The sequence below is a fragment of the Cervus elaphus genome, chromosome 21, assembly GCF_910594005.1.
Source record: "Cervus elaphus chromosome 21, mCerEla1.1, whole genome shotgun sequence".
In the NCBI taxonomy this organism is placed as follows: Eukaryota; Metazoa; Chordata; class Mammalia; order Artiodactyla; family Cervidae; genus Cervus; species Cervus elaphus.
Window position 1 is genome coordinate 27,392,786 of NC_057835.1, and position 72,089 is coordinate 27,464,874.

Genomic DNA, 72,089 nt, shown 5'->3' on the forward strand with positions numbered 1-72,089 from the left:
GATGTTCTTGATGATTCTTCTCCATGTGTTTTGGTCAGTAGACTCACCAGGCTCAAAGTTCACACAGTATATGCAATTTTATGAACAACAAGACACACAGTAAATTTTCATGGTGATATTGATGATGCTGTGTTCTTTTGGGAATTTCATCACATTGTTTCTTTATTACTATCTTTATCTTCATATGAAAAAGATGCACAATGTCTGTGACAAGATAGCATGTTGTGACTTTTTAATAATTTATGGTAAACAGAAAGATTTTCAAAGCAATTTGGATTTCTGGCTTGAAAATTATGTTTCTTATGTAAAGTATAACAGAAATTTTGCTTTGATCCAACACTGGCGATTTCCATGTCCTCATTAGTGGTCTATTTCCAAGTCGTCCTTATAGTAGAGTGAACTTAGTTCTGGCCACTACCAAACATTTCCAAAAAGGAATTGAATGCCCGAAGGTGACACTAATGTAACTGGCATTTTAGTCCAAAGCCAGATAGGTTTAAAGGTGCATTTGGGCATGTTTGTGTGGACCACTCAGATGTGTCTTTGCACATGAGACCAAAGAGCATCCCAAGAGAGAACAGTGAAGGAAGGAGTCAGCCTCAATAAGTCCAAGCCTATTAAAATGTTTTCAGCAATGGGAGGGGAGAGAGAATTTCTGAGTTTGTATGGTATCTGTCAAAACTGGACTTGTCTCCCAAATCCCAGAAAGCTGGACTATGGGAAACAAGCAAGCACAAATGAAAGGCAGCAGTCTCAGTGAAAACTCTACAGCAGCACCTTCTCCATCAAAGTCACTGCTGTGAGAGAATCCTAGCATCCTAGGTTGTGCATGTGGCAAGAGCTGGGACCCAGGAGAACCCTGGGGTCCTAAGGAGCAGCATCAGCACCAGTGGGAGCAAATATGCTGGAAACATACATGTGAATCCTCTGTGAATTTCAACAGTCCCAAGGGGTCACTATGCATCCATTTGAGATCACTTCAGCAGATGGGGTAAAATCAGTTAGTTACTGCTTTTATGGGGCCCCACCTGTGCCCACTGGCTGGTGAAGCAAGGAGATACTCACATTCCACACCGTCTAACCAATACACTAAAGCAACAAAAAAGAATAATATGCTTAGAAACACATGTGCGCACGCACACACACACACACATGCTTCTGTCAGACTATGTATTACACTTTTGCAGTTTTTTCACCTCTAAAACTTTCCTTGATAATCATTTAATTCACTTAACTAAAAAAATTAAAGATTGGAAAGTAGATCGCATCTTTCTGGGAGCCTCTGTGGCTCAGACGGTAAAAAATCTGCCTGCAATGCAGGAGACCTGGGGTTTGATCCCTGGGTCAGGAAGATCTCCTGGAGAAGGGAATGGCTACGCACTTTAGTATCCTTGCCTACAGAATTCCCTGGACAGAGGAACCTGGTGGGCTAGAGTCCATGAAGTTGCAAAGAGTTGGATGCGACTAACAATTCACTTTTTTCCCCTGGAGCCTATAGTGTTTCAGATATATATGCCCTTCACCACAATGCTCCATTGTAAGTCAACTAGAAGAATGTCTTTCTTTTGCAAGTGCAACAGAGTATAAATAATTCAACAGCAGAGTCTAATGTACTTATAACTGTTTTTATTCCATACTCAATATCATTGCTACATTCAGTAGCAGGTGGTAGAATTTACCGCTGTACTTTCTTCTAAGCACTGTCTTATGTAAAGGCAAAGAACCATTGCTGGCAGTTGGATGAAATCAATATTCAGTGAATGGGTATTTGGAGTAACAGAGGGCCTGAGACACAGGTGTCCAAATTAGGGACTGGGGAATGGCATCTCTGGTTATTGCTGTTATTATTACTGAGCAAGAGCCATGTTCTCATTCTGCCTTCCATCAGTGCTTCTATCTGGGCCTTTCATAAAGGGCCAGAGGGTGCTGATAACTTAGAAAAGGTACAGACATTTCTGAGATTTGCATGTGGTTCTGAAGTGTAATAGTCAAGATCCACCATCTTATCTGTCATCAGAGTCTGTGATCCAGATAGGAATGTGCCAACCAGTTATAGGTAAAAGATCACCAAGGAGAAAGGAATGTGGCCAGTAGTTTAGAGTTCACTTCAGTTCAGTTCAGTTGCTCAGTCATGTCCAACTCTTCGTGACCCCAGGGACCACAGCACGCCAGGCTTCCTTGTCCATCAACAACTTCTGGAGTTTACTCAAACTCATCCCCATTGAGTTGGTGATGCCATCCAACCATCTCATTCTCTGTCATCCCCTTCTCCTCCTGCCCTCAATCTTTCCCAGCATCAGGGTCTTTTCCAATGAGTCAGCTCTTCACATCAGGTGGCCAAAATATTGGAGTTTCAGCTTCAACATCAGTCCTTCCAGTGAACACCCGGGACTGATCTCCTTTAGGATGGACTGGTTGGATCTCTTTGCAGTCCAAGGGACTCTCAAGAATCTTCTCCAACACCACAGTTCAAAAGCATCAATTCTTCGGCGCTCAGCTTTCTTCATAGTCCAACTCTCACATCCATACATGACTACTGGAAAAACCATAGCCTTGACTAGATGGACCTTTGTTGGCAAAGTAATGTCTCTGCTTTTTAATATGCTGTCTAGGTTGGTCATAACTTTCCTTCCAAGGAGTAAGCGTCTTTTAATTTCATGGCTGCAGTCACCATCTGCAGTGATTTTGGAGCCCCCCAAAAAGTCAGCCACTGTTTCCACTGTTTTCCCATCTGTCTGCCATGAAGTGATGGGACCGGATGCCATGATCTTAGTTTTCTGAATGTTGAACTTTAAGCCAACTTTTTGACTCTGCTCTTTCACTTTCATCAAGAGGCTCTTTAGTTCTTCTTCACTTTCTGCCATAAGGGTGGTGTCATCTGTATATCTGAGGTTATTGATATTTCTTCCAGCAATCTTGATTCCAGCTTGTGTTTCCTCCAGTCCAGCGTTTCTCATGATGTACTCTGCATATAAGTTAAATAAGCAGGGTGACAATATACAGCCTTGACGTACTCTGTTTCCTATTTGGGACCAGTCTGTTGTTCCATGTCCAGTTCTAACTATTGCTTCCTGACCTGCATACAGGTTTCTCAAGAGGCAGGTCAGGTGCTCTGGTATTCCCATCTCTTTCAGAATTTTCCACACTTTATTGTGGTCCAGTCAAAGGATTTGGCATAGTCAATAAAGCAAAAGTAGATGTTTTTCTGGAACTCTCTTGCTTTTTCAATGATCCAGTGGATGTTGGCAATTTGATCTCTGGTTCCTCTGCTTGTCAAACTGCCATGGGCACAGAAATTAGCTGAAGGGATCCTGTTAAAATGTAGATTGTGACATACGAGGTTTGGAGTTAGGTTCAAGAATGTGCTTTTCTAGCAAGTTGATGCTGATGGTTGTTCAAGACAATGTCTAGGGTCCAAGATAAAGTAATACCTTGCAAGCATCTGAAGGGACTTGGAAATTATTCTATAGCAAAAGAAAACTATAGGAAAGTTTACATTGCAAAATACCATGACCAGGACTTCCCTGGTGGTCCAGTGGTTAAGCCTTCAGTGCTTCCAGTGCAGGGACATGGGTTCAATAGCTGGTTAGGGAACTAAGACCTTGCATGCCATGGCTATGGTCCAAAAAGGAAAAAAAAAATAGCCCTGCCAATTTAATGTTTGGGGAAGATGAAGTCAGTAAAGATGAGCCTGCATCAGTAGAGCATGGGGATTGATCTACAAAAATAAAACAGTTCTAAAACATATTCTCTGTTCTAGGAAGAGATTGTCATCTTGTAAATAACAAAAGACAATGGGCATTCATATTTTATTGTAACTCAAACATACCACTAGTCTATGTTCTCAAATCACATCAGATAAAATTAAAGCTCAAATTTCCTGGGCTGTGGTTCTCACCTACATTTCTTTGGGATTGTGTGGTTTGCTTTTCACTCTTATTACTTCCAAGGCTCTCCCACATATCACATGTGTTCAACAAATGTTCTTCTGTGTTTGGTTCTGCTCTCTTTATTGATTTGAGACTGGTGCCTCATCCTACCAGTTCCCTCTATGACTTCTGCCCTCTTCATGGTGCTGGCTCCTAGTGGTGCCACGGCTGAAGAACAATGGGCAGAAAGCTTAGGAACAAGTTATTGAAGGGAACCCTTATTAGCCACTCCTGAGGTTTCCCTTCAGAGGAGGAAAATCCATCAGTGTTAAACTACTACTGTCCCCTCTCCCTCCCTTGCAGCTCGCTGTTCCACCGGGAAAGAGGTGTGAAAGGAAATAAAATTTAACTAAAAAATTAAAATTGGAAAATAAGATAGCATCTTCCCTGGAGCCTTTGTGGCTCAGATGGTAAAAATTCTGCCTGCAATGCAAGAGACTGGGGTTTGACCCCGGGGTCAGAAAGATCCCCTGGAGAAGGGAATGGCCCCTTTCTTTTCTCTTTCACCACTACCGTGATTCTCAAAGTGCAGACTTTGAACCAGCACACCAGCACAACCTGGAACTTGTTAGAAATGCAAATTATTGGGCTCACCTCACAACTTCAGAATCAGAGACTTGGGGATGGAGACTAAGGACCAGCGACCTGTGATGTAAACAACCACTCTGGATGGGTTTTAGCACAGCAACTCTAAAACACTGTGTGTGTGTGTGTGTGTGTGTGTGTGTGTGTGTGTGTGTGTGTGTGTGTGTGTAAGCTCAGTTATTCCATTCCTGCAGCCGTAATGACTGATTCTCTGCCTCCACTCAATGGCTGTAATCACTGTGTGTTTTCTTTCAGGCAAGGTTAGCTCTGTGCAGACCTCACCAGTGGATTTTCATAATTGTCTTTTACTCACTGGACAATGAAAGGGAAGCAATATGGAGTGATTTTTTGCCTAAATAACTCATGCACAGTGTATTACACTATATGATGCCAAATTTTATCATCATAAGTGGATGCAGGCTGATATTTTAATTGCATAGTCAACCAGCCCACTTTGGAAGGATGCATTAGAGGCAAAACAGAGAAGCAAATTTACAACTCAGTGCAGTCCTAGGCTCGTATTGCTCATACATGCAGAGACTGGACTTTGGGGGTCAATTTTCTGAGAAGGACACAAAAGGCTACAAAGATGGGGTGACCCTGGCTCTCAGAAACTGAGGAAAACTGTATGTAAATGACACAGAATAGGCTTTGTTATTTTTATATTAAAAAGTTTTAAGAAATGAAGCAAAGAGGATAAATGGGGATAGTGTTCAGATATTTCTAAATAGAATGGTATGTGGTCTAACAGTCTGGGGGTGGAATTATGACCACTCCTTTAGGTAAAGTTGTATTTGAGCTAAAATTAAGAATAAGACTCTCCCTTCTTCGTTGACAAAGAGTCTGTGTAACTGGTGGAATCTCCTCAGGACTTTAAGTGAATGTTCGCTTTTGAGGGGTTTCCAACAATCATCTCACCAAATTTTTTCTTGCACTTTTAGGAACTTCAGAAGTTGCTTGGGTCTGGTTAAAGCAAAAATGGGAAAGAAAAATTTTGTCCTTTCATCTCTGCCTGAAACGTCTTCATCAGAGCCTCTTGGAGAGCCATAAATTCTGAGTATCTTCTCTCATCAAGATTGCCAAGCTTGTCTTGCTACACCCAGATGAAAATGAATCACGATTTCTTTCCATCACCCAGAATGGATGAGAATTTTCTTGGTCAGTTCTCTGTTGAAGTGCCCTTGATAAAACTGTTCAACACTGTATGTTACAGAAGTTATTTCCATGGATGAGGCGGAACCTCTTTGTGGGGAAAGAAACCAGACTGTAGGGAGCAGAGTGGTGGGCAAGATTAAACCCAGGTGTATGACAAGGTTTGTGAAGGAGGTGATATTGAGTTATAGCACAGAAGAGCGGCTAGGATTTTAGTAGGAAAAACTAACTAAGGCACTCCAGAGTTCAAAGTTTATCACAAGCAGGCTGATAGATTACAATGAAACCAGAGGAGGAGGTACTATTTCCTGAGGTGGAGAAACATTTGTATTCCTTTGTAACTCATGGGAGCCTACTAGGTACACAGTCCAGCTCTGAGGCCCCAGGAACACCCAAGTTCTGTCCTCACGTTCCCACAGTCCACAGAGCTGGGCAGATCTGTTCCATGAGCTATGTCTCTGACCAAGGGATTCTGTTGGCTCTTTCCTTTTTAGACTATTGCAATTACAGTAAATTCTCTACACTGATTGTTTGGCTCAACTTTCAAATCACTTGTTGCATATAGAAAACTGAGGTGAGTCAAAAAGTATCAATGAGTTGGGAATAAAAAAAGACTTTGCCAAATTTAGAACATCATTTTTCAGAAGACATTTGGAACTCTTCTTCCAAAATGTCAGCCTTACTTTTTGCGACAAAGTTGAGATAAGTTGTACCTTTTCAGAAAAGAGCAAATTCTTTGAGAAGGCATCTCATTTTACTTATTTTTGTACTTATCAGAATGTTATAAAGAATTGTATCATTATTATCTAAACTTTATCTAAATTTTATCTATTGAATTCTCTAACGAGATGCTTTTATTTTTCTGCTTGGATCCTTCTGTGAAGAGACCTTGGCTAGGAAGGCAGTTTGGTCTCATAAAAGGAGCAAGGAAGCAGGAAGTCCAATGTATGATGCTGTTTCTATCATCTTCTGACTTTGAGCAAGAAATAACATCTTCTGTTCCTCGGCTTCTTACCATACTTCTTATAAAAGAATAGATATTAACTGCTATGTGTCTCTAATTATATCACATGGATGAAATTGGACTAAAAGGAGATAGGTGGATGAGAAAAGTTTAGATAAAAATGTTTTGATTATTGTAAGAATTCGTTAATGAAAGATTCCCAAGGTTATATAGAGAGGTTTACTAATAAAGACATGGTTTTATCCTGAGCCTTAGCCTTTGTGTCCAATGTGATATTGGTTTTCAATACATCAAAGGATGAGAAATTTGAGCAAAATTGTTTGTAAACACTCTGGCTAGAAATCAGTTTGCCTATAAATTTTAATGGGGGAAATTTAATCAAGGCATTAAGTAAAGGTCAGAAATCAAGTATAGTACTCCAAATTAAAAAAAAAAAAGGATTTTGATTTAACCAATGATTACAAAGTCTCTTGCAGGTTTAGTTACATTTTTGTGTCTGAGAAACTTTCCGTGTTTTAATCTCCATCCATCAGCCTCGTGTCTTTGGCACATTTTATCGTGGTGTTCTCCTTCTGGCATATGATGGACTATTTCTTTATTCCTTTCTACAGTCTCTCTCTCTTTTCATTCCTTCTGGATTCTTATATCTGGACAATCTGTACTCTTTAAAGATAATCTTAGTACTTTACAGCTGTCAACTTCTGAGTCACTAAGGTGCATGCATGGGGCATTTTGAGAATGTAAACTACCTGCTATCAGTAAAGAAAATGGAGCCAAGTAGAGACTGTACTGAGAATCACCATGGAGACAACTGAGCCAAAACTCCAGGGTGCTGTTACCCACACAAAGGTGTGTTCACACTGACCTCAGCACACGTTACAAAGTTCTCCATTCAGTAAGTGATCTTATGACTCCGGATTCATTACAGGATTTTGTAATAATTACAAAGGATGGTATTTAAGTTTTATGGGACCATATTTACATTTTATGGAAGAACTATACAACTATGAAATGAAAGTAAGAACATCAATAGAGCGTGACATTTAAAAATCTTTTTTTCAGCATATGAATAGTGGTTGATCTTAAATCCAAATGTACCATGTATATAAATAGCATCAGTTATTTAGCAGTCAGGATCATATATTATGTCTTTCACATTCAGTTTGATATATTAAACCATAGGCAGAGAGTTTCTAAATTCAGAGCTTGCTCAAATTAGTGCCCAAGGGGCACGGATAAATGTGCAGATGGGGGGTCCTGTTTTGCAGCAACAGAGTCTGATTACTCCACAGACTCAGGTAGCTGATGAACTAGGAGAAATTTTTTCATTTCCAGAAAGGTGTTTTTAACTTTACACATTTTTCTTTTCTGTTATTTTCCTAATCAAATTCACACAAGTTGGTCTACAGGTTGCAACAGTTCTCTGTTTTGCAGGTATGCATGCTCTTCTTCTTTAATACATGTTAAAATGGAAAAAAAAATTTGAGGAGAGGGGATCCTGGGTACCTTAGACAAATTAAGACGCCCTGCCCTGTCTCCCAGTCATACCACACTTTGGGAGGTGTAGGTAGTGGGCTGTTGTTGGGGATGCTGAGCACATTGGCAATGTTTTCTTTTCCTCTCGGTCCCTGTAATTGTGCTGTCTGGGCGTGCAAGCTGTGTGGAGTCACTCCCAAGTGGTTACCAATGACTGTGAGAGTGAGTACATGCACCAAAAGCCTGCAGAGTGCTAAGAACATTCCCAGCTTTATATTAAAACTGTGGAATGAGAGAACAGTGGCTGTGGCTCTGAAATTCCAAATTACTCAATTTATTGTGATGTGTAAACTTCAATACTTGTTTTCTATAGTGAAGATATGGCAAGTTCTTTTCCTTTATTTTTTTCTTACATTGGTATTTAGCCCTTAGAGCTCCACAGTGTGCTAGGTGTGGACGTGTAAATGTGGAACAAGTGTGGAAACTGAAGATTCATGAACTTGGGTCACATGTACAGGACTGGGATTGGAGCCACCACAGTCTGACCACAGAGCCACACACTTGTGTGCTTATCTAGTAGTGTCCAACTCTCTGCAACCCCATGGCTTTTAGTCTGCCAGGCTCTGCCAGGCTCTTCTGTCCATGGGATTTCCCAGGCATACTATAGGGGGTTCCATTCCTTTCTCCAGGGTATCTGCTCCACCCAGGGATTGAGCCTGCGTCTATTGCATTGCAGGTAGGTTCTTTACCATCTGAGCCACCAGGGAAGCCCCATGTTGGATCAGGGACCACATGAATAACCTCATTTTAATTCAGTTATCTCTGAATAGACCTGTTTACACAATTGATTACATTCTGAGGTACTGGCCACATGAGGAGGACTCCTTTTTTGAGGGAACACAATCCACCCTAGAAGAGGCACTAGAGACCAGAGAGGTTTAACAGCATCCCTAAAATCACACAGCTTGGATGGGGTCAAAAGTTATGTTAGCCACCATGACTGTACATGATCCTATTTCCTCTATCCTGTGGTCTTGTTTAATGGCTGGAAAAATACAGCTAATAGGAAAACCGCACTTTGTATTTTCTTTTTTTTTTTTTAATTTATTTTTTTCAATTATTGCTGTTACTCACATTTTATTTTATTTTATTTTGAATATTCAGAACTGATTTCCTTTATTTTTTTTTTCAGTAGGTTTTGTCATACATTGATATGAATCAGCCATAGATTTACACGTATTCCCCATCCCGATCCCCCCTCCCACCTCCCTCTCCACCTGATTCCTCTGGGTCTTCCCAGTTTTTCACAGAGTTTAATATAGCCATGGAGCGTCATTGAGAGGGTGGACTGAACTGGTGCAAAGTGACCAATTTTGGAGTCTGTGTGTGACCATTAACTGCTGATTGATGAAGTCTTGGTCCACCAAGAGCTGCCTGCAACCCATGCAGCATGCAGAACCTTACCCAGGCTTTCTTATTTGTTTATCCCCCATGCCTTGGCTGGGCACCTCCTCTGCTATGTCAGACTGGCAAGGAAGCGTCCATACAAGATGGTGACCCTGCTTTTGCAGCCCTACCTTCGTTCCAGTGGGGCAGACGGGCAATGCACCCGAGATACTGAATTCGCTTGGCAGGGAGTGCCAAAGAGAAGTGAAGCAGGATAGGGGGATGGGAAGGGGTGAGAAACGTGGAGGTCTGAGACAGACAGTGCTCCAGGCAGAAGAGGAGAGAGTAAAAGGTTCCCAGGTAGGGCAGAGCCCACCTCTCAGGGAAAAGGAGGAAGGAGGAGGTACCTGAGAGCAAGGGCAAGGGAGGGAGTGAGAAGATGACGCCAAAGAGAAGGCTGGCAGTCAGGGTCAGAAGGCCCAGTGAGTCAAGGTGAGGCACTGGCGTTTCCTTCTAAGTGTAATGTGCAGCCTCTGGGGTGGTGTGTGTGTGTGTGTGTGTGTGTGTGTGTGTGTGTGTGTGTGTGTGTATGAAGGGAGGTAAATATCCTGATTTCCATTTGGGGAGGGCTATTCTGGGAGTTACGTTGACTGCCTTGGGTTTGCAATTGGGGAGCACAGATCAAGTTAAGATCGTTCAGTGACTCAATCAACCAGAACCTTCTACTGCATGAGGAAATAATATACATGAAAGACAAGCTTACTCCTCCAGGTCCTCAGATCTTGAGTTTTATTTTTGGCAAGACTATGGACTGCACTTTTTGTGAACTTGAATCAGCCCCTTCGTCACAGAGAGGCCAATGTGCGTCATCACAGAATGAAAAGGGTGGAAGATTTTTCTGCCTTTAGGTTTGTGAGTTGTCAGTGTTTGGTACAATATGAGATTCCTGAGAGTGAGGGGCATGTATGGAGAGTCAGAATATCATTTTCCAGGAGCTGCTGGAATGGGTGTGATTGTTATTTTCGCTCCACAAGGTCACATGGAGGTAAGAGAGGCCTACTTGAAATGACGATGCTTTCTCCAGCAAAGCAGCCTTCCTGTCTGGCTGGAGGCCTGGGGACAAGGCCTGAGCTGACTGGGTCCAGCAGCAAGTCCGCTACAGCTAATCCCCTGGTATCCTGTCTGGCCACCAGGATGGAAACCGCCTTGACTCTCCAGGCATCCCTAGCGGCTGCTTTCCCTCTGCAACCCGATTCTTCTACAAGCAGAGGGCCAAGTCTCTGAGAGCAGGAGCCAGGAAATACCAGGCACCCGCTCTTTGAGAACCAAGGACTCAAAGACCCAAACAATGTTGGCTTGTGGTGGTTCACTGGCGCCAAGCCCCGGAGAAAGATTCCTGTAAAGGGCCTGAATACATGTTCTGTTTCTCACTGCAATAACATATGAGCAAGGTTGCCTCTGTTCGGAGCTCTCCTGAGCAGACAGCAGTTATGGGCAGTGGAAGGAAGGAGTCACTGTGTGTATACCTTTCTGAATCTGGCTCTCATTGGTGGAATTTTCTAACATCCCCCCAGATGATAGGGTATGCCTTTTTGGAATTAGTATCAGCCTGAGTCTGTCACAAAGACTGTCATAATGACTCTGGACAAATAAGAACAGTGTGACAGAAAAGTCCAAAGTTTCCATGTAATTAACATACACTGGATTACTTTGATATTGAATGGTTTGCCTTGGAAATGAACAGAAATCATTTTGTCATTTTTGCGATTGCTCCCAGCTACTGCATTTCAGACTCTTTTGTTGACTATGAGGGCTACTCCATTTCTTCTAAGGGATTCTTGCCCACAGTAGTAGATATAATGGTCATCTGAGTTAAACTCACCCATTCCAGTCCATTTTAGTTCACTGATTCTAAAATGTTGATGTTCACTCTTGCCATCTCCTGTTTGACCACTTCCAATTTACCTTGGTTCATGGATCTAACATTCCAGGTTCCTATGCAGTGTTGTTCTTTACAGTATCAGACTTTACTTCCATCACCAGTCACATCCACCACTAGCTGTTGTTTTTGCTTTGGCTCCATCTCTTCATTCTTTCTGGAGTTATTTCTCTACTCTTCTCCAGTAGCATATCGGGCCCCTATCAATCTGGGGATTTCATCTTTCAGTGTCCTATCTTTTTGCCTTTTCATGCTATTCATGGGGTCCTCAAGGCAAGAATACCGAAGTGGTTTGCCATTCCCTTCTCCAGTGGACCACGTTTTGTCAGAACTCTCCACCATGACCCGTTCATCTTGGGTGGCCCTACACAGCATGGCTCATAGTTTCATTGAGTGAGACAAGGCTGTGGTCCATGTGATCAGATTGGTTAGTTTTTGGTGACTGTGGTTTTCATTCTGTCTGCCCTCTGATGGAGAAGGATAAGAGGCTTATGGAAGCTTCCTGATGGGAGAGACTGACTGAGGGGGAAACTGGGTCTTCTTCTGATGGGCAGGGTCATGCTCAGTAAATATTTCAATTTTCTGTTGATGGGCGGGGCTGTGTTCCCTCCCTGTTGTTTAACCTGAGGCCAAATATGGTGGAGGGAATGAAGATAATGGCGACTACCTTCAAAAGGTCCCATATGGACACTGTTGCACTCAGTGCCCCCAACTCTGAAGCAAGCCACAGCCAACCCCTGCCTCTGCCAGAGACTCTTGGACATTCATGGGCAAGTCTGGGTCAGTCTCTTATGGGGTCATTGCTCATTTTTCCTGGGTCCTGGTGCACACAAGGTTTTGTTTGTTTCCAAGTCAAACCATTCAATATCACAGTAATCCAAGTCTAAGCCCCAACCAGTAATGCTGAAGAAGCTGAACAGTTCTGTGAAGACCTACAAAACAATGCAAAGAAATAGAGGGAAAAAAATAGAATGGGAAAGACTAGAGATCTCTTCAAGAAAATTAGGTGTCCCAATGGAATATTTCATGCAAAGATGGGCACAATAAAGGACAGAAATGGTATGGACCTAACAGAAGCAGAAGATATTAGGAAGAGGTGGCAAGAATACACAAAAGAACTATACAAAAAACATCTTCTTGACCCAGATAACCATGAGGTTGTGATCACTCACCAACAGCCAGACATCCTGGAGTGAGAAGTCAAGTAGGCCTTAGGAAGCATCACTACAAACAAATCTGGTGGAGGTGATGGAATTTCAGCTGAGTTATTTAAAGTCCTGAAAGATGATATTGTGAAAGTTCTGCACTCAATATGCCAGCAAATATGGAAAACTCAGCAGAGGCCACAAGACTGGAAAAGGTCAGTTTTCATTCCAATCCCAAAGAAAGGCAATGCCAAAGAATGTTCAAACTACCACACAGTTGCACTCATCTCATATGCTAGCAAAGTAATGCAAAAAATTTTCGAAGTCAGGCTTCAACAGTTTGTGAACCATAAACTTCCAGGTGTTCAAGCTGGATGTAGAAAAGGCAGAGGAACCAGAGATCAAATTTCCAACATCCGCTGGATCATTGAAAAACCTAGGGAGTTCCAGAAAAAACATTTACTTTTGCTTTATTGACTACACCAGGGCCTGTGACTGTGTAGATCACAACAAAGTGTGGAAAATTCTTCAAGAGATTGGAATACCAGAGCACCTGACCTGCCTCTTGAGAAATCGGTATGCAGGTCAGGAAGCAATAGTTAGAACTGGACATGGAACAACAGACTGGTCCCAAATAGGAAAAGGAGTACTTCAAGGCTGTATACTGTCACCCTGCTTATTTAACTTATATGCAGAGTACATCATGAGAAATGCTGGGCTGGAGGAAGCACAAGCTAGAATCAAGATTGCTAGGAGAAATATCAATAACCTCAGATACACAGATCACACCACCCTTATGGCAGAAAGTGAAGAAGAACTAAAGAGCCTCTTGATGAAAGTGAAAGAGGAGAGTGAAAAAGTTGGCTGAAAGATCAACATTCAGAAAACTAAGATCATGGCATCTGGTCCCATCACTTCATGGCAAATAGATGGAGAAACAGTGGAAACAGTGGCTGACTTTATTTTTCTGGGCTCCAAAATCACTGCAGATGGTGACTGCAGCCATGAAATTATAAGATGCTTGCTCTTTGGAAGGAAAGTTATGACCAACCTAGGTAGAATATTAAAAAGCAGAGACATTACTTTGCCAACAAAGGTCCATCTAGTCAAGGCTATGGTTTTTCCAGTGGTCATGTATGGATGTGAGAGTTGGACTATAAAGAAAGCTGAGCACAGAAGAATTGATGCTTTTGAACTGTGGTGCTGGAGAAGACTCTTGAGAGTCCCTTGGACTGCAAGGAGATCCAACCAGTCCATCCTAAAGGAGATCAGTCCTGGGTGTTCATTGGAAGGACTGATGTTGAAGCTGAAACTCCAAAACTTTGGCCACCTGATTCGAAGAGCTGACTCATTTCAAAAGACCCTGATGCTGGGAAAGACTGAGGACAAGAGGAGATGGGATGACAGAGGATGAGATGGTTGGATGGCAGCACCGACTCGATGGACATGGATTTGGGTGGACGCCGGGAGTTGATGATGGATAGGGAGGCCTGGCATGCTGCAGTCCATGGGATTGCAAAGAGTTGGATGTGAGGAGTGACTGAACTGAACTGAACTGAATATACATTGGCCCGTGGACATGAGATTAGAGAAAGTCTTAGCTTTCTGATGGATTAAATCTGAATCAAAAAGAAAACAAAGATGCTAGTGACTTTAGAAATAATTGTAGTGTCAGAGACAAACTGTTTGTTGTAGTTTGGGTTATGTGAAAGGGCTTCCCTGGTGGCTCAGATTGGGGTTCAGTTCAGTTCATGAATCACTCAGTCTTGTCTGACTCTTTGTGACCCCATGAATCGCAGCATGCCAGGCCTCCCTGTCCATCATCAACTCCCGGCGTCCACCCAAATCCATGTCCATCGAGTCGGTGCTGCCATCCAACCATCTCATCCTCTGTCATCCCATCTCCTCTTGTCCTCAGTCTTTCCCAGCATCAGGGTCTTTTGAAATGAGTCAGCTCTTCGAATCAGGTGGCCAAAGTTTTGGAGTTTCAGCTTCAACATCAGTCCTTCCAATGAACACCCAGGACTGATCTCCTTTAGGATGGACTGGTTGGATCTCCTTGCAGTCCAAGGGACTCTCAAGAGTCTTCTCCAGCACCACAGTTCAAAAGCATCAATTCTTCTGTGCTCAGCTTTCTTTATAGTCCAACTCTCACATCCATACATGACCACTGGAAAAACCATAGCCTTGACTAGATGGACCTTTGTTGGCAAAGTAATGTCTCTGCTTTTTAATATTCTACCTAGGTTGGTCATAACTTTCCTTCCAAAGAGCAAGCATCTTATAATTTCATGGCTGCAGTCACCATCTGCAGTGATTTTGGAGCCCAGAAAAATAAAGTCAGCCACTGTTTCCACTGTTTCTCCATCTATTTGCCATGAAGTGATGGGACCAGATGCCATGATCTTAGTTTTCTGAATGTTGATCTTTCAGCCAACTTTTTCACTCTCCTCTTTCACTTTCATCAAGAGGCTCTTTAGTTCTTCTTCACTTTCTGCCATAAGGGTGGTGTGATCTGTGTATCTGAGGTTATTGATATTTCTCCTAGCAATCTTGATTCTAGCTTGTGCTTCCTCCAGCCCAGCATTTCTCATGATGTACTCTGCATATAAGTTAAATAAGCAGGGTGACAGTATACAGCCTTGAAGTACTCCTTTTCCTATTTGGGACCAGTCTGTTGTTCCATGTCCAGTTCTAACTATTGCTTCCTGACCTGCATACAGGTTTCTCAAAAGGCAGGCCAGGTAGTCTGGTATGCCCATCTCTTTCAAAATTTTGCACAGTTTATTGTGATCCACACAGCCAACGGCTTTGGCATAGTCAATAAAGCAGAAATAGCTGCTTTTCTGGAACTCCCTAGGTTTTTCAACTATCCAGCAGATGTTGGAAATTTGATCTCTGGTTCCTCTGCCTTTTCTAAAACCAGCTTGAGCATCTGGAAGTTCAAGGTTCACGTATTGTTGAAGCCTGGTTTGGAGAATTTTAAGCATTATTTTACTAGCGTGTGAGATGAGTGCAATTGTGTGGTAGTTTGAACATTCTTTGGCATTGCCTTTCTTTGGGATTGAAATGAAAACTGATCTTTTCCAGTCTTGTGGCCTCTGCTGAGTTTTCCATATTTGCTGGCATATTGAGTGTAGTACTTTAACAGCATCATTTTTCAGGATTTGAATTAGCTCAACTGGAATTCCATCACCTCTACATACCACATCAGATGATAGAGAGGTAATGAATGTGCCTGTGATGAGGGAAGACCTGGGTTCAATCCCTGGGTCAGAAAGATCCTCTGGATAAGGGAATGTTAACCCACTCCAGAATTCTTGCCTGGGAAATTCCATGGACAGAGGAGCCTGGTGAGCAATAGTCTGGTGAGATACAGTCCATGGGTTTGCAAAGAGTCAAACACAACTGAGTCACTAACTCTTTCACTTTATGTAAAAAGGGGGAAACATCCTATAGCTAATGTATTATACTCAAGGGTAGTATTTCCTGTTCAAAATAAGAACAGAATTAATTGGAAAAATTGCTTTGAGAGAGGCATATGCACTGTGGGGTAACTTTCAAGTGTATCATATACCAGCAACATCAATTATTTTTCTTCCTGTTTATGTTTTATAATAATCTTCATAAATTTGTTAGTTTTAAATCATATTTTGTTTGAAAACACTTCACTGATTCTTAGTCTGCCTTCTCTGAGTTTTTAACATGAAAGTGAAAGTCACTCAGTCTTGTCTGACTTTTTGTGACCAGGCCAGAATACTGGAGTGGATAGCTGTTCCCTTCTCCAGGGGATCTTCCCAATCCAAGAATTGAACCCAGGTCGCCCTCATTGCAGGTGGATTTTTTACCGCTAAGCCACCAGGGAAGCCCAATTTTTTTTTAACATAAATTGAAAAAATTTGGATATTCACCAGCACTAGGGACATCAATACATGTCAAAAACACAGAGGACGGCAACTTTCTTGAAAAAACTACAGGAGACAGTTCTAAAGGGGAATTGGGGCAATGAACCCAGCTTTCAAGGTGTTACATGAAAGCAGAGGAGAATATAAGCAACGTGTGTTTAATGTTGCCTGTTATGAATTTAGCTGTGAGGGTCGAAGTGAGTTGATATTGCAAAGATATATGAGATTGATTTTGCTAGGTACCTAGATTTTCCCTCTTTCCTTATTGTACATTAGCTGCAGTAAAAATGAATTTGTCTTTGGGTGAAGCAGAAAAGGATAACGTTATTGCTTTGCCTAACAAAGGAGGCCATGGCAGGCTTGGGCCTCTCAACATTGTGTGTCCCAACCCAGAAGGACTTGGTGAAGAGTTTTATAGCAATGGCTCAAGGATGGGGTTGCTGATAAGGATTAGGGTTTGTGCAGGATCTCAGGTGGTCTGGTCTCCTAATTTTGATGAGTCTTTCTTGTCCCATTAATCTTGACTCAGATGGTTTCCTGGCTGCTCCTCTCTTGATTAGCAACTGTTTTGCCCTTTGGAGGGGCTTTCCTGGTGGCTCAGTGGTTAAGACTCCTCCGACCAGTGCAGGAGATGCAAGTTCAATTCCTGGGCTGGGAAGATCCCCTGGAGAAGGACATGACAATCCACTCCAGTATTCTCGCCTGAGAGATCCCATGGATGGAGGAGCCTGGCAGGTTACAGCCCACGGGGTCACAAAAGAGTCAGACATGACTTAGTGACTAAGCAACAACAATAGCAGTGTTTAAAATAGGTGATTTAATTCTAGAGCTGAAGATTACTTTATAATTGTATTTGAAACATTCCTTCATGCCTGTTTTTATGTCACTAGAACCAGAGAGTCTTCTCCAAACACAAGGAGGATGGGATGACTTACATGGATATTATTAGAAAGAATTAATCAAAATATATGTATTTATATTTTTGCTCTTTCATATCTGCAAAATAGTTTGTATTTCTTTCTCTCTTCAGTTCTTTTTTTCCCTGAACTCACAACTTCTTGGAAAATTTATTGAAGATGTTAGCTTCAGTGGACCATAGGTGGACTTGCTAGGTACCATTTGACTTCAGAATGCTGCCTGTGCATTGGTCCATTCAGGTGACTGTCAGGTGGCCAGTCTCCGAGAGGCTTGTGGACTTTCTGATCCTGTTAGAAAACTATCCATTGGAGTATTTTTTTTTTCCACTCAAGTGCAGTGTCCAAGACAAGCTAGTATCTTCCAGTTGTCTAAGGAGAAACCTGATTCACAGAGACTACATTCATTTCATTCCCATGATATTTTAAACATCTCTTTTAGCCCACCTGGCTGCCAACCAGTCATCACTGAATCTTGCTCAGAATGCAGAGACGTCAACTGCATTTTAGAACATTGACTATTGAAACCTTTACTTCTAGGACTTTAAACGCAGAAATCCTTCCATCTTCATTATTCATAATTTGGAGCTAATTTGAAAGGGAAATAAGGGAGTGGAATGGAAATTTAAATATAAGTGCTGCACACATATTATAATGATGGGTATATGAAATTTGGCAGCATCACCCCCCAAAATGAAGAGGAAAATCTTAAATGGAAAATGTTTTTTTTTTTTTTTCATAGTCAAGGGTATTTTCCAGTTCTTAGAGGATGTATAAGTAGACCTGTTTGGCTCCCAGTTTCCCACATTCCTGAGAAGTCACACGTGTAGTTTTCTGAACTTTATGGATTTGCAAGAAAGGTCCATAATGTCTAAGAGAAGCCATTTGACTAATCTCGGTGAGCTACACAGGGCAAATAGGGAAGAACAAGTAAAGGATGTTCTTAAATGTAGCAACAGAATATCCAGGGGCATCACAAATGCTCACAATAGCTTGTCCCCTTTTAATTTTTTTATTGTAAGTCCATTCCCTCTAGGCTACTCATGGTGACATTAGAGGTGTCACCAGACCTCATCTTTTTCTTTATGGAAACGTGACAGAGAGTAAATAACATTTAACTATTTTTTTAAAAGATCTTGCAGGCTCTAGGTCTAAAAAGAGAGAATGAGGTCTTATGTAATACAGAGTGACATAAGTCAGAAAGAGAAAAAACAAATATCGTATATCAACGCATATATGTGAAACCTGGAAGAAAGGTACAGATGAGCCTATCTGCAGGGCAAGGACAGAGACACAGACATAAAGAAGGGCCTGGTGGACACAGCTGGGAAAAGAGAGGGTGGGACAAATTGAAAGAGTAGCATTGAAATATATACATTACCATGTGGACAATAGATAGCTCCTCAGAAGCTGTTGTATAGCATAGGGAGCTCAGCCTGGTGCTCTGTGATGACCTAAAGGCGTGGGATGGGGGCTGGGAGGAAGGTTCAAGAGGGAGGGGATATACATATCCATGTACACTTTATTGTACTGCAGAAACACAACATTGTAAAGGGATTACCCTCCAATTAAAAACTAAAAATAATTAAAAATTTTTTAAATTATGCCTTTTTTTAAACATGCTTCTGTTATGTGTTTTCAAAACTAACCATAGACATTAGAGGAATGGATTGCTTCAACATTTTCAATCAAATAAAATTAAATGGAGAAAATGAATGAAAGAGGGATGTCATGCCTTCTATTTAAAACTGGATTTCTCACAAAGCTGCAATGCAAGCAAACTAAATGGAATCATTTTTTGGTTTGTTTGTTTGTTTTTTTTTTTAGCCACTGCATATCACATTCAATAAATATTACACACACACACACACACACACACACACAATTTGTCAGGTTATTTAACAATAACAGAATCTTTCAGGCACCTAAAGGGAGTGAATCAACTCTATTGTTTATTCGTGTTCTTGAGAAATTAAGAACATTTTGCTCCTCACATTTTAGATCTCTTGCAGAATTCCTGTGGTTTCTGATGCACCTGTAGGTGCTGCTGGTCCCCAGAGACAGGGTGGCCTGTGGGGAACAGGTGTTGAATAAGGACTAGAATCATGTTGTCCATCGTCTGTCATCAGCTGTGGTTCTAATGCTACCTCTAATTATGTTTATCACGTAAAATAACACCATTAGGGACCTGTCAGTTCCTCTTCCCCTGTGAGTGAAAGATTTTCCTCCAGTTTTCTCATGCAGAGCCCCAGCAGTGTTCTTGTGAACCTGAAAAAATAAGTCTTGAGTCCCCAACATCTTCTGTGGATTCTGCTCCATATGCTTTTGTGTGTATCACACACCCCAACACACACAACCTCTTGAATCAGAGAACAAGAAACAAACAAAAAAATTCTTAATCTCTACACTATATTTCTTGCTACTATATTTGTAACTTACATCATTAGTCTTTACCGGATATTTCTATTTAGTTTGTTGATTTTTTTTATCTCCTTGATCAACATTGGCTCATTTACTTTCAGACAAAAAATAATTTGAAAATTTTACTTGAAAAATGTGGTCGTGACAAAAGGTGTTCATTTTCTCCGGGAGTCCACCTTTTAGTAATCAAAACAGCAAGTAGCTTTGTCTTTCTGTTTTCATAGAAGACCAACTGCTTCTGATGTGGGCTTCATAGTCTACCAATGTTTGGTTTCTAGTACCTTTTACTTGCTTCCCAGGTGGTACTAGTGGTAAAGAACATGCCTACCAATGCAGGAGACATAAGAGACGTGGGTTCGGTCTGGGGTCAGGAAGATCTCCTGGAGGAGGGCATGACAATCCACTCCAGTATTCTTGCCTGGAGAATCCCAAGGATAGAGGAGGCTGGAAGGCTACAGTTCATGGAGTTGCAAAGTCAGACATGACTGAAGCTACTTAGCACGTATGCACACTTTTTATTTACTGAGGAATTTCTTTCTTCACTCCTTCCCTCCCTCCTACCATTCCTCCTCCTTCCCATCTTTCCTTCCTTCTTTGCCCTTATTTCACCACAGATTTGAAATATCTATAAGTAATGATGAAAAATACTCAGAGTCTCTCCCTGTTCCCTCTCTCCTACATGAAGTTGTTGAGAAAATACCCAAAGAAAAATGTGCCATCCATTCTCAAAATCTCTTAATTACCAAATAGTAAATGATATCATATTTACTATAGTAATTATTACTATATTAATACTATACTAAATATTACTATAGTAATATTACTAAATTACATATAGTAAATATTATATCATTTACTATTTATGTTAATTGATATTTCTCCTTGGAGCATTGTTATATGAATAATACTAATGGAGTAATTATTCTATCTTCTACATGTAAATGTGCACATCTTTCCTTGATTTCCCAGAAGCATTGTTTCATAAGTACAGCTCTCCCAAGGTCTGCAGGATGCTTGCAGATTTTCCAGCTCTTCTGACTTCAGCGTCACATGTTTTCAGGCTGAAGAAAATGCAAAACAAATGGTTTTGATTGTTTTGAGGCTGTGTCCTGACTCATAAACTGCTCTTTCCAAAATTTCCTTGAAAACATTCTTCTGACCCCACATGCTGGAGCACTTTCCCTCAGATGGGAGCAGAGGATCCCTGAGTTGTGTCATCATGAACCAACTCTCCTGCAGGCTCCTCCTGGGCATATGGAGCACCAGCCCTGTGCTTCTGCCAAGACCTTCTTGTTCTGCAGTGTCTGGAGCCTCTGGGCTTTAAATGCTTAAGTTCTTCAGGATCATGGTCAGCAAGAAGAGTGTCATTGCATGTAGGTCTCCTGTGCTGGTGAGATCACCACTTGGTAATTGGTTCAGTTAAGAGAAAACAAAACAAACAAACAAACTGTGTCTCTCAGATGTTGGCAAAGAGGTGGCTTCAACATAATGCAAGTCCTTCTTCTGTGAACTAACTACCAGGGAGCTTCCTTTGTCCAAGTTTATTTCCAAAACAAGCTCCAACCTCCCACCTTGAGACGGACGAGAGCTTTAGTGCACACACGTGCGTGCACATACACACATGCATCTCTGGCTGTCTGAAGCTCTAAGCTCAAAGTGTTAGTTGCTCAGTCGTGTCTGACTCTTTGAGACCCCATGGACTTTTCCCCACCAGGCTCCTCTGTCCATGGGATTCTCCAGCAAGAATACTGGAGTGGGTCGCCATTCCCTTCTCCAGGGGATCTTCCTGTCCCAGGGATCGAACCTGGGTCTCTTGCATTGCAGAAAGATTTTTTGCTGTCTGAAATCCCAGTGAATTGTGCCCCCGGCAAGTTAAATGGTGGAGGTGGGAGAGTAGGGTGGAAGGTGAATGCACACCCCAGGAACACCCATGTGTGGGCACACCTTGCCATGAGTTCTTCCAATCTTAATTAAAGGGAATGAGAAGGAGAATTCCACCAGCAGGTTTGAATGTTTTTCTAATACTCAAGTTAGAGATTTTACTAGTTACCTAGGACTGCTGTAACAAAGTACGACAAGCTGGGTGGCTTAAGAAATTTACTGTCTCACAGTTCTGGAGGCCAGGAATCTGAAAACAAGGCAGGGTTGATACCTTCCTGGGGATTCTGGGAGAATCTGTTCCATCCTCCCTCCCAGCGTTTAGCAGTCTCTGGCAGTCCTTGCGTGTCTTGGCTTCTAGAAGCATCACTCTGCTCTCTGTGTGTGCCAGTGTCCAAATTTCCCTCTTTCATGGGGATGTCTGTAATATGTGATTTAAAGCCATATTACTGCAGTAAGGAAGGCTGAGTGCTGAAGAATCAGTGCTTTAGAATTGTGATGCTGGAGAAGACACTTGAGAGTCCCTTGGACTGCAAGAAGATCAAACCAGTCAATCCTAATGGAAATCAACCCTGAATATTCATCGGAAGGACTAATGCTAAAGCTGAAGCTCCGATACTTTGGCCACCTGATGCAAAGAACTGACTCTTTGGAAAAGACTCTGATGCTGGGAAAGATTTAGGGCGGGAGGAGAAATGAGCAACAGAGGATGAGATGGTTGGATGGCATCACTGACTCAATGGACATGAGTTTAAGCAAACTCCAAGAGATAGTGAAGGACAGGAAAGCCTGCAGTCTATGGGGTCGCAAAGAGTCAGACACAACTGAGCAACTGAACAACAACAAAAACTGCAATATGACCTCGTCTGAACTTGATGACACCTGCCAAGACCCCGTTTCCAAATAAAGCTGCATTCACAGGCTCTGAGTAGCTGTGATTTTTGAGTGTGTGCTATTCAATCTAGTGCAGGGACCATTACGTGTTGGGAGACATTGATAAAGCCCCCATCATCAGCATGATGTGCTGCTCAGGAGTCCATGTGCTGCACCTGGCCTGTCTCATCTGTTGTTGCTAAGACAGGAAAGTCATTTAGGTTTTATTTTAGAAATATACGCTATATAATTTTAAATGACTTCTTTCTTTTATTTGATTTTTGAATGGTTATTTTTATTTATTTACTTATTTATTTTTGGCTGTCCTGGATCTTTGTTGCTGCCTGCAGGCTATTCTCTATTTTCGATGAGCAAGGGCTACTCTCTAGTTGCAGTGAGCTGGCTTCTCATTGTGTTGGCTTGTCTTGTTGCAGAGCACGGGCTTAACATATGCAAGCTTCAGTAGTTGTGGCTCATGGGCTCAGTAGTTGCAGGTTCTGGGCTCTAGAGCATAGCTCAATAGTCGTGGAGCATGGGCTTAGTAGCCCTGCAGCATGTGGGATCTTCCTGGATCAGGAATCAAACCCACGTCTCCTGCATTGACAGGCATATTCTTTACAACTGAGCCACCAAGGAAGACCTCACTGCTTTCTTTTACATGAATATTATCCTTTTCCCCACAGGATTGTTTTGCCAGCTTTTAGGAAACAACTCTTATGGGGAAAAGCAGGTTCTCTTTTAGCAGCTTAAATTGAGGAAGAAATTCCAGATACGTATACCTACCCACATGTTTTTTTGCAACTAACTCTGGTCATGTCTACATTTTCCCAGGAGTTTGAATATTACCTTATTTTACATTTTTAGTGGTTGCTCTAGAGTAGTTCGCAATATACATTTACCAGTACTCCAAGTCCACTTTCAAATAACACTGTATTGCTTCATGAGCAGTATGAATCTTTCCCAAAATCAGGAAAAGATTGAAGGCAGAAGGAGAAGGAGGCAGCAGAGGATGAAATAGTTGGATGGCATCAACAACTCAATGGACATGAATTAGAGTAAACTCCTGGAGATAGTAAAGGACAGAGGAGCCTGGCATGCTGCAGTTCATGGGTCACAAAGAGTCAGACACGACTTAGTGACTGAACAACAACAATGCGTAAGTATATATATGTGTGTATATATATCATTGTTTAGTCACTAAGTTGTGTCCGACTTTTGGCAACTCCATGAACTGCAGCATGCCAGGCTCCTCTGTCCTTTACTATCTCTAGGAGTTTGCTCAAACTCATGTCCATTGAGTCAGTGATGCCATTCAACAGTCCAATATATATATACATATACATTGACATGTATATATATGTATGTATACATAATCAAATACATGGTATTATTTTGAACAAACAGGTCAATCTACAATAGGGAAAATAAAACTTTTTGTTTACCTTGACTTATTCCTTCCTTGATACTCTTCCTTTCTTTATGTGGATCTTAATTTCTGACCTACATCATTTTTTTTCTCTCTAAAGAATTTTTTAAAACATTTCTTGCAAGGCAGGTCTCCTGGTTATGGATTTCTTCAATGTTTGTTTACCACAAAAATCTTATTTCTTCTTCACTTTTGAAGGATAATTTCAAAAGTACAGAATTTTAGATTGGTGGGGAATTTTTTCTCTACACTTATTTCACTCACTCTTTTCTGGCTTGATGGTTTCTAAGGAGAAGTTGTTGATATGATAATTTTTGTCTTTGCTCCTCTATATGCAATATGATTTTTTCCCTCAGGCTTCTTCCAAGATTTGGTACTTTATCTTTGATTTTCTGCAGTTTGAATATGATAGTCTCCACTGTAGTTTTATTTGCATTTATCCTCTTTTCTTTTCTCTTATCTTTCTTGTTCTGTAGTTTGGTGTCTGATGTTAATTTTGGAAAAGTCTCAGTCATTATTGCTTCAAATATTACTTCTATTTCTTTCTCTTTTTTTCCTTAAGGTATTTTCATTATGTGTATGTATACTTTTTACAGTTTTCCTACAGATCTTTTTCCTACTTTGCTGAGATGTTGTAAGGATTCAATGAAGCAATATATTCAAAATGCTTAGCACAAAGCCTAGAACATAATGCATGCATGCTAAGTTGCTTCAGTTGTGTCTGACTCTGTGCGACCCTGTGGACTATGACCTGCCAGGGTCCTCTGTCCATGGGATTCTCCAGGCAAGAATATTGGAGTGGGTAGCTATTCCTTCCTCCAGGGGATCTTCCTGATCCAAGGATCAAACCCGCGTCTCCTGCACGGTGGGTTTATTCTTTACCATTGAGCCACCAGTACCTAGCACTAAAACTGGAGGAACTCTGCATGCTGTCTCTAATAGAAAAGCAAAAGATGAGCAGTGGTCACAGCAGTTCTTGAATTTATAGCACTTTATTAGAATTTTAAGAGGTGAAGTCATATTTAATTCTGTCTGGATAAGAAAGCAATGCTTTAGCAGTGGGTATAACTATTGAAGTGTTTTAGGTAGGGACAAAGCAATTTAATTTCCATAGACTATTAAAGTTGATTCCTGAGTTATTAGTCTCTAGGTCACCAAGAAAATGATCATTCATTTTACCAACAGTTTAAAGTTTGGTACATTATAGTCCTCAGATTCTTTTTCTATTTGAAACTTACTTGCAATTATTTTTCTCCCTTAAACCATGAAAGTTCCTTCCAACAACTCATGGGAGTTTTTCAGAATTTTCAAGAGCAAGTAGTATCCATTTACTTTTGTTTTTTCCCCACTCTTAGGTATATACACCAAAGAATCAAAAACAGAAACTCAAATAGGTTAATTGTACACCTATGTTATTAGCAGCATTAGTCATAATAGTCAAAAGGTATTCATTCACAGAAGAATAGACACATGTGGTCCAACCATGCAATGGTATATTATGCAGCCATAAAAAAGAAATGAAGCACTGACACATGTACAGTACAGGTGAGCTTTGAAAACATCATGCTAAGTGAAATAAACCAGACTCAAAAAAAAGAGACAGATACTGTGTGATTCCACTTACATAAGGTACCTAGGATGGGCAAAAATCATGGGGACAGAAAACAGCTTAGGGGATGGGGGAGAGAAAAGCAAGGAGTTTTGCTTAAAGGTGACAGTTTTTTGGGTGATGGAAAAGTTTTGAAGACAGACAGTGGTTATGGCTGCACAACCATGTGAGAGTGGAATTAATGCCACTGAAATTAACACTTTAAAATGATTATGATGGCAAATTTTACATTTTACATACTTTATCAAACACAATAACTGTCATGAAATCTTTCCATGTGAAGCAATAGATAAATTTTAAACACTATATTGATGTCAAATATGCTCCATTAAAAAGAAAAAAACCCAATTCCAAGTAAAGCATGTTTTGAATAAGTATAAATATGTTCTCTGATTGATTATATTCTTTGCAGCCAAAGATGGAGAAGCCCTATACAGCCAGCAAAAACAAGACGGGGAGCTGACTGTGGCTCAGATCATGAACTCCTTATTGCCAAATTCAGACTTAAATTGAAGAAAGTAGGGAAAACCACTAGACTATTCAGGTATGACCTAAATCAAATCCCTTATGATTATACGGTGGAAGTGAGAAATAGATTTAAGGGACTAGATCTGATAGAGTGCCTGATGAACTATGGATGGATGTTTGTGACATTGTACAGGAGACAGGGAGCAAGACCATCCCCAAGAAAAAGAAATGCAAAAAAGCAAAATGCCTGTCTGAAGAGGCCTTACAAATAGCTGTGAAAAGAAGGGAAGCAAAAAGCCAAGGAGAAAAGGAAAGATATACCCATTTGAATGTAGTGTTCCAAAGAATAGCAAGGAGAGAAAAGAAAGCCTTCCTCAGTGATCAGTGCAAAGAAATAGAGGAAAACACCAGAATGGGAAAGACTAGAGATCTCTTCAAGAAAATTAGAGATACCAAAGGACCATTTCATGCATAGAGATACCAAGGGACCATTTCATGCAAAGATGGGCTCAATAAAGGACAGAAATGGTAGGGACCTAACAGAAGCAGAAGATATTAAGAAGAGGTGGCAAGAATACACAGAAGATCTGTACAAAAAAGACCTTCACTACCCAGATAATCACGATGGTGTGATAACTCACCTAGAGCCAGATATCCTGGAATATGAAATCAAGTGGTCCTTAGGGAGCATCACTATGAACAAAGCTAGTGGAGGTGATGGAATTCCAGTTGAGCTAGTTCAAATCCTGAAAGATGATGCTGTGAAAGTGCTGTACTCAACATGCCAGCAAATTTGGAAAACAGCAGTGGCCACAGGACTGGAAAAGGTCCGTTTTCATTCCAATCCCAAAGAAAGGCAATGCCAAAGAATGCTCAAACTACTTCACAATTGCATTCATCTCACACGCTGGTAAAGTAATGCTCAAAATTCCCCAAGCTGGGCTTCAGCAATATGTGAACCGTGAACTTCCAGATGTTCAAGCTGGTTTTAGAAAAGGCAGAGGAACCAGAAATCAAATTGCCAACATTCGATGGATCATTGAAAAAGCAAGAGAGTTCCAGAAAAACATCTATTTCTGCTTTACTGACTGTGCCAAATCCTTTGACTCTGTGGATCACAATAAACTGTGGAAAATTCTTAAAGAGATGGGAATACCAGACCACTTGACTTGCCTCTTGAGAAACCTGTATGCAGGTCAGGAAGCAACAGTTAGAACTGGACATGGAACAACAGACTGGTTCCAAATAGGAAAAGGAGTATGTCAAGGCTCTGTTGTCACCCTGCTTATTTAACTTATATGCAGAGTACATCATGAGAAATGCTGGGCTGGAGGAAGCACAAGCTAGAATCAAGATTGCCAGGAGAAATATCAATAATCTCAGATACACAGATCACACCACCCTTATGGCAGAAAGTGAAGAAGAACTAAAGAGCCTCTTGATGAAAGTGAAAGAGGAGAGTGAAAAAGCTGGCTGAAAGATCAACATTCAGAAAACTAAGATCATGGCATCCAGTCCTGTTACTTCATGGCAAATAGATGGGGAAACAGCGGAAACAGTGGCTGACTTTATTTTTCTGGGCTCCAAAATCACTGCAGATGGTGACTGCAGCCATGAAATTATAAGATGCTTGCTCTTTGGAAGGAAAGTTATGTCCAACCTAGACAGCATATTAAAAAACAGAGACATTACTTTGTCAACAAAGGTCTGTCTCGTCAAGGCTATGGTTTTTCCAGTAATCATGTATGGGTGTGAGAGTTGAATTATAAAAAAAGCTGAGCACTGAAGAATTGATGCTTTTTTTTTTTTTTGAGATTTATTTATTTATTTTTTCAGTGGGTTTTGTCATACAATGACATGAATCAGCAATAGATTTACACGTATTCCCCATTCCGATCCCCCCTCCCACCTCCCTCTCCACCCGATTCCTCTGGGTCTTCCCAGTGCACCAGGCCTGAGCACTTGTCTCATGCATCCCACCTGGGCTGGTGATCTGTTTCACCATAGATAATATACATGCTGTTCTTTCGCAACATCCCACCCTCGTCTTCTCCCACAGAGTTCAAAAGTCTGTTCTGTACTTCTGTGTCTCTTTTTCTGTTTTGCATAAAAGGTTGTCGTTACCATCTTTCTAAATTCCATATATATGTGTTAGTATGCTGTAATGTTCTTTATCTTTCTGGCTTACTTCACTCTGTATAAGGGGCTCCAGTTTCATCCATCTCATTAGAACTGATTCAAATGAATTCTTTTTGATGGCTGAGTAATATTCCATGGTGTATATGTACCACAGCTTCCTTATCCATTCATCTGCTGATGGGCATCTAGGTTGCTTCCATGTCCTGGCTATTATAAACAGTGCTGCAATGAACATTGGTGTGCACGTGTCTCTTTCAGATCTGGTTTCCTCAGTGCGTATGCCCAGAAGTGGGATTGCTGGGTCATATGGCAGTTCTATTTCCAGTTTTTTAAGAAATCTCCACACTGTTTTCCATAGCGGCTGTACTAGTTTGCATTCCCACCAACAGTGTAAGAGGGTTCCCTTTTCTCCACACCCTCTCCAGCATTTATTGCTTGTAGACTTTTGGATAGCAGCCATCCTGACTGGCGTGTAATGGTACCTCATTGTGGTTTTGATTTGCATTTCTCTAATAATGAGTGATGTGGAGCATCTTTTCATGTGTTTGTTAGCCATCTGTATGTCTTCTTTGGAGAAATGTCTGTTTAGTTCTTTGGCCCATTTTTTGATTGGGTCATTTATTTTTCTGGGATTGAGCTGCAGGAGTTGCTTGTATATTTTTGAGATTAATCCTTTGTCTGTTTCTTCAAAAGCTTTTAAGTTTCATTAGGCCCCATTTGTTTAGTTTTGCTTTTATTTCCAGTATTCTGGGAGGTGGGTCATAGAGGATCTTGCTGTCACTTATGTCGGAGAGTGTTTTGCCTATGTTCTCCTCTAGGAGTTTTATAGTTTCTGGTCTTACATTTAGATCTTTAATCCATTTTGAGTTTATTTTTGTGTATGGTATTAGAAAGTGTTCTAGTTTCATTCTTTTACAAGTGGTTGACCAGCTTTCCCAGCACCACTTGTTAAAGAGGTTGTCTTTTTTTCCATTGTATATCCTTGCCTCCTTTGTCAAAGATAAGGTGTCCATAAGTGTGTGGCTTTATCTCTGGGCTTTCTATTCTGTTCCATTGATCTATATTTCTGTCTTTGTGCCAGTACCATACTGTCTTGATGACTGTGGCTTTGTAGTAGAGCCTGAAGTCAGGCAGGTTGATTCCTCCAGTTCCATTCTTCTTTCTCAAGATTACTTTGGCTATTTGAGGTTTTTTGTATTTCCATACAAATTGTGAAATTATTTGTTCTAGTTCTGTGAAAAATACCGTTGCTAGCTTGATAGGGATTGCATTGAATCTATAGATTGCTTTGGGTAGAATAGCCATTTTGACAATATTGATTCTTCCAGTCCATGAACATGGTATGTTTCTCCATCTGTTTGTGTCCTCTTTGATTTCTTTCATCAGTGTTATATAGTTTTCTATGTATAGGTCTTTTGTTTCTTTAGGTAGATATACTCCTAAGTATTTTATTCTTTTTGTTGCAATGGTGAATGGTATTGTTTCCTTAATTTCTCTTTCTGTTTTTTCATTGTTAGTATATAGGAATGCAAGGAATTTTTGTGTGTTAATTTTATATCCTGCAACTTTACTATATTCATTGATTAGCTCTAGTAATTTTCTGGAAGAGTCTTTAGGGTTTTCTATGTAGAGGATCATGTCGTCTGCAAACAGTGAGAGTTTCACTTCTTCTTTTTCTATCTGGATTCCTTTTACTTCTTTTTCGGCTCTGATTGCTGTGGCCAAAACTTCCAACACTATGTTGAATAGTAGTGGTGAGAGTGGGCATCCTTGTCTTGTTCCTGACTTCAGGGGAAATGCTTTCAATTTTTCACCATTGAGGGTGATACTTGCTGTGGGTTTGTCATATATAGCTTTTATTATGTTGAGGTATGTTCCTTCTATTCCTGATTTCTGGAGAGTTTTAATCATGAATGGGTGTTGGATTTTGTCAAAGGCTTTCTCTGCATCTATTGAGATAATCATATGGTTTTTATCTTTCAATTTGTTAATGTGGTGTATTACATTGATTGATTTGCGGATATTAAAGAATCCTTGCATTCCTGGGATAAAGCCCACTTGGTCGTGGTGTATGATTTTTTTTAATATGTTGTTGCATTCTGTTTGCTAGAATTTTGTTAAGGATTTTTGCATCTATGTTCATCAGTGATATTGGCCTGTAGTTTTGTTTTTTTGTGGCATCTTTGTCTGGTTTTGGAATTAGGGTGATGGTGGCCTCATAGAATGAGTTTGGAAGTTTACCTTTCTCTGCAATTTTCTGGAAGAGTTTGAGTAAGATAGGTATTAGCTCTTCTCTAAATTTTTGGTAGGGATTGCATTGAATCTATAGATTGCTTTGGGTAGAATAGCCATTTTGTGAAGCCATCTGGTCCTGGGCTTTTGTTTGCTGGAAGATTTCTGATTACAGTTTCGATTTCCTTGCTTGTGATGGGTCTGTTAAGATCTTCTATTTCTTCCTGGTTCAGTTTTGGAAGGTTATATTTTTCTAAGAATTTGTCCATTTCATCCAAGTTGTCCATTTTATTGGCATAGAGCTGCTGGTAGTAGTCTCTTATGATCCTTTGTATTTCAGTGTTGTCTGTTGTGATCTCTCCATTTTCATTTCTAATTTTGTTAATTTGGTTCTTCTCTCTTTGTTTCTTAATGAGTCTTGCTAATGGTTTGTCAATTTTGTTTATTTTTTCAAAAAACCAGCTTTTAGCTTTGTTGATTTTTGCTATGGTCTCTTTAGTTTCTTTTGCATTTATTTCTGCCCTAATTTTTAAGATTTCTTTCCTTCTGTTAACCCTGGAGTTCTTCATTTCTTCCTTCTTTAATTGGTTTAGGTGTAGAGTTAGGTTATTTATTTGGCTTTTTTCTTGTTTCTTGATGTAAGCCTGTAATGCTATGAACCTTCCCCTTAGCACTGCTTTTACAGTGTCCCATAGGTTTTGGGTTGTTGTGTTTTCATTTTCATTCGTTTCTATGCATATTTTGATTTCTTTTTTGATTTCTTCTATGATTTGTTGGTTATTCAGAAGCGTGTCATTTAGCCTCCATATGTTTGAATTTTTAACAATTTTTTTCCTGTAATTGAGATCTAATCTTACTGCACTGTGGTCAGAAAAGATGACTGGAATGATTTCAATTTTTTTTAATTTTCCAAGGCCAGATTTATGGCCCAGGATGTGATCTATTCTGGAGAAGGTTCCGTGTGCACTTGAGAAAAAGGTGAAGTTGATTGTTTTGGGGTGAAATGTCCTATAGATATCAATTAGGTCTAGCTGGTCCATTGTGTCATTCAAGGTTTGTGTTTCCTTGTTAATTTTCTGTTTAGTTGATCTATCCATAGTTGTGAGTGGGGTATTAAAGTCTCCCACTATTATTGTGTTAGTATTAATTTCCTCTTTCATACTCGTTAGCGTTTGCTGTACATATTGCGGTGCTCCTATGTTGGGTGTATATATATTTATAATTGTTATATCTTCTTCTTGCATTGATCCTTTGATCATTATGTAGTGTCCTTCTTTGTCTCTTTTCACATCCTTTATTTGAAAGTCTATTTTATCTGATATGAGTATTGCGACTCCTGCTTTCTTTTGGTCTCTGTTTGCGTGAAATATATTTTTCCAGCCCTTCACTTTTAGTCTGTATGTGTCTCTTGCTTTGAGGTGGGTCTCTTGTAGACAGCATATATAGGGGTCTTGTTTTTGTATCCCTTCAGCCAATCTTTGTCTTTTGGTTGGGGCATTCAACCCATTTACATTTAAGGTAATTATTGATAGGTGTGGTCCCGTTGCCATTTACTTTGTTGTTTTGGGTTCACGTTTATACAACCTTTCTGCATTTCCTATCTAGAGAAGATCCTTTAGCATTTGTTGAAGAGCTGGTTTGGTGGTGCTGAACTCTCTCAGCTTTTGCTTATCTGTAAAGCTTTTGAATTCTCCTTCATATCTGAATGAGATCCTTGCTGGGTACAGTAATCTGGGTTGTAGGTTATTCTCTTTCATTTCTTTCAGTATGTCCTGCCATTCCCTTCTGGCCTGGAGGGTTTCTATTGAAAGATCAGCTGTTATCCTTATGGGAATCCCTTTGTGTGTTATTTGTTGTTTCTCCCTTGCTGCTTTTAATATTTGTTCTTTGTGTTTGATCTTTGTTAATTTGATTAATATGTGTCTTGGGGTGTTTCGCCTTGGGTTTATCCTGTTTGGGACTCTCTGGGTTTCTTGGACTTGGGTGGCTATTTCCTTCCCCATTTTAGGGAAGTTTTCAGCTATTATCTCCTCGAGTATTTTCTCATGGTCTTTCTTTTTGTCTTCTTCTTCTGGGACTCCTATGATTCGAATGTTGGGGCGTTTCACATTGTCCCAGAGGTCCCTGAGGTTGTCCTCATTTCTTTTGATTCTTTTTTCTTTTTTCTTCTCTGCTTCATTTATTTCCACCATTTTATCTTCTACCTCACTTATCCTATCTTCTGTCTCCGTTATTCTACTGTTGGTTCCCTCCAGAGTGTTTTTGATCTCATTCATTGCATTATTCATTTTTAATTGACTTTTTTATTTCTTCTAGGTCTTTATTAAACAGTTCTTGCATCTTTTCAATCTTTGTCTCCAGGCTATTTATCTGTAACTCCATTTTGTTTTCAAGATTTTGGATCATTTTTATTATCATTATTCTAAATTCTTTTTCAGGTAGATTCCCTATCTCCTCCTCTTTTGTTTGACTTGGTGGGCATTTTTCATGTTCCTTTACCTGTTGGGTATTTCTCTGCCTTTTCATCTTGTTTAGATTGCTGTGTCTGGAGTGGGCTTTCTGTATTCTGGAGGTCTGTGGTTCCTTTTTATTGAGGAGGTTTTACCCAGTGGGTGGGGTTAGATGATTGGCTTGTCAAGGTTTCCTGGTTAGGAAAGTTTGCGTCGGTGTTCTGGTGTGTGGAACTTGATTTCTTCTCTTTGGAGAGCAATGGAGTGCTCAGTAATGAGTTTTGAAATGGGTCTATGTGTTAGGTGTGACCTTGGGCAGCCTGTATGTTGACATTCAGGGCTATGTTCCTGCGTTGCTGGAGAATTTGCATGGTATGTCTTGTTCTAAAACTTATTGGCTCTTGGGTGGTGGTTGGTTTCAGTGTAGGTATGGAGGCTTTTGGACGGTCACTTATTACTTAAAGTTCCATGTAGTCAGGAGTTTTCTGGTGTTCTCCGGTTTTGGGCTTAAGTCTCCTGCCTCTGGATTTTAGTTTTAGTCTTTCTGTAGTCTCAGGACTTCTCCAACTATACAGCACTGATAATAAAACTTCTAGGTTAATGGTGAAAAGATTCTGCCCCGTTAGGGACACCCAGAGAGGTTCACAGAGTTACATGAAGAAGAGGAGAGGGAGGAGGGAGATAGTGATGAGCAGGAGGAGAAAAAGGGGGACTCAGGAGGAGAGAGACAGATCTACGCAGTTGTCTATTCCCAGAGTGTTCTCCGTAGCCCAGACACCCACCAAGATTCACAGAATTGAATTGGGAAGAGAAGGGGAAAGGAAGAAATAGAGGTGTTCTGAGGTAGGAAACAGAGAGTCAAGATTGGGAGAGAATAATCAACACACTCCTGAATAAAAATGGGAACTGAATATTGGATTCTTAAATGTTCACAATTTATACCATATATTGAAAAACAAAAATTAAAAATCTAGAGTAGAGATTAGACTCTTAAAAATACTATATTAAAAACCAAAACCAAAACACACACAGAAAAATTTTAAAAATATATATGAAGTTCAGTTTAAAAAATAGGGCTTCTCTTCTTTTTTTTTTTGGTAAGGTTATAGTGTATTGAAAATGGAAATTAAGAGTAGTAGAGGAGTACTAGAGGACTTTAAAAGAAATAAAAGAAAAAGAAAAATAGAAAATAGAAGAGAAAAAGGAGAAAAAAAGAAAAAAAATTTCCTTAATTAAAAAAATCATAAAAATCTATGAAAATGAAAGTCAAGGAGTAATGGGGGAGTAATAGGGAATTTTAAAGGAAAATAAAAGAGAAAAAATAAAAAAGAAAAAATTAAAAAAAAATTTTTTTTCTTATAAAAAAAATAGTAAAAATATATCTAGGAATTTCTCTGGAGCTGTTGCGGTCAGTGTCGGTTCGGCTCAGTTTCAGATATCTCCTCGTTCCAGCTTACACTTCTCGATATCTACAGGCCTCTTCCGGTGTAATCGGTGTTTTCTACAGGGATTTTAATCTGTTGCACCGCTTTCTTCTGAAGCGGTTCCCTTTGTTTATTTGGCTTCTGTTTGCCGGTCTCTTCAGAGCCTCATTTCCGCCCTGACACAGGCGGGCGGAGGTGGACTCTTATTCAGGTAGCTAGTTCCGTCGCTCTGCGGGGAGGGGCTGGCGCTGCGGGGAGAGGCTGGCGCTGCTTTCTCCGTCTGCGCTGCTCAGGATCCCGGCTGCTCTATATGGAGAGCGCCGCGCGCTGTGCGCGGTTCCAGCCCTCGGGTGTTCCACAAAAGCGCGGAACAAAAGGCTGTGTCCGCTCTTGTGCCTTCCCCGTCAGAGCGGTCCAGGCAGCCAGGAGCTTGACAGGCGCACTCTCCCCAGGTGCGGCGCGCCCACTACCTTCCGCGGTCCCAATCTCGGTTTCCGCCGGCGCCAGTCGGGTGCGTGCGCCTTCTGCCCTCCGTCCCCAGCCCCAGTCCCTGCCCGCGCCGGTCGGGTGCCTGCGCCCTGTGTCTCGCCGCGACCTGCTCCCGCCTCCGGCGGGTCTGGGCCGGTCCGCAGTCTGCGAGCTCTTCTCTGGACTTTCTCGGTCCCTTAGTTCTGCGAACGGCCGGCAGCGTGTTCGGGCCGGTTAATTTTCTCTCTCTTCCCTGCTCTCCCACAGTTCAAGTTGGCAACTCACAAAAGCTCCCTCCGATTTGCCTCAGGGCACTCAGGCCCGGACCCTACCCCAAGCAATGCCGCCCGCTCCTCTCCGTGCCGCCCCCACTTGCTGGTGGCGGATGCGGGTGTCTGGGGTACTTTTCTGCTGAGAGTTGCATTTAGGCAGGTAACCTGTGGGTTTTACTTATTGTTTCCCTCCCAGTCAGGTTGCCCTCCTAGATTCAAACACTTCCCCCAGGCCCGCCAGTGCGAGGGTTTCCCGGTGTCTGGAAACGTCCTCTAAAGACTCCCTTCCCGGGATGGATCTCAGTCCTTAGCTCTTTTGTCTCACTTTTTATCTTTTATATTTTGTCCTACCTCCTTTCGAAGACAATGGGCTGCTTTCCTGGGCGCCTGATGACCTCAGCTAGCGATCAGAAGTTGTTTTGTGAAGTTTGCTCTGCGTTCAGATATTCTTTTGATGATTTTGTAGGAGAGAAAGTGGTCTCCCTGTCCTACTCCTCCGCCATCTTGAGAATTGATGCTTTTGAACTGTGGTGTTGGAGAAGACTCTTGAGAGTCCCTTGGACTGCAAGGAGATCCAACCAGTCCATCCTAAAGGAGATCAGTCCTGAATGTTCACTGGAAGGACTGATGTTGAAGCTGAAATTCCAATACTTTGGCCACCTGATGCAAAGAGCTGACTCATTTGAAAAGACCTTGATGCTGGGAAAGATTGAGGGCAGGAGGAGAAGGGGATGACAGAGGATGAGATGGTTGAATGGCATCACCGACTCAATGGATATGAGTGTGAGTAAATTCCGGGAGTTGGTGATAGACAGGGAGGCCTGGCGTGTGGCAGTCCATGTTGTCGCAAAGAGTCGGACATGATTGAACGACTGAACTGAAATAAATCTATGCAGATCAGTTTCCAAAGCAGAAAGAAATCTGACCAGAATTTGACTGACCCCACTGCAGTGGCTCAGGGGAACTGGGAGACCACTCGTTGCGATGGTGGAGTCCTAAGGCTAACCAGTATTAGAGGAATGAACCATAATACACAATGTGGTTGGGTGTCTGAGGTCATCAGTGGAGCTCCACACTGTGAGCAAGGACCTGTGGAGAACTGAAGCTCCTACCTTGTTAATGATTCCTCTGTTTTCAACAACTCCTTCAGCACCAACTATGACAAGGTCCACTTTCTCCATGATGTAGCCAACTGCAGCATCAGGGACCACAGTGAAGGGGACACTGAGGTGGCAGAGGGCTTTGGCCATCTTCTTACCTGATAAGTCAGGCTGTGACTCTGTAATGTACACCCTGAAATGCTTCTTGGTGCCAGGGCAGCTTCCAAGACACTCAGGACCACTCTGGGGTAGGAGGTGTGTGTTAATATTCTTGCCCCATCTTTGCTCAAAGTATGGCACAGATCTGCAATTTTATTTCTCGACAGTGATAGTCTCCTGAGGAAAATCTCTCCCCGCTCCTCATGATCTTTTTACATTTGGAGTAATCAGAGTATTCCAGGGAGGGAAGGCTGCTGAAGCCCAGGAAGAGCTCACCGCCCGACAACATGGCCTCTGAAGAGCATGCCACAGGGTTTCTGTGGCCCTGGTGAGATTCGCCCTCAGGGCCTGGGTTGTCGCCCCTGCATCTCTTCTCAAGTACTCCATCAAAGCCCAGATGGCAGCTACTGCTGAGGCCATGTCAGGATCTTCTTTGAGCTGAGACTTAAAGTATTCGATTAACTCCTTGTTGTCCATGGTGCCCTGTGGACCATGGAGCCTGAGAGGCTCTGAGCCACGCACGAGGCCTGATTAGGTCCCGCCATCGTGTGGACTCCAACCACACTGACTAACAGCGTGAGGCCTGGCTCTGCACTCCACTTCTCTCCATCAACTTTTAAAATGCATGATTTTTTTTCCCCTCTGCACCATTTGTGTATGTGGATATTGTACTTTTCACAAAAATGGTATTTCATGTTAGGTACTGTTTCGTAACTTCCATATTTTACATAGAGGAGTATTTCATATATTACACATTCTCATGTATAGTAGTCTTCTGAGATTGACATAACAAATTGCTATAAACTTGGCTTAGAGCAACAAAAATTAATTCTCTCACAATTCTGGAGGCCATAGGTCTGAAACAAGATGGAGTAGGGCCATGGTCCCAAGGAGGGCTCCGAGAGGACTCCTTCCTTTTCTCTTCCAGCTTCTGGGGATGCAGGCGTTCCTTGGCTTAAGGCTGCATGTCTGGGTGGACATATCTTTCAGGGACTAGCATTCAACCCACTGGGGCGTCCCAGGTGATAAAGAACCCACCTGCAATGCAGGAGATGCAAGAGATGCAGGTTCTATCCCTGGTTGTGAAGAGACCCTGGAGAAGGAAATGGCAACCCACTCCAGTATTCTTGCCTGGGAAATCCCACGGGCAAAGGACCCTGGCGGGCTACAGGTCATGCAGTCACAAATAGTTAGACATGATTGAGCACTCGTGATGAGTGCTGACCCCAAGACAGCCAGATGGCTGTGCCAAGGTATTTTACTTACCAAATCCTCAGTTTCTTCAACACATGGGAGAAATGCACAGAAACACTGTAACTTAAAACTTCAAAAAGCTTGATGATAACATTCTCTCACTCCAGTCTGGACTTGGATTTGAAGGGATTTTAATCACCATGTCCCTTGTTCCTAATCTCCAGCCTCTGTTTTTCAAGTCTCTCAGCACTGGTTTAAGGAACACAATTTTTCTTTTAGAAGCATTTAGTGGAAAACATTGTGTTCCTTTCTAATTTATAAGAAAACACTTGAGGAAAAAGACTTGCCTTAAATGAGTTATGAGACCAGTGTTCAGCTTGAACTTTCTTCCTTAGCTAAAATGAATTCCATTTTCTCCTTTTCAAGCTGTACTATATCTTCTTCCTTGTATGTCAAATTAATCTTTCTCCTTAAAATTGCAATCAGAGAGAACACTTAGTTTGTTTCAGTCAAGAATGTGCTGGACTAAACAAAGCATATGCTTTCTTTGAGGTTCTATTCAACAAACTTGAAGATATTGACTACTGAGAGCCAATAAAACAACAGATCATCACATCCTTTTAGGAACATGGCATTGGGAGTGGTGGTTCTGATTCTCATTTCACAAAGAACACTTCCAATTAACTGGCTGGATTTACTTGCAGAGGGTTGACATATATACTGAGTATGGCTTCTTACATTTGAAGTATTAGTTATAATATATGCATACCAAATCAAAAAAGTATATTATAGGACAAAATGAAAACCAGCTAGTAGTTTGACTTTTGCCAAACATTTCTTAATATATAAAATGTTAAGCTTTACCACTTGAAAATTCTACAACTTCCAACCTCTTTATTATTCACCAATGCTTGGAAACTCTGCTTTACCCATTTTCCATGAGAAGACTCAAGAATATTGACTGTATCCTATATGAGGAAGACTATTGACTACTATTCTATCTTATTTATTTTTGGTCCTGGAAGTGAATACATCTCATTGAAAAGATCTAAATAACAGAGAACTATTTAAAATAGAAAAGTCAAGTCTTCCTCTGATGTCTCACTCCATCTTCAACCTCTCACTGATGGCCATGTACTTTATAATCCATTTTTATGAAATGTTCAGAATAGACTACTAAATCAGGACAGGAAGTGGACTAGTGGTTGCCTAGGGCTAGGCAGGGTAGGGGCATAGGGGTCATTGGGTATGGGGTCTTCTTTCGGGCTCATGATAGTTGCCCAACTCTGTAAATGCATTAGAATCCATTAAATTTTACTTGTAAGTGGGTGAAGTTTTTTGGTTTGTGGGTTTCATCTCTAAGGGGCTCTTTTTTGGAAAGAGAAAAGTTAAAGGATACAGATACATGGAAAGGTACACAACTAAGGAATTATAGCAAATAAGGTGTCTTCTGGATGAGAATAGCAGAGTATGCTCTGAAGAGTGATTAGGAGTTGGTCTGGCTGAGGTGGAGAAAGGATGGAAGTGGAGATGTAGGCAGAGGAAACAATAGGTGCAGAACCAGCATGTCTAGTGCATAGTGGGCTGGATGTGTGGAGATATGACATGTTGGGTGGTAAGAAATGAGATTGGAGGGCAAAGAAAGGACTAGAACACGAAGGGCTAATGCCATGCTAATAAATTAGGACTTTGTCCAGAAAGCACTGTGAGATGTTAGTTTAAAGCTGAGAAATAACATGGTTATATTTTTCTGGTTGTAGCATAGTCACTTATGTAGCAGCACTGGAGCTGGTTTGAGCAGGACTAAGGAGGCAGGCAGGTTGGAGATTGTGTAGTGATCCAGGAGGGGCTTGATTGAGGGCAGGACCACAAAGTCTTCAAATGGACTAGAGCTTTCATGGACTCTCAGACCACACTCTAGTCCATGTTGATATCAACTGTTGACACCTGCAGGTCTACCAAATAGGAAAACTCCTTGTTACATTCATAAACAAAGAATGTTGTTTTGAGGTATCAAGATCTAAAGATTCTACTTCCATACCTGGTGTTCATTGCCCCCAAATTAAGGACATAGAGATAGTCATCACCCATCACACAAGATATCCGGGTTATATGTGTCATCTGAGACAAACTCACTTCCACGAAGAGACTGAGCAGGCTGATTACAGACTCATTCCATTGCACATATCTGAGTTACAAAAGGAAAGTGATCAACAACTTTTCTCTCAACTGTTTAGTCTACTTCAGGTTCTATTGAGTTTTTGTGATTATCAAGTGCAGACTTTTTATATTCTAATTTCAAAAATATAAAGAATTATTCAAAAAATGTTCACTGTGAAGCTAGCCAGACACCAGTTACAACCTGTACTGACCATGGCATTGAGCCTACTGTACTTGTTCTTAAGGACACAGAGGAGAGAGAAGAATGACACTCCAAGGGCCTTGAGAGCCAGATGGATGATTTGATACCTATTAGCTGGCTATTTGTGGTGTTTCAAAATAGTTGTTACATCATAAGGGGCCAAAGTTCTATTGGTGATTAACCTGTGTGGACATTTTAGCAAAACAATGAGTGGAGAAAAGTATTATGCCACCTGAATTTATGCAGTGTCTTCCCCTAATTTTTACTCTATCCAATCAATCATTCAGTTAGTTCAGTTCAGTCACTCAGTCGTGTCCAACTCTTTGTGACCACATGGACTGCAGCACACCAGGCTTCCCTGTCCATCACCACCTCCCGGAGTTTACTCAAACTCATGTCCATAGAGTCGGTGATGCCATCCAACCATCTCATCCTCTGTTGTCCCCTTCTCCTCGTGCCTTCAATATTTCTGAGCATTAGGGTCTTTTCCAATGAGTCAGTTCTTTGCATCAGGTGTCCAAAGTATTCAATCAACCATTACTGTGTGTGAATTAATAAATAGGGGCTTCCCTGGTAGCTCAGCTGGTAAAGAATCTGCCTGCAATGCAGGAGACCCTGGTTTGATTCCTGGGTCAGGAAGATCTGCTGGAGCATGGATAAATGCCATGATCCTCACTGTACAGATTAGGTATTATTAAGTAATTTGTTGAAAGTTGGCAATAGGACAAAGACTTCATCATTTTCAATTACAGGAAACTCATTACCATTTTCCTTGGATGGCTCAATTGCTGGCAACATTTGTTAACACTTCTCATGTTCCCTATATCTTGATTTGTTTCTTAGAGTTACTCAAAACTGAATGAAACATTCTTCAAATATTTGGACATGGATGATGTGTTTTCTCTGCTTTTCTCATCCTTAGGCTAGACAAACCCAGGGAGATCTCACTTTCTTTGTGACATGATTCAGGCTCCTGCCATCTGCCTTTGGGCACATCTTTGTCTGCCTAGACCCTTCATAAAATACGCCTTTGAGAACTGAACACAACACAGCAGACAAAATAAAATAAAAATGAGCAATCTCAATTGCAGTCTATTTTTCAGCTCAACTCAAAGCACATCTGCTGCTTAGTCAATCCCCAGTTGGTTGAAACAGTGACTACCCACGTGTTCAATGTCAGGTTAGCAATAAGTTCTTACTAATTTGCTCAGTTGGTGCCTTAGCATGAAAGGCTGACTCTTTCTGTTTCCCAGGACAGTCTGCATCCTGAGTCCTGGCCATAATCCTCATCTGAGAATAGTGCTATTTCTCAAGCAACTGTTTTCCAGCAGAAATCTGGCCATTCTAAGAAAATGTTAACAAACTCATAAAGGCACTTGCAGTTTGATTTTTTATGTTCAGTATAATCTGGCCTCATAGTTCTTATAATTATCTAAATATTAAAAAACAAGACATGTCATTGAGAAACACTATTAATTATATATTTAAGTAACTTATTTAGTCATCTATTTGATAATTTATTTAGTAACTGTTTTATCACTTAGCTTAGCTAGTACATCTTACCTTTGTCTATTTAACAATAATCTGAGTCTGATGAATAATATTGGAAAGTTAATTGCTCACTATGTGATAGTCCATGTGTATAACATTTTAAGATAGAACTACAATGCTCTGTGATGACCTTTAGGAATGGGATGGGGGGAGATGGCCAAAGTTTTGGAGCTTCAGCTTCTGCATCAGTCCTTCCAGTGAATATTCAGGGTTGATTTAATTTAAGATTGACTGACTTCCTTAGAACTGGTTTGATCTTGCAGTCCAAGAGAATCCCAAGAGGCTTCTCCAGTCCCACAATTCGAAAGCATCAATTCTTTGGTGTTCAATCTTTTTTTAACCTTTCATTTATTATTACTAGCACTTTGAAGTTCTCTACTACTACCAGTGAACTCAAATGCTTTATGGGTTTGGAAATGCTAAGTACTTGCAGCATCTAAATACAAAAGAATTCTAAGTTCTTGTAAGCCTCCCAGACATCAGCTATTCATCTATTTAATATTTTTAGAATGGATGTGTGTTGAGGGTCTATTATGCCCCAATCTTGTGCTGGAGTAAAAGGAAAAGTGATAACTGAGTCAGTTCCTCTTTTTGAGGCACTTCTCATGGTTTGTAAGAGGGAGTGATCAATGCAGTTACCATAGGACAAGGAGATATTTGCAATGGCATAGTCATGGGGTATTTTGGGAGCTCTGAGGCAGAAACCTAGCCCAGTCTGGGGGATGAGTCAGGCCCAGTCAGGCCAAGGTGGGAGAAGTACTCTGACACTGCAGGCTACCCGAGCAAAGGCACAGGGCATAAAGCTGCATCATGCTTGGGAGGGAAGCCAAAGAGGTCGACCTTGCCTTTTGCACACTGCACTGTGAAAGCTGTGGAAAATCAGCTAATTTAAGAAGTAATAAAGATAAAAGAGTTTGGGTTAGAGGTTTATTTAGGATGGGCAATGAGAAAGGAGGAACTGAGGCTGACCATCCCCACCCCTGCATTCCCCCAACTGGCCTGGTGGTGTTTTGTGCCTGCTCAGTCATGTCTGACTCTTTGCAACCCCATGGACTGTAGGCCACCTGGTTCCTCTGTCCATGGGATTTCCAGGCAAGAATACAGGGTAGCCATTTCCTCCTCCAGGGGATCTTCCCACCCCAAGGATCAAATCCATGTTTCCTGCATCTCCTGCGTTGGCAGGAGGACTCTTTACCACTGTGCCACCTGGAAAGGTGGTGATGACTGAACTAGGGAATATGGAAAGAGCAGGCTTGGGAGGAAAATGCTGTCAGTGTGTTCACGATATAGATGGTATATTAGTGGGGTAATTGCCTATGAGATGCTGTGTTCAATGGGGAAAAAGTCTGCATAGAATTAGGAGCTGCTCACAGAGGGAAAGCAGCTGAGACCATTTGTGGGTGAGTGGATGGGTGGAGGGGATCTCAAGGGATCACCAACTCTTAGGGATGAGGAGGTTGTTTACGTGTCTGATTCAGAAAAATAACACTTTGGGACATTCCTGATGGTCCAGTGGCTAAGAAATGGTGAGCATGGAGGCTGCTTGATGTATGTTCTAGTCCCCAGATAATAGCTGTTATCGTCTTTGCAAGAAATCAGAGTTGCCCTTTAATTTCCCATACAGATGATACACTGATATATTTTTACCCTATAGCTTATCAGAGGATATTAATCAGTTGCTGACATATAAGAAGACTTCAGAAGCATAAAACTCAATATATATTTAAAAGGAGTTACCGGGACTTCCCTGGTGGCCCAGTGGCTAAGACGCTGAGCTCCCAATACAGGGGGCCCGCGTTTTGATCCATGGGTCAGGGAATTAGATCCCACATGCCCCAACTAAAGATCCCTCATGCTGCAACGAAGACTGAAGATTCTGAGTGCTGCAACATGGCTGATAAATAAGTAAAGTGTATTTATTTTTAAAAAGTCAAACTTTGGCTTCCTTTAAGATAAGGACTTTTGATAGACAGAATAGGCAAGGAAAAGACAAGGAAAGGGCTTCTCTCCAGAGCTTCTAAGAAGGAGTGCAGTTCTGCTGACTCCTCAACTTGAACTCAGTGAGTTCAAGGTCTCTTAGACAATAAATCTCTGTTGTTTTGAGCCACTGAGTTCTACCCCTGGGTCAGGAAGATCCCCTGGAGGAGGAAATGGCAACCTGTTCCAGTATTCTTGCCTTGGAAATCCCACAGACAGAGGAGCCTGGTGGGGTGCAATCCATTGGGTTGCACAAGTCAGACACAACTTAGTGACTGAACGATGAAAAACAACAAACATGTTTGTGACATAAGAGTAGAAAATTAATTAATTAGTGAATTAATCAATATGGGAAAGGAAACCCTAAAGATATGTATGTTTTGTCCTAAACTTGAGGCCAGGCCAGTCAAGGAACATAGGATCATCGATGTTCTCAATCTCACATTTCAATTTTTTTTTTTTAAATTAGACCTTTCAAAAATGTTTATTTGTGTATGTGTTTATTTATTGCTGTGCTGGGTCTTTGCTGCTGCATGAGCTCTTCTCTCAAAAAATTTTTTTGACCAAATGTTCAACACTTTAAAAATCAAACAAAGGTGATGTTATGCCAAAAATCTAGGGAAGCAATTACATTTTAACTTACAAATTGTTGGTTATGTGGAATCTAGCTGGAATCCCTCAGCTTTTATTTCCAGTACAAGCAATTTGGAAATTGTTTGCTTCATATGATTTGTATTTTTTGACAGTCTTGCTTCCCAGTTAGACTTTAAGCCTTTATAGGACACGAGTCTCATCTTATACTAGTTTATGTCCAGGTGCCTGCAAAATGACCAGTGAAATTTTCTTAAAGAGACTATGTCTTGAGTCAGAGAAGCTTTTCTCTTCCTTTAGGATAGGAAAGGCGCTGGTTCATAGTGCCCTGTGAGAGCTGACTGTTAAATTTTCAAGAATTTCTCGAACCAACTGGTATTGGGTCAGTAGCTTGAAAATTGACCACGGTGGGAATATTTACGCTTAAAAAAAAAAAAAAGGCAAAAACTAAAAATCACTCTCCATCCCAAGAGTCAGCGGCTAACCATCTACATAGATATCACTGGCTTGGAGACTCCTTGAGAATATAATAGATTTAAGTCAAATCATTCTACTTTATATAAACACAGTTGGGAAAAATGTCTGCTTATAATGTTGAAGCAAATTAAAATCTCCTATTTCAATGAAAATTTGTTTCAACTATTTCCACTTACTTTCTTCTTTAAAAGAAGGCATCTTTAGTGAAATAATTCTTTCAAAATAACTTGGGTATACTTTAAGACAGTTTCATTAGGAGTAGTAACAGGACTCATAAATTAAACCACAATAATGGTTTCGTTATAGCAGGGATTGAACCTGTTCTATAGAACAGTTTATTGTTGATTAATTTCCAGATATACATCTCTATGCTGCTCCAAGGAGAGTCATTTTTGTTAAGAGCTATTTGTTATCCTTGTTTATTATCCCCTCTTCTAATTCTCATCCTAGCTCCTTGTCAGAGAAAATGGACAAATCTTCATTTCTTTTTTTTTTTCCCCTAAAGACCTAAAATCCTCCTCAGAAAGTATTGAGACTGTGTTTCTGGAGACTTTAGTGGTAAGTCCTATTGTTGATAGACCATATGATCCTGCTGGAATTAATTGATCTAGAATATAATGTTACCTTCATCAAAAATAGAAAGTTCCTGGTGGCTCAGATGGTTAAGAGTCTGCCTGCTATGCAGGAGACTCGGGTTTGGTCCCTGGGTGGGGAAGATCCACTGAAGAAGGAAATGGCAATCCACTTCATGTGAGAAATCCATGAAGTGAGGAGCCTGGCAGGCTACAGTCCAGTGGGTCGCAAAGAGCTGGACTCAACTGAGCAACTAACACTTTCACTTTCAACATATTTTCAGAGGAATTGATTGCTGGTATTCTCACACTAAAAGAATGGTTGAAGGAATGCCTCTAAAAAAGAGATGAAATGATAAAAGAAGAAATTTTGAGTCAAGAAGGATGAAAATCTGGAAAGAGAAAAAAATAAGAATAAATAGACTTCTCTTGAATTTTTTAATTGTGTTTGACAGTTTTAGCCAAATTATAACACTAATGTAGCTCTCAATATATGTATATACAAGAAATATAAGTGGGAAGGGAACATAAATGAAGATAAGTTTTCTATGCCTTATTCAAATCGGCTAAATATCAATACTGAAAAGCTCTGATGTTATGAATATTTATAATGTATACCTACAGAAGGGTTTCCTAGGCAGTGAACTGATAAAGACTCTGCCTGCAACGCAGGAGATGCAGGAGTCATTGACTGGATCCCTGGGTCAGGAAGATCCCCGGGAGAAACCACCAAAAGACCTATTGGACGAAACATATTCAGAAGTACTAAAAACAAAATGAAATACATAAACAGAAAAACTGTTTATGTAACTCAAGAAAAAAAAAATGGAAATAAAACAGAGAAAGCAGAAACACAGAGAGGAAACAGAAAACAAAAAGTAAAATGGTAGACTTGGCCTTTAACATTTCAATAATTACATGAAATAAGAAATGGTCTAAATGAACCAATTAAAAGAGAGATATTGTCAAAGTGGATAAAAAGAACAAGACCCAACTCAATGCTGTCTACAAGAAAGTCATTTCAAATGGAATTCTAGGCTGGAAGTAAAAAGATGGAAAAAGGCTTACCAAGCAGGCAATAATTTAAAAAGAAATCCTAGGAGCTATATTAATATCACATCCCATTTATAGACATCAGAGAAAGAAAACTGCCAGGGACGGAGGGGACATTATGTAATGATAAAAGTGCCAACCCACCACAGAGACTTTGCAGTCCCACAGATCTATGCATTCCAACAACAGAGCTGAAAGATATGTGAAGCACAGGCTGAAAAAGACAACAGGAGAAATAAGAAAAAAAAACAAAAACAGTTACAGAGACTTCAGCCCCTCTCAGCAACAAAAGGAGTAGTCAGACATAAAAGCAGCAGGGGGACAGAACTCAACAACACCATCTAACAACAGAATCTGAACATTTATAGAACAGAAGCAGAATATGCATCCTGTCAAGGGCCCACAAAACATAAACTAAGAAACTAAAAGCTGCCAACCTAGAATCTGAACTTGGCAGAATTATATTTAAAAAGAAAAGGCAAAATAGAGACATTTCAGATCTACAAAACCTGAAAGAAATCATCAACAGGAAAATTGTGATACAAGAAAGAATTTAACACCAGAAACATAATACAAACTGCAATACAAAAAAACATTAAAAGAGGAACAAGATGGTGGAGGAGTAGGTGGACATGGAGTACATCTCTCTCCATGGATACATCAGGAATACACCTTCAGACACTGAAGTGCATGCAGAACACCAGCTGAGAACAGAGAGGAGTACCTGACCAGCAGAAAAGAATATACAGACCCAGGCAAAGCTCAGTAGGAGGAAGGAACTAGGGGGGAAAATAGGAGTGTTAGTAGGACTGGACCTGCCCTCAGCGGGTGGGGGAACTGAAGCAGGGTTCCGAGCCCCACATTGGGGTAACTGTCTGAATCAGAAGAAGCATTTAAGGCTGAGACTGAAACAGCTGATCTGTGGCAGCCTAAATGGAATGAGAATCAACCAGTCTTTGCAGCAGCCATACATACCCCAGATGGTGCAGTGTCTGGGAGCTGGTTTAGGGGTTGTGGAGCCATCCCTGGACGATGGCTGCTGTTGACTGTGGAGAGACAGATCAAGGGAATGTGAGGGAGGAGATTGTGGCGGGAAATGCCTGTGGAGGAAAGCTGGGCAGCCATGGAAGCAAGGCAATACTGCTGAGTCATGCATAAGGGATGGAGCCATCACCATAGCCTCTCTCCCCCCAACACGTCAGCACTGGCAACTGAACAATAGAGAGACTGGCCCATCAAATGCCTGATACACTAAACTACTAAACTGAGTAGGACCCCAAACGGGGGCTTCTATGTGCCTGATGCGCTGAAAAACAGAGAAGGACCCCAGGCAAGGAAGTCCTCTAAGTGCCTGAATGGGCAGACCTACAGAGAAAGACTGGCCAAAGAGGCCTTCTGATGGCCAGCTACAAGAGGCTGGAAAAAAGACTCTGATAGGGCCATAACTCCTGGGGCGGAGGCAGTCCATGTCCCTGCACATTTGTTGCAGCCAGGGTCCCCACAAGCCATGCAGTTGCATCACCTTCATGCTCAACTCTCATCAGGGCAGAGCTGCCACAGGCAAAAAAAAATCTTGTGCCTATGCACACAGGGTCGCTTCCATAGTGTCCGACTCTTTGCAACCCTGTAGACTGTGGCCAGCCAGGCTTCTCTGTCAGAGAGGGGTTTCTCCAGGCGAGAATACTGGACCGTATGGGTCTATACTGGTTGCCACACCCTTCTAGAGCAGTATATTTCCTGCTGCCCTAGCCACCAACTCCCCTAAGTACCTGGTGCTGCCAGAAACCCTGCGACCCAAGCAGCTGCACCACCTCCACACCTGGCCCTCACAGGGGCAAACTCAAGTCCTCCAGGGCAGCCTCAGGAGCAAACCCCAGTGGATGACCCACATGCAGAGGTGGAAATAAAACCACAGTTGAAACCCAGGAGCAGTGTGACTAAGGAAGAAGACCCAAAACCCTCCCACCAGCTGTACAAGCTTCAGATTAAATCCACACGATAAACTAGGCAGACTCTGTATCCGTGAGATATGTGAGATATATAAAAGGTCATTGAGAGCTCCCACAAAAGAAAACGCGCTAGTTCTGATAGCTGTGGACATTGGAGGCAAGAACACAGAGGAGTAGGACCAGATTAGAATCTCAGGTGCCCCCACAGCAGGTCCAGAGATCAATACAGTGTTGGAGGGCATCCTTGGGAGGTGAAGTGGACTGTGACTCCCCAGTGAGGGAAAGGACTCTGATAGCAGTGACTCAAGAAAAACATTTATTATTCTTATGTTTTGACTTGTTCTGTAGATTCTTTGGATGTTTTTCCTCCCCCCTCCTTTCCCTTCTTTGTTGTAGTTGTCAACTTTTTGGCACTATGAAATCTAATTAAGCTTTTGGGCTTTTTTTTTTCTGTTTTTTTTCTCAGTCACATTTTTTACTGTTGTTATAAACCTCTGCCTCTATGTTGGGCTTTTGCAGTTCTGGGAATTTTGTTGTTGTTGTTGTTTTTCTTTTCTCTCCCTTTAATTTTAATTTTTTAAACCTATTATCAGTTTTTCTACATTTATTCCTTTGTTTGCTTTTCCTACTGTTCTTTTTTCTTGCAGTTAATCTTTAATGTATATAAATCTTCTTTATCTAACTCTATTTAACTTTGCTACCTATTCTTTCTTTCTTTCCTTTCCTCTCAACATATTTGTTAGTTTTATTTTCATTGCTTTATTCCCCAATTGGCAACTTACTTTAGTTCTGTTTTCAGTTTGTGTTTTAGTTAGTTTTGTTCTGGTAAATACAATTTTTGGTTTCCTTTGTTCTCCAGGTCAATCTATTGTACTGTATTTTTGTTGGACTGTTTTGATTTTGCTTATGGGTATATATGTATATGTGCATATTCAGTCACACTTTTTATTGTTGTTATAAACCTCCGCATCTACAGTGGGCTTTTGTAGTTCTGTGGAGTTTTCCTTTTTTTTTTTTTTTCTTTTTTCTTTCTTCTTCCATTTTTTTCTCTTCTTTATAATTTTAACTTTTAATTTTTTTAGACCTAGTATATTTTTTCTACATTTATTCCTTTGCTACTGCTCTTTTCCCCTTGCAGTTAATCTTTAATGTATATAAATCTTCTTCATCTACCTGTATTTAACTTTGAGTACCTATTCTTTCTTTCCTTTCCTCTCAACATATTTGTTAGTTTTGTTTCCATTGCTTTATTCTGGCACCTTGCTTTAGTTTTGTTTTCCAGTTTGTGCTTTACTTAGTTTTGTTCTTAGGTGGTAAATACAATTTTTGATTTCCTTTGTTCATCTGTTCAATCTATTGTACTTCATTTTTGTTGATCTGTTTTGACTTTGCTCATGGGTGTATATGTATATGTGTATATTCCATTATTTTAATATTATTTGCCTGATTTTGTAACTGCCATTTGTCTGGGGTTCATCTTTGGCTTCTAGTTTTTGGATATTTATTTTAATCTCACTTAACGCCATAAAAAACCACTTGTGGAATCTTCATTCCTGACCAGCGATCAAGCCCTGAGCCTTTGGAGTGGGAGCACTGACTCCAAGACCCTAGACTATCAGAGAAATAACTTGAGGAGGTATCAAATAGTGAGAACTCACACAAAGGAAACCACTGGAATACAAGATCTGGCATCATCCAACCACCAATAGCACCCTGTGCAGAATGCCTCATCTAAACAACAAACAAAACAAACATGCAAACTCAATTATTAGCATACAGGATTACCACTTCACTCAGCTTTGCTCATCAGAAGAAAAACAAACAAACAAAAACTCAGCACAAATCTCACCCTATAAGAAACTTACACAAACCATTGGACCAACTTTAGGAGCGCAGAAACCAAAAGGAAGAAAGAATTCAACCTTGAAACCTGGAAAAGGAAACCCCAAACATAATAAGTTAAAAGAAAAAAAAATGGCAGAGAAATATTACACAAATGAAGAAACAATCTAGAAACACAGAAGTTCAAATAAATGAAGAGGACATAGGCAAACTACCTGAAAAAGAATTTAGAATAATAATAGTAAAGATGATAAAAAACCCTGAAAGCAAAATGGAGAAGATGCAAGAATCAATTAACAAAGACCTATAAAAATTAAAGAATAAACATGCAGAGACAAACAACACAATTACTGAAATTAAGAATACTCTAGAAGGAGTCAATAGCAGAATATCTGAAGCAGAAGAACAAATCAGTGAGCTGGAAGATAAAATGTTGAAAATAACTTCTGAAGAGCAGAATAAAATAAAAAGAATGAAAAGAATGGAGGATAGTCTCAGAGACCTCTCAGGCAGTATCAAATGCACCAACATTTGAGTTATAGGGGTCCCAGAAGGAGAAGAGAAAGACAAAGGGTATGAGAAAATGTTTGAAGAGATTATAGTTGAAAATTTCCCCAACATGGAAAAGGAAAGTCGATCAAGTCCAAGAGGCACAAAGAGTCCCACACAGAATAAACCCAAGTAGACACATACTAATCAAACTAACAAAGATTAAACACAAAGAAAGAATATTAAAAGCAGCAAGGGAGAAGCAACAAGTAACATACAGGGGAAACCCCATACGCTTAACAGCTGATCTTTCAGCAGAAACTCTGCAGGTCAGAAGGGAATGGCAGGATATATTTAAAGTACTGAAAGGGAAATATCTACAAGCAAGATTACTGTACCCAGCAAGGATTTTATTCAAAATTGATGGAGAAATAAAAAGGTTTTCAGATAAGCAAAAGTTAAGAGAATTCAGTACCACCAAACAAGTTTTACAACAAATGTTAAAGGGAGTTATATAGTCAAGAAATACAAGAGAAGAAGAAAGATCTACAAAATCAACCCCAAACAAATAAGAAAATGGCAATAAGAACATATATATCAATAATTACTTTAAATGTAAATGGATTAAATGCTCCAACCAAAAGACACAGACTGGCTGAATGGATACAAAAACAGGACCCATATATATGTTGTCTACAAGAAACCCACTTCAGACCTCAAGACACATATGGACTGAAAGTGAGAGGATGGAAAAATATATTCCATGGAAATGGGAAGCAAAAGAAAGCTGGAGTAGCAATCCTCATATCAGATAAAACAGACCTTAAAATAAAGAATATTATAAGAGATAAGGAAGGACACTACATAATGATCAAGGGATCTGTCCAAGAGGAAGACATAACAATTGTAAATATCTATGCACCCAACATAGGAGCACTTCAATACATAAGACAAACACTAACAGACATAAAAGGAGACAGTGACAGTAACACAATAATAGTAGGGGACTTTAACACCCCACTCACACCAATGGACAGATAATCAAAACAGAAAATTAATAAGGAAACACAAACCTTAATACAAGTCTCACATCAGATGAGATGGATCTCGTTGATATCTTCAGGACATTACATCCAAATGCAGAAGAATACACCTCTTCTCAAGTGCACATGGAACATTCTCCAGGATAGACCACATCTTGGGTCACAAGTCAAACCTCAGCAAATTTAAGAAAATTGAATTCATATCAAGCATCTTCTCTGACCACAACACTATGAGATTAGATATCAATTACAAGATAAAAACAGTAAGAAACACAAGCGCATGGAAATTAAACAACACAAAGTTGGTTCTAAATAACCAACAGGTTACTGAGGAAGTCAAAAGGGAAATCAAAAAATTTCTAGAAACAAACAAAACCTATGGGATGGAGCAAAAGCAGTACTAAGAGGGAAGTTTATAGCAATATAATCCTACCTCAAGAAACAAAAAAGACATCGGATAGACAATGTAACTTTACACCTAAAACAACTGGAAAAAGAAGAACCAAAAAACCCCCTAAATCAGTAGAAGGAAAGAAGTCATAAAGATCCAAGCAGAAATAAATGAAAAAGAAATGAAAAAAACAATAGTAAAGATTAATAAAACTAAAAGCTGGTTCTTTGAGAAGATAAACAAAATTGACAAATATTTAGCCAGACTCATCAAGAAAAAAACAGAAAAATCAAATCAACAAAATTAGAAATGAAAAAGGAGAGGTTACAACAGACAATACAGAAATACAAAGGATTAGAAGAGACTATTATGAACAACTATATGGCAATAAAATGGATAACCTGGAAGAAATGGACAGGTTCTTAGAAAAGTTCAACCTTCCAAGACTGAACCAGGAAGAAATAGAAATAATGAACAACCCAATTACAAACATTGAAATTGAAGCTGTGATCAAAAATCTCCCAAAAAACAAAAGCCTGGGACAAGATGGCTTCACAGGAGAATTCTGTCAAATATTTAGAGAATACCTAATGCCTATCCTTCTAAAACTCTTTCAAAAAATTGCAGAGGAAGGAACAGTTCCAAACTCATTTTATGAGGCCATCACCTCATCACCCTGATACCAAAACCAGACAAGAAGTGAAGTCGTTCAGTTGTGTACAACTCTTTGTGACCCCATGGTCTGTACCCTACCAGGCTCCTCAGTCCATGGAATTTTCCAGGCAAGAGTACTGGAGTTGGTTGCCATTTCCTTCTCCAGGGGATCTTCCCAACCCAGGGATTGAACCCAGGTCTCCTGCATTGCAGGCAGACACTTAACCATCTGAGCCACAAGGGAGGCCCCCGCCCCCCAAAAAAAGCCAGGCAAAGACATCACAAAAGAAGAAAACTACAGGCCAATATTATTGATGAACATAGATGCAAAAATCCTCAACAAAATTTTAGCAAACAGACTTCAGCAACACATCAAAAAGCTCATCCACCATGATAAAGTTGGGTTTATTCCAGGGATGCGAGGATTCTTTAATACATGCAAATCAATCAATATGATACACCATTTAACAAATTGAAAGATAAAAACCATATGATAACCTCAACAGATGCAGGAAAAGCCTTTGACAAAATTCAGCCCACATTTATGATTAAAACTCTTCAAAAGATGGGCATAGAATGAACCTACCTCAAAATAGTAAAGGCCATATATGATAAGCCTACAGTAAATATTATTCTCAATGGTGAAAAACTGAAACCATTCATCCTAAGATCAGGAACAAGACAAGGGTGGCCACTTTCACCACTATTATTCAACATAGTTCTGGAAGTCCTAGCTATAGCAATCAGAGAAGAAAAAAAAATAAAAGGAATCCACATTGGAAGAGAAGTAAAGCTCTCAGTGTTTGTAGCTGACATGATACTGTACATAGAAAAATCTAAAGATAGCATCAGAAAATTACTAGAGCTAATCAGTGAATTTAGCAAGGTTTCAGGATACAAAGTCAATACACAGAAATCACTTGCATTTCTGTATACTAACAATGAAAAATCAGAAAGAGAAATTAAGGAATCAATCCCATTCACCATTGCAACAAAAAAATTAAATATCTAGGAATAAACTTACCTAAGGAGACAAAAGAACTGTACACAGAAAATTATAAGACATTGATGAAAGAAATCAAAGATGACATAAAACAGATGGAGAGATATTCCTTGTTCCTGGGTAGGAAGAATCAATATTGTGAAAATGACTATACCCAAGGTAATCTACAGATTCAATGTATTTCCTATCAAATTACGAATGGCATTTTTCACAAAACTAGAACAAAAAGTTTCACAATTCATATGGAAACACAAAAGACCCTGAAGAGCCAAAGCAGTCTTGAGAAAGAAGAATGGAGCTGGAGCAATCAAACTTCCTGACTGCAGATTATACTACAAAGCTACAGTCATCAAGACAGTATGCTACTGGCACAAACAGAAGTATAAACTAATGGAACAAGATAGAAAGCCCAGAAATAAGCCCATGTACCTATGGGTACCTTATTTTTGACAGAGGAGTCAAAATATACAATGGGGGCAAAAACAGCCTTTCAATAAATGGTGCTGGGAAAACTGGACAGCTACATGTAAAAGAATGAAGTTAGAACACTTTCTAACTCCATACACAAAGATAAACTCAAAATTTATTAAAGACCTAAACATAAGACTAGAAACTATAAAACTCATAGAGGATAACATAGGCAGAACAATCATTGGCATAAATCAAAGCAAGATCATCTATGACCCACCTCCTAGAGTAATGGAAATAAAAATAAAAGTAAACAAGTGGGACCTGATTAAACTTAAAAGCTTTTGCACAGCAAAGGAAACTATAAGCAAGGTGAAAAGACAGCTCTCAGAATGGGAGAAAATAATAGCAAATGAAACAACTGACAAAGAATTAATTTCCAAAATATACAAGCAACTCATACAACTCAGTGCTAGAAAAGCAAACAACCCAATCATAAAGTGGGAAAAAGACCTAAACAGACATTTCTCCAAAGAAGACATACAGATGGCTAACAAACACATGAAAAGATGCTCAACATCACTCATTATCAGAGAGATGCAAATCAAAACCACAATGAGATACCACCTCACACTGGTCAGAATGGCCATCATCAAAAAGTCTATAAACAATAAATGCTGGAGAGGGTGTGGAGAAAGGGAATGCTCTTGCACTGTTGGTAGGAATGTAAATTGATACAGCCGCTATGGAAGATGGTATGGAGATTCCTTAAAAAACTAGGAATAAAACCACCATATGACCCAGCAATCCCACTCCTAGGCATATACCCCGAGGAAACCATGGTTGAAAAAGACACATGTATCCCATTGTTCATTGCAGCACTATTTTTTTTTTCATTTATTTTTGTTAGTTGGAGGTTAATTACTTTACAATATTGTAGGTTTTTGCCATACATTGACATGAATCAGCCATGGATTTGCATGTGTTCCCCATCCTGAACCCCCCTCCCACCTCCCTCCCCATCACATCCCTCTGGGTCATCCTGGTGCACCAGCCCCGAGCACTTGTCTCATGCATCCAACCTGAACTGGTGATCTCTTTCACACTTGATAATATACATGTTTCAATGCTGTTCTCTCAAATCATCCCACCCTCGCCTTCTCCCATAGAGTCCAAAAGTCTGTTCTATACATCTGTGTCTCTTTTTCTGTCTTGCATATAGGGTTATTGTTACCATCTTTCTAAATTCCATATATATCCATTAGTATACTGCGTTGGTGTTTATCTTTCTGGCTTACTTCCCTCTGTATAATGGGCTCCAGTTTCATCCATCTTATTAAAACTGATTCAAATGTATTCTGTTTAATGGCTGAGTAATATTCCATGGTGTATATGTACCACAGCTTCCTTATCCATTCGTCTGCTGATGGGCATCTAGGTTGCTTCCATGTCCTAGCTATTGTAAATAGTGCTGCGATGAACATTGGGGTGCACGTGTCTCTTTCAGTTCTGGTTTCCTCGGTGTGTATGCCCTGCAGTGGGATTGCTGGGTCATATGGCAGTTCTATTTCCAGTTTTTTAAGGAATCTCCACTCTGTTCTCCACAGTGGTTGTACTAGTTTGCATTCCCACCAACAGTTTAAAAGGGTTCCCTTTTCTCCACACCCTCTCCAGTATTTATTGCTTGTAGACTTTTGGATAGCAGCCATTCTGACTGGCGTGTAATGGTACCTCATTGTGGTTTTGATTTGCATTTCTCTAATAATGAGTGATGTTGAGCATCTTTTCATGTGTTTGTTAGCCATCTGTATGTCTTCTTTGGAAAAATGTCTGTTTAGATCTTTGGCCCATGTTTTGATTGGGTCATTTATTTTTCTGGAATTGAGCTTCAGGAGTTGCTTGTATATTTTTGAGATTAATCCTTTGTCTGTTTCTTCATTTGCCATTATTTTCTCCCATCCTGAAGGCTGTCTTTTCACCTTGCTTATAATTTCCTTTGTTGTGCAAAAGCTTTCAAGTTTAATTAGGTCCCATTTGTTTATTTTTGTTTTTATTTCCAATATTCTGGGAGGTGGGTCATAGAGGATCTTGCTGTGATTTATGTTGGAGAGTGTTTTTCCTATGTTCTCCTCTAGAAGTTTTATAGTTTCTGGTCTTACATTTAGATCTTTAATCCATTTTGAGTTTATTTTTGTGTATGGTGTTAGGAAGTGCTCTAGTTTCATTCTTTTACAAGTGGTTGACCAGTTTTCCCAGCACCACTTGCTAAAGAGGTTGTCTTTTTTCCATTGTATATTCTTGCCTCCTTTGTCGAAGATAAGGTGTCCATAGGTATGTGGATTTATCTCTGGCCTTTCTATTTTGTTCCATTGATCTATATTTCTGCCTTGGTGCCAGTACCATACTGTCTTGATGACTGTGGCTTTGTAGTAGAGCCTGAAGTTAGGCAGGTTGATTCCTCCAGTTCCATTCTTCTTTCTCAAGATTGCTTTGGCTATTTGAGGTTTTTTGTATTTCCATACAAATTGTGAAATTATTTGTTCTAGTTCTGTGAAAAATACCATTGGTAGCTTGATAGGGATTGCATTGAATCTATAGATTGCTTTGGGAAGTATAGTCATATTCACAATATTTATTCTTCCAATCCATGAACACGGTATATTTCTCCATCTATTTGTGTCCTCTTTGATTTCTTTCATCAATGTTTTATAGTTTTCTACGTATAGGTCTTTTGTTTCTTTAGGTAGATACACTCCTAAGTATTTTTGTTGTTGTTGTTGCAATGGTAAATGGTATTGTTTCCTTAATTTCTCTTTCTGTTTTGTCGTTGTTAGCATATAGGAATGCAAGGGATTTCTGTGTGTTTCTTTTATATCCTGCAACTTTACTATATTCATTGATTAGCTCTAGTAATTTTCTGGTAGACTCTTTAGGGTTTTCTATGTAGAGGATCATGTCATCTGCAAACAGTGAGAGTTTTAATTCTTCTTTTTCTATCTGGATTCCTTTTACTTCTTTTTCTGCTCTGATTGCTGTGGCCAAAACTTCCAAAACTATGTTGAATAGTAGTGATAAGAGTGGTCACCCTTGTCTTGTCCTTGACTTTAGGGGAAATGCTTTCAATTTTTCACCCTTGAGGATAATGTTTGCTGTGGGTTTGTCATATGTAACTTTTATTATGTTGAGGTATGTTCCTTCTATTCCTGCTTTCTGGAGAGTTGTTTGTTTTTGTTTTTTATCATAAATGGATGTTGAATTTTGTCAGACTTTTTCTGCATCTATTGAGATAATCATATGTTTTTTATCTTTCAATTTGTTAATGTGGTGTATCACATTGATTGATTTGTGGATATTAAAGAATCCTTACATTCCTGGGATGAAGCCCACTTGGTCATGATGTATGATCTTTTTAATATGTTGTTGGATTCTGTTTGCTAGAATTTTGTTAAGGATTTTTGCATCTATGTTCGTCAGTGATATTGGCCTGTAGTTTTCTTTTCTTTTCTTTCTTTCTTTCTTTTTTTTTTTTTGTGGCATCTTTGTCTGGTTTTGGTATTAAGGTGATGGTGGCCTCATAGAATGAGTTTGGAAGTTTACCTTCTGCAATTTTCTGGAAGAGTTTGAGTAAGATAGGTGTTAGCTCTTCTCTAAATTTTTGGTAGAATTCAGCTGTGAAGCCATCTGGTCCTGGGCTTTTGTTTGCTGGAAGATTTCTAATTACAGTTTCAATTTCCGTGCTTGTGATGGGTCTGTTAAGATCTTCTATTTCTTCCTGGTTCAGTTTTGGAAAGTTATACTTTCCTAAGAATTTGTCCATTTCATCCAAGTTGTCCATTTTATTGGCATATAGCTGTTGGTAGTAGTCTCTTATGATCCCTTGTATTTCAGTGTTGTCTGTTGTGATCTCTCCATTTTCATTTCTAATTTTGTTGATTTGGTTTTTCTCCCTTTGTTTCTTGATGAGTCTGGCTAACGGTTTGTCAATTTTATTTATCTTTTAAAAAAACCCAGCTTTTAGCTTTGTTGATTTTTGCTATGGTCTCTTTAGTTTCTTTTGCATTTATTTCTGCCCTAATTTTTAAGATTTCTTTCCTTCTACTAACCCTGGGGTTCTTCATTTCTTCCTTCTCTAGTTGCTTTAGGTGTAGAGTTAAGTTATTTATTTGACTTTTTTCTTGTTTCTTGATGTAAGCCTGTAATGCTATGAACCTTCCCCTTAGCACTGCTTTTACAGTGTTCCATAGGTTTTGGGCTGCTGTGTTTTCATTTTCATTCGTTTCTATGCATATTTTGATTTATTTTTTGGTTTCTTCTATGATTTGTTGGTTATTCAGAAGCATGTTATTTAGCCTCCATATGTTTGAATTTTTAATGGTTTGTTTGTTTGTTTTTTTTTTCCCCCTGTAATTGAGATCTAATCTTACTGCAGTGTGGTCAGAAAAGATGACTGGAATGATTTCAATTTTTTGAATTTACCAGGGCTACATTTATGGCCCAGGATGTGATCTATTCTGGAGAAGGTTCTGTGTGCACTTGAGAAAAAGGTGAAATTGATTATTTTGGGGTGAAATGTCCTATAGATATCAATTAGGTCTAGCTGGACCATTGTGTCATTTAAAGTTTATGTTTCCTTGTTAATTTTCTGTTTAGTTGATCTATCCATAGGTGTGAGTGGGGTATTAAAGTCTCCCACTATTATTGTGTTATTGTTGATTTCCCCCTTCATACTCGTTAGCATTTGCCTTACATATTGTTGTGCTCCTAAGTTGGGTGCATATATATTTATAATTGTTATATCTTCTTCTTGGATTGATCCTTTGATCATTATGTAGTGTCCTTCTTTGCCTCTTTTCATAGCCTTTATTTTAAAGTCTATTTTATCTGATATGAATACTGCAACTCTTGCTTTCTTTTGGTCTCCATTTGCGTGAAATATTTTTTTCCAGTCCTTCACTTTCAATCTGTATGTGTCCCTTGTTTTGAGGTGGGTCTCTTGTAGACAGCATATGTAGGGGTCTTGTTTTTGTATCCATTCAGCCAATCTTTGTCTTTTGGTTGGGGCATTCAACCCATTTACATTTAAGGTAATTATTGATAAGTATGGTCCTGTTGCCATTTACTTTGTTGTTTTGGGTTCACGTTTATACAACCTTTCTGTGTTTCCTGTCTAGAGAAGATCCTTTAGCATTTGTTGAAGAGCTGGTTTGGTGGTGCTGAATTCTCTCAGCTTTTGCTTGTCTGTAAAGCTTTTGTATTCTCCTTCATATCTGAATGAGATCCTTGCTGGGTACAGTAATCTGGGTTGTAGGTTATTCTCTTTCATTTCTTTCAGTATGTCCTGCCATTCCCTTCTGGCCTGGAGGGTTTCTATTGAAAGATCAGCTGTTATCCTTATGGGAATCCCTTTGTGTGTTATTTGTTGTTTCTCCCTTGCTGCTTTTAATATTTGTTCTTTGTGTTTGATCTTTGTTAATTTGATTAATATGTGTCTTGGGGTGTTTCGCCTTGGGTTTATCCTGTTTGGGACTCTCTGGGTTCCTTGGACTTGGGTGACTATTTCCTTCCCCATTTGGGGGAAGTTTTCAGCTATTATCTCATCAAGTATTTTCTCATGGCCTTTCTCTTTGTCTTCTTCTTCTGGGACTCCTATGATTCAAATGTTGGGGCAATGTTTCACATTGTCCCAGAGGTCCCTAAGGTTGTCCTCATTTCTTTTGATTCTTTTTTCTTCTCTGCTTCATTTATTTCCACCATTTTATCTTCTACCTCACTTATCCTATCTTCTGTCTCCGTTATTCTACTGTTGGCTCCCTCCAGAGTGTTTTTGATCTCATTCATTGCATTATTCATTTTTAATTGACTCTTTTTTATTTCTTCTAGGTCCTTGTTAAACATTTCTTGCATCTTCTCAATCCTTGTCTCCAGGCTATTTATCTGTAACTCCATTTTGTTTTCAAGATTTTGGATCATTTTTATTATCATTAATCTAAATTCTTTTTCAGGTAGATTCCCTATCTCCTCCTCTTTTGTTTGGCTTGGTGGGCATTTTTCATGTTCCTTTACCTGCTGGGTATTTCTCTGCCTTTTCATCTTATTTAGATTGCTGTGTTTGGGGTGGCCTTTCTTTATTCTGGTAGTCTGTGGTTCCTTTTTGTTGTGGAGGTTTCTCCCAGTGGGTGGGGTTGGACAGTTGGCTTGTCAAGGTTTCCTGGTTAGGGAAGCTTACATCGGTGTTCTGGTGGGTGGAGCTAGATTTCTTCTCTATGGAGTGCAATGGAGTGTCCAGTAGTGAGTTTTGAGATGGGTCTATGGGTCTGGTGTGGCTTTGGGCAGCCTGTATATTGATGCTCAGTGGTATATTCCTGCATTGCTGGAGAATTTGCATGGTATGTCTTGCTCTGGAACTTATTGGCTCTTGGGTAGTGGTTGGTTTCAGTGTAGGCATGGAGGCTTTTGGATGATCTCTTATTAATTAATGTTCCCTGTAGTCAAGAGTTCTCTGGTGTTCTCAGGTTTTGGGCTTAAGGCTCCTGCCTCTGGATTTCAGTCTTATTCTTCCATTAGCCTCAAGACTTCTCCATCCATACAACACTAATAATAAAACTTCTAGGTTAACGGTGAAAAGATTCTCCACAGTGAGGGACACCCAGAGAGGTTCACAGAGTTACATGAAGAAGAAGAGAGGGAGGAAGGAGATAGAGGTGAGCAGGAGGAGAAAAAGGGGGACTCAAGAGGAGAGAGACAGATCTAGGCAGTACTGTGTTCCCTAAGTGTTCTCTGCAGCCCAGAACACCCACAGAGATTCACAGAATTGGATTGAGAAGAGAAGGGGGAGGGAGGAAATAGAGGTGATCTGGGGGGGAAAAAGGAGAGTCAAAAGGGGGAGTGAGTAATCAAACCAGTAATCACACTCCTGAGTAAAAATGGGTACTGAAGATTGGATTCTTAAGTGTCCAAAATTGATATCAAATACTGAAAAACAAAGATTAAAATTCTAGAATAGAGGTTAGACTCTTAAAAACAGAATATTAAAAAAACACACAAACACACACAAAATTTAAGAAATATATATGAAGTTTGCTTTAAAAATAGGGTCTTTTTTTTTTTGCAAGGTTATAGTGGGTTATAAAAGTGAAAATTAAGGAGTAATAGAGTAATAGAGGACTTTAAAAAAAAGAAAAAAAAATTTTTAATTAAAAAAATAATAATAGTAAAAATATATCTAGGAATTTCTCTGGAGCTGTTGCAGGCAGTGTGGGTTCAGTTCAGTTTCAGATAGTTCCATTTTCCAGCTTATACTTCTCAATATCTATAGGCCCCTTCCAGTGTAGTTGGTGTTAACTACAGGGATTTTAATCTGTTGCACCTGTCACTTCTGAAGCGGTTCCCTTTGTTTATTTGGCTTCTGTTTGCAGGTCTCTACAGTGTCTAATTTCCACCCTGACACAAGTGGGCGGAGGTGGTCTCTTGTTTAGGTTCGCTTGTTCAGTCGTGCCATGGGGAGGGAGGGGCGCTGCAGACAAACATCACTGGCGTGTGTGGGGAGTGCGCGCAGTGTTCCAGCCACACTGGGTTTGCCCCCGCTCATGGCGTGTGTGCTTTCCCCGTCTACACTGCTCAGGCTCCAGGCTGCTCTACAGGGAGTGGGCCCTGAGTTGCATGCACTTCCCAGGCCTAAGCCGCTCAGGTTCATGTTCTCGGGCATTCCACAAAGGCGCAGACTCCATTGTGCCTGCGTTTTGTGCCTTCCCCAGTCCGAGCAGCTCAGGGAACCAGGAGCTTAACAAGCGCAGTCTCCCCAGGTGCAGCGCGACTTCTCCCCTCCCGGTCCCAGCCTCAGTTTCCAGGCGCGCCCGGTCCGGTGCGCCTTGTGTCTCTTCTGGGGAGCTGATCTCTGGCTGCGACCCTCCTGGCAGATGTCAACCATCCAGAATCTCAGGAAGTCTTTGGTTAGAAACTGGAAGCCTGTTTACAGTTTGGTAGGGGATGCCTTTTCTGGGGCCTAATTTGCCTCTTTCCAGCTCCGGCTGACGCCCACCTCCCCCCTGCCTCCGGCGAGGGATGGGCCGGTCCGCAGCCGGCTAGCTCTTCTCTGGTATTGCTCAGTTCTTTTGTTCTGCAAACAGGCTGGCTGTGCCTTAGGTTAGGGCTTTTCGCAGGTTAATTCTCTCTTTCTCTCTCTTGCTGTCCCACAATTAAAGTTGCTATCTCATGTTAGCTCCCTCAGATTGTCCTCAGGGCATTCAGGTCTGGTCCTTACCCTAAGCAATGCCTCCCACTCCTCACCGTTCAGCCCCCACTTGCTGGTGTCGGATGTGAGCATCTGGGGTACTTTTCTGCTGGGAGTTGCTTTTAGGCCTGTAATCTGCAGGTTTTATTTATTTTTCCTCCCAGTTAGGATGCCCTCTGAGATTCGAAAACTTCCCCCAGACCCACCAGTGAGATGGTTTCCTGTTGTTTGGAAACTTCCTCTATTAAGTCTCCCTTCCTGAGACGGATCTCCGTCCCTAACTCTTTTGTCTCTCTTTTTATCTTTTATATTTTGTCCTACCTCCTTTCGAAGATGATGGGCTGCTTTTCTGGGCGCCTGATGTCCTCTGCTAGTGATCAGAAGTTGTTCTGTGTAGTTTGCTCTGAGTTCAAACGTTCTTTTGATGAATTTGTGGGGGAGAAAGTGGTCTCCCCGTCCTATTCCTCCGCCATCTTAGCTCCCTCCTTTCCTATTTGTTTTTATTTAGTCGCTAAGTCCTGTCCGACTCTTTGCAACCCCATAGACTGTAGCCTGCCAGCCTCCTCTATCCATGGGATTTTCCAGGCAAGAATACTGGAGGGAGTGGGTTACCATTTCCTCCTCCAGGGGATCGTCCCAATCCAGAGACTGAACCTGCATCTCCTGTATCAGCAGGCGGGTTCTTTACCCCTGAGCCACCAGGGAAGTTCATGTTTTCCTACAGTTTCAATCTATTTCAAAGATAATTGCTTAAACAAAAGCAATTGTGAATTGTGGGGCTCATAACATTCACGGCAGTAAAATGTAGGATTACAATAGCACAAAAGCCAGAAGGGAAGAAATGGAAGTATACTCTCGAAAGCACCTTGTACAATGAAATGGTACACTATTACTTGAAGGGAGACTGATAAAATGTGTACCACCAGCTGGTGAACAACATTTCACAGATCAACCTGGCTTACAGCCTGTTTTTGCATGCTGTGTAAGCTAGGAATGATTTTACATTTTTTTTTTTAATTACAGAAAATTGAATATGTAACGAAGACCATATGCAACCCACAAGTCTAAAATATTTATTATTTGGGCCTTTTCAGAAAAGTATTGCCAACTCTTGCTGTGTAAGAAATGCTAAATGCAACCACCAAGATAACAGTGTGACAGTGTAACTAATGAACCAGAAAAGGAGATACAATGGAATCAGAAAGAATATTCAGTACAGCATTGTATTGAGCATCCATATCAGGGAGGAAGAACTAAAATTATCTTTATTTGAAGATAGAATGATTGTGTATTTAGAAAACATGATGGAATCTAAAAAGAAGCTTCTAGAACTAATAAGTAGGTTTAGTAAAGTTGAAGGATACAAGGACAGTAAATTGCAATTTTTGTACTAAGAATGGCCATTTGGACATTGAAAGAAAAAAAATACTGCAATATCATGAAATATGTAATGCTTAGTGGTAAATCTGACAAAATATGGACAAGACCTGTACTTTTTAAATGCAAAATGTTGCTGAGAGAAACTAAAGAAGACCTAAATAAATGGAGATGCATACTGTGGTCATGTACCTGAAGACTCAGCAGTTGTAAGATGTCAATACTCCTTAAATTGATTTGGAGGTTCAGCCAATGTTTTTTGTTTTTTTTTTTTTTTTGGGTTTTGTCATACATTGATATGAATCAGCCATAGATTTACACTTATTCCCCATCCCGATCCCCCCTCCCACCTCCCTCTCCACCCGATTCCTCTGGGTCTTCCCAGTGTACCAGGCCCGAGCACTTGTCTCATGCATCCCACCTGGGCTGGTGATCTGTTTCACCATAGATAGTGTATATGCTGTTCTTTTGAAACATCCCACCCTCACATTCTCCCACAGAGTTCAATAGTCTGTTCTGTATTTCTGTGTCTCTTTTTCTGTTTTGCATATAGGGTTATCGTTACCATCTTTCTAAATTCCATATATATGTGTTAGTATGCTGTAATGTTCTTTATCTTTCTGGCTTACTTCACTCTGTATAAGGGGCTCCAGTTTCATCCATCTCATTAGGACTGGTTCAAATGAATTCTTTTTAATGGCTGAGTAATATTCCATGGTGTATATGTACCACAGCTTCCTAATCCATTCATCTGCTGATGGGCATCTAGGTTGCTTCCATGTCCTCAGCCAATGTTTTGTAGAAAATAAGCTGAATCTAAAATTGATAAGAAAATGAGAAGATCTAAGACAGACAAAATAATTTTGAAAAAGAACAAATTTGGAAGATCGACACTGTCTACTTTCAAGATGTATTGTATGCTATGGTAATCAAGACCATGTGGTACTAGCATTCAGGTTGCCGATGCCTTGATAGATCAGTGGAATAGAGTAGGGAGCCCAGAACTAAATCTACACATATGTTGATGGCTTGTTTTTGACAAAAGTGACAATGCAATTGAATGAAGAAATGATAATGTTTTTAACAAAGACATTCTCATGAAAAAAAGAAAAGACTTGAAATCATACCTCATACCACTTAAAAAATTAATACAAAATGGACCATAAATCTAAGTGTAAACCTAAAGTGATAAAATTTCTAGAACAAAAGAAAAAAGAAAAATCTTTGTTACTTTGAGAAAATATTTCATGGATATATCATAAGTGTGAAACATGAAAGAGTAAGTTGATCAACATCAAATTTAAGAGCTTGTACACCTCAAAATAAATACTGCTAAGACAACAGAAAAGCAAACACAGACTGGGAGAAGTCATTTGCAAGTTATATATGTGATAAAAGTTTGTGTACAACACATAAAGAACTCTAAAACTTCATAATTCAAAGCAAACAGCCCAATAAAAAAGGGCCAAAAATATTTGAACAAACGCATTAACAGAGATGATATAATTCAACAAAGAAGGCTGCAAATGAAAACATGAAAAAATGCTAAACAGTATTAGTCATCAAGGAAAAGCAAATTAAAGTCACAATTGAACACACCACACTTTTATTAGAATGACTAAAATGAATAATTACAATTGAGGTTGTCGAGGAACAAGAACTCTCATAGGATGCTGGTGGGATGGGAATGTAGACATACATTTTGGAAAACAGTTCAGCAGTCTATCATATACCTATGATATGATCCAGGCATATGATTCCTAGCTGTTTACCCAAGGGAAATGCAAACATTTCAATTGTAGGAGAATTTGTCATGTGTAGGAGAAATCAATACAATGATTCAAATACAATATTGTTAATACAAAGTAATAAACTACTAATGGATGCAGCAACATGAATGAGTCTCAAAATCATTATGCTAAGGGGAAAAAACAGAGTGCCATGGGAGAGGCAGAGAGGGGTATTATAGGGCAGGATTACAAAAGGCATAAGGAAACGTTGGGGGGTAATGTAGCTTTATTTTCTTTCTATTTGTGGCAATAAAGCCTTTTTTTAAATCACTACTGAATCTGAAAAATGTGAAACTGTCTTTTGGTTATGAAAACTAGGAGACAGTTCTTAAATTATGATAGAATAATTTCCATGACCATAGTTTGATACACAGTAGGACTCTCTGGGCCCTAAGGGACACCTGGGAGTGTCCATCATCACAGATTCCATCAAGTGCATCCTAGCACCCACTTTGTCAAACCTTATCCAGAAATGAAGGATTCCGTAGGAATGGAGTACCAAGAAAACAGAAGGCTACTTTTCTCAGACCTTAGAATTCATTGGGCTTCCCTGGTGGCTCAGATGGTAAAGAATCCATCTGCGATGCGGGACCCTGGGTTTGATCCCTGGGTTGAGAAGATACCCTGGAGGAGGGCATGGCAACCCACTGCAATATTCTTGCCTGAAGAATGCCATGGACAGAGGAGCCTGGTGGGCTACAGTACATGTGGTCGCAAAGAGTCGGACATGACTGAGCAACAAAACGCAGTGCACATGTTACCCCAGGCTCTCATCAGTCAGTCAGTTCAGTCGCTCAGTTGTGTCCAACTCTTTGCAACCCCATGGAGCGCAGCATGCCAGGCCTCCCTGTCCATCACCAACTCCTGGAGTCCACCCAAACTCATGTCCATTGAGTCGGTGATGCCATCCAACCATCTCATCCTCCATCATCCCCTTCTCCTCCCACCCTCAATCTTTCCCAGCATCAGGGTCTTTTTAAATGAGTCAGTCCTTCACATAAGGTGGCCAAAATATTGGCGTTTCATCTTCAACATCAGTCCTTCCAATGAACACTCAAGACTAGTTTCCCTCAGGATGGACTGGTTGGCTCTCCTTGCAGTTCAAGGGACTCTCAAGAGTCTTCTCCAACACCACAGTTCAAAAGCATCAATTCTTCAGCGCTCAGCTTTCTTTATAGTCCAACTCTCACATCCATACATGACCACTGGAAAAACCATAGGTTCTCATAGCTGGATAATAAATTCAGAGAGAATCAGAATCCTGATATCTTGTAGGAAAAAAATTAAAAGAGAAAGCCTGAGTCATAGTTAAAAGAAGACATCAGTGAATAATCTCTTAAGATCCTTCCAGCAACAAGCAAAGGAATGCAGCCCCCAGAGATGTGGGGCAGTCTGAGTTGCTCTGATCATACATGGTCTCTCCCATTTGCTGCAAGAGCAGTTTTATGGCTCTGTTGTTCTACTCCTACTGTTTTTCACATTAACTAGAAATCTGGCCTTTAGACATTGAACAAGATGAGGCCACCTAATTTCTTCTATGTTAGAAGGAATTCACGCTTTGGTGAATCAAGGTTAGCAGAAGAAATGCTTTATGCAAATAGGACATGTGAAAACCTAGATGCATTCTTTTTCATTTTAAAGGTTTACTGGAAGCATTTCCTAATCCAGTGTTCTTACAATAATATTTCTAAAGAATGAAATTCATCTTTGCTGAAAAGGGCAGTGAATATTTCTTACTACTTGCGTGCATTACTTATTAATATTGGATTTTATGAATTTAAATCACACTTCCTGGTTCTTTGTTTTCAAAACAATTATTTTGCTCTCAAGCATTTTAGCTTCCTGGAGTCATTTAAAATAAATACTATTAAATATGAGTGTATAAGAGGCATGCAGAGGAAATTACTATACAAAATACAATGTATTTTACAACCATAAAAACTAATTTATTATAAATGATGAATATGATTTGTGGGCAAAGTAAAAGAAAACTAATTAAAATGCATTTTAAAAATCTACCCCGGGAATTCTGAATCAGATGCAAGAGCTATTACTAACAAATATTCATGCCTATGTACAAACATATGGAAATTGCAAAATCACTGTATCATTTGAATATGCTTCTGGGTATTCTTGCCTTTGTTTTCTTTGTGATTTCAAGTGATAATCATTTGAAAAGGACTGGTTCTTCAATAAATATAAATTAAAGTGAAAGGCATCGCTTTGTTTTCTAGTTTCAGAATGGCATTCACTGTCAGCAAAGTTAATGACTTCACATAGAGTATCAGTACTCATTTATCTTGCTTTATTAACTCTCATTAGGAAGTGACATGGTGAATATGCCAGATGCCTGATAAAATTCCTGGAACATGCTAAGCACCCAGATATTTTTAAAGTAACTAAATGCAAGCTTATGAGTAAACTTTCTTCTTTCATAAAGACATAAAGGACTTTTGTGTCTTTTTTACAAATTGTGCAGTTCCAGCTTTATAGTTTTGTGAAAGAATAAATTAATTTTTCAACTTATTTAAGTTGACTGCATTTTAGAAGTTTGTAAAACCTATTTGCCTGGCCAGGAAGAGATTATTGACATTTGCAATTCTGTTTCCAAGTTTTCCCTGGTGGCTTAGATGGTAAAGACTCTACTTGCAATGCAGGAGACATGGGTTTGATCCCTGGTTCAGGAAGATATCCTGGAGGAGGAAATGGCAACCCACTCCAGTAGTCTTGCCTGGAAAATTCCATGGACAGAGGAGCCTGGTGGGCTACGGTCCATGGGGTAGCAGAGACTCGGACACAACTGAGCAACTAATGCTTTCACTTTCTTTCTTTTCCAAGTCTTGGTAGCAATTAAGAATTTTATTTTCCATGTGCATGCTGAGATGGGGAAAGACAAGGATAAAACTTTTAGATTTGCAATAAAGCAGAGTCTTTGAACAGGAAGACACACACATGAATGTGTGTGTCTTTGCCAACCTGCCAGAAGATCTTGTGCTCTGATGACCATGTGTTACCTCTGTATTCACTGATGCTAGACAGAAAGGACTGGACTAAAAATAAATCTCAAAGAGATGAAGGTCTGTCAATCATTTTTCTTCTTGTTTGTTTGACTCTCCTTGTTGTTGTTCAGTCACTCAGTCATGTCTGACTCGTTGTAATTCCATGAACTGCAGCATGTCAGGCTTCCCTGTCCTTTACTACCTCCCGGAGTTTGCTCAAACTCATTTCCATTGAGTTGGTGATGTCATCCAAACATTTCATCCTCTGTCACCCTCATCTCCTTTTGCCTTCAATCTTTCCCAGCATCAAGGTCTTTTCCAGTGAGTTGGCTCTTCGAACCAGGTGGCCAAAGTATTGGAGCCTCAGCATTAGTCTTTCCAATGAACATTCAGGGTTGATTTCCTTTATGATTGACAGTCCCTGCAGACCAAGGGACTGTCAGGAGTCTTCTCCAGTCTCTCCTAGCTTGTGAGATAAATCATATAGTTCATTCTAGGAGTGGAAGGATAGTTTAATGTTAGAAAATCAGCATTATTCACAATAGCCAAAAAGTGAAAACAACCAATTATCTATTGATGGATGAATGGATAAACAAAATGTGGTAAATACGTACAACAGAATATAATTCAGCCTTAAAAAGAAGTGAAACTCTGACTTGTGATACAACATAGATGAACCTTGAAGATATAATGCTGAAGTGAAAAAAGCCAGTCACCAAAGAGCAGATGTTATATGATTCCACTCAATTGAGGTACATAGAGTGGTAAGATTCATAGAGACAAAAATTAGAATGGTAGTTGCCAGAGGCTGGGAGAGAAAAGGACTCAAGGGTAGGGTTTATTGTTTAATGTGCATAAGAGTTTCAACTTGGGAAGATGAAAATTTTCTGAACTTTTTTCGGTTATGATGTTGGCATGATAATGTGGATGTACTTAATTCTATGAAACTGTATTCCTAAGAATTGTTAAAATGGTAAATTCTATATTGTGCTTATTTTACTATAATCAAAAATATTTCATAGATACAAGTCTCCAGCTGATTTTATTTTTTTATTTTTTTGTTTTTTTTCCATTTATTTTTATTAGTTGGAGGCTAATTACTTTACAATACTGTAGTGGTTTTTGTCATACACTGACATGAATCAGCAATGGATTGACATGTATTCCCCATCCCGATCCCCCCTCCCACCTCCCTCTCCACCCGATTCCTCTGGATCTTCCCAGTGCACGAGGCCCGAGCACTTGTCTCATGCATCCAGCCTGGGCTGGTGATCTGTTTCACCTTGGATAATATACATGTTTCGATGCTATTCTCTCGAAACATCCCACCCTTGCCTTCTCCCACAGAGTCCAAAATTCTGTTCTGTACATCTGTGTCTGTTTTTCTGCTTTGCATAGAGGGTTATCGTTACCATCGTTCTAAATTCCATATATATGCATTAGTATACTGTATTGATCTTCATCTTTCTGGCTTACTTCACTCCAGCTGATTTTAATTCACAGCAGATTTGAGAATAAATGACATTTACAGTTTGTTAGTCACTAAATCGTGTCTGATCCTTTGGTGACCCATGGACTATATCCCTGCCAGGTTCCTCTGTCCAAGGGATTTTCCAGGCAAGAATACTGGAGTAGGTTGCCATTTTCTTCTCCACCTTTACAGTTTAGGATAAATAAATTTGGCATTTTATGCCATCTGCAACTACTTGAATGGACCTAGAGATTATCATAGTAAGAAAAGTAAGTAAGTTAGAAAGAGAAAGGCAAATACTGTATGATATCACTTATATATGGAATCTAAAATGAACACAATGACACAAATGAACACAAATGAACTTATATGCAAACAGAAACAGACTCACAGACATAGAGAACAGACTTGTGTTTGCTAAGGGGGAGGAGATGTGGAGAAGAGATGAATTGAAAGTCTGAATTTAGCAGATGAAAACTGTTATACATAGAAGATAAACAACAGGATCCTATTGTATACCACAGGGAATAATATTCAATATCTTGTGATAAATCATAATGGAAAAGAATGTGAAAAAGAAGGTATATATATATATATATATGTATTAATATAACTGAATCACTTTGCCATACACTAGAAACTAACATGACATTGTAAATCAACTATATTTCAATTAATAAGTAAATAAATAAGTAAATTTGAGATTTTTGCTTCCTAAGATAAAAATAGGCTTATATAATAAAATTTATCTTCAAAATCTTTTGTTGACTAGAAACAAAATATATTGATATTATCAGACTGGCTCAGAGACCCTTAGGAAGACATACACATACAGAGGTACAACAAAAATGTCTTCAGGACCACACACAGACACACACACAGACACACCCACACACAGACACACACACACACTGTAACTGAGTACTTCTTTTTTTTTTTTTTTAATATTTATTTAGCTGTGCTAGGTCTTAGTTGTGGCAGGATCTTTGATCTATGTTGTGGCATGTGGGAATTTTTTGTTGCTGTTGTTGTGGCATGTGGAATCTAGTTCCCTGACCAGGGATGGAACCTGGGCCTCCTGTCTTGGGTGTGCAGAGTCTTAGCCACTGGACTACCAGTCCCTGTAACTGAGTACTTCTGTACCAACTACAGGGTACATGTAAGTGATCCTCTCTTGTCAGTATAGACACGGACTGTTTCAAATTAAATAGCCTCTGCAAGTGGCACTTGGCTAAATTCCCAAACATGAGCTTTTGTATCTTACTTTTATTTATCTTGAAAATGACATTAGACCCTTCATGACTCAGTATTTTTATAAAAACCTTCTCTTAAACACGGAAATTCATGTTTCATATAACAGTGAAGATGTGGGCTATGATTTCAATAAATTTTCCTCTCCTATGGGAGAAACTAACTCAGCTTGGTCTCCTGTATCAGTGGAAAGGCATGTGATTTTCAGAACATGCACCAGATAGGGAGAAAATAGACGTGGGATCTCCTTCTGAGTCTGGCATCGACTTCCTGGTAAACCTGGGCCCGTCACTAAAGGTCCCTTGTTCTTAATTCTCTCATCTGTCTGAAAAGAGGAAGATGTTAGTGGAATGTTTCCCAAACTCCAAATGTCTTGAGCCCCCACTATCTTCATGGCTTTTGCCAGAGTTACATTTCACCTATAGTATTATTTACTGAAAAACTTTCTTTGTATTGGTCCACTCTGCTTTAGTATACTTTTAATACAATTTTAATGGCTTTAGAAATGTGTAACCAGTATAATATCTTATAAACAGATGGCAACTGCAAAATAAATATTTTCAAACAGGCAATATCCATCAATTCTAGTTAGCATCTCTTGTCTGACAAAAGCTCTGAGCAGAAAATCTGATTTCTGTTTATAAAAAAGAGAAATTACAAATTGGGGGAGAGATGTGAAGGACAGGCTAGTACAAGTACAATTTTTCTTTTATCTTATAAGGAAGATTAAGAGAGAATTGCAAAGGAAATTATGTTTTTCACTTTGGAATTCTAGTAAGTTTAAAATAGCAGTACATTTTCATGCATTGGGAAAAACTGTACTGAATGGTTATTAAGGATTCATCCAACTCTGATGTTTCACCACCACTCTGTGACTCAGGGTCAGGCAAAAGAAATAAAAGACGATGAGATATCCTCAAAAGACAGGAAGGTTCTGCCCCCACCTCATCACCATTACCTGTTGTTTATGATTCAAGCAGAGGTATCACATTTAGTCATTTAGAGAGAGAGAGAGAGAGACTATGCAGAAGAGATGTTAAATCTCTTAGTGCAGAAGAAAAGATTCTGAGAAGCAGATGCATGTTGAGAATTGGTAAATGG

General features: G+C 40.0%; 1 pseudogene; it reads right to left on the reverse strand.

Annotated features, from left to right (window-relative positions):
• Positions 1-36,056: 36,056 nt before the first annotated feature.
• On the reverse strand, positions 36,057-36,791 carry LOC122679089 (annotated as a pseudogene).
• Positions 36,792-72,089: the final 35,298 nt, after the last annotated feature.